The following is a 72,089-nucleotide window of genomic DNA, read 5'->3' as shown; positions in this document are numbered from 1 at the left end:
GAAGTGCACCGTTTTTTTTCAACAGGGTTCAAATGTTGACTGCCTTTAAACTCATAGTTAGAGGACAGCCAGAGAGAGAGAGAGAGGGAGAGAGTCATGCTCATCAGAAGTCTTCTGCTCAGAGCAGCTCGTGATGGGACGGCCCAGAGATGCTCTACCGTAAGGAGATCGGCTCACCACTGCTCAGCTTTAGTTTACAGAGAACACTCGCATAACATCGACACTCTGAGGTATGGACACTCTATCCACTCATATGAGTTATGTTGTACTACAGCGATGTTTAGTCTTAATGTATATGTGACTTTTAGTTGTGATGAATGAATGAGAGACTGTAACATCCCAAGGCTAGAAACATTGCAATCATGTAATTATCCAGCAATCTGAATCAAATTGTTGCTGTTTTTTGTCATTAGTGGTAGTGTTTTTAAAAAAACATTACATTAAAGATTATTAAAGTATTCAGACTCTGTTTCATATCTGAAAGAAACCCAGACAGCATCATTGTGTCGGCCCAGATCTGGCCCACATATAATACAGTACGTGTTTAATCCATGTGGGCCGGATCTGGGCCGACACTATGATGCTTTCTGGGTTTCTTTCAGATATGAAAGAGAGTCTGAATACTTCAATAATCTTTAATGTCTCTCTAAGAAACACTACCACTGATGACTATGTTGCTGTATGGGAATCCTGAAGAAACTTGAAATATTGGTGTAGACTCTAGTGTTGTAGTCAAGACCACCTAAACTAAGACCAGCTTTCCTTAAAATCATCTAGAAGATCCATATCTACTGTCTGAGAAAGGACTTATATTTAATGAATAAATGTAATTAGAATAGTAAGACACTATAGCGCTGTCACCAATCAAATCACTGAGGATTACATTAATGGACCAGAAGCTGCGTCTGAACTGGTCAATCACACCTTCATAAATAATGTTCAGATTCATTTAAAACACTAACATTATTTAAGATTCACAGAATCATTTATTCAACCGATTTGTTCAAAGCAGCGGAAACATTTAATAATGAAACGTTGCTGAATTAGCACAGTTTAAAATGTGTCATTTAATATTAACTTCTGGTTTGTTGAATGTTTGTATGAATCAATATAATTTGCAATCTCGCTTATATTCATGAAAAGAATATATCTGAGCCGAAAGGTGATATTGCTTAATTATATTCTATGTTATATAAAAAGCAAAATCTCAGAATTTGTTGGTCATTTATATTCATTTTGGGCATTTTTGTAACAATGCATTGCTTTTGAACCCGGCAGCACGTAAACAAAAGAAATCACATTACAAAGAAGTTATTGATTGCTTTTTAAGCAGTTAGTATTACATCAAATCACATTAATGATGATAAATCAGGCAATGCAGTTTAGTGATGTCCTCGCAAGTATGGTCTGGAGATAAAAGGCTGAGTCCTCTAAGTCCGAGACCAGACCAAGACCTTCAAAAAATGGTCTTAAGACCGTTCTCGAGTGCCACAGCACTAGTAGACTCCATGTCCTGCTCGTTGGTAAGCGGTGGGTTAACTGAAGGATTGTAATAGCTCTCATTGACTGGTTATTTGTCTTCAGGATGGAGCAGCTGCTGTTGCCTCCAGTGAGAGATCGTTCGGTGAGACTCCGAATGCTCGCAGCGCCCGTCAATCCTGCAGACTTAAACATGATCCAGGGTAAGACACATACAGCTTCATCCCAGACGGCAATATGGTGTCGGCCCAGATCCGGCCCAAATCTGGCACACGAGGAATCCACACATACCAGATGTGGGCCGGATCTGGGCCAACACTAGGTTGCTGTCTGGGTTTTTGGCATGATGGAGGCTGAACATGGTGAGTTGACTATAGCGCAGGGGTCTCAAACTCCCTTCCTGCAGGATGATATTTTGTGGCCACAGTCTTCACACACACACACACACACACAGACGAGAGCACCAATCTATCGCGTAATGCCGTTGCGGAGAGAGACTATTCTTTCAGGTGAAATCACAAAACTAAATTGCACACACTCAAATGCACACAAAATGCAACGAATTCATCCATGCTCTTAATATACAATCATTGATAAACATTTTGCAGCCGAGTGTAAAGCGGCTGGGATGAGAATCAGAGAGTTCTTGCCGAGTTTCTTCTGAGCCGTAAGGCGAAGCTCTCGACTTACCGGTCAATCTATGTTCCTACTCTCACCTATGGTCGTGAGCTGTGGGTCATGACCGAAAGGACAAGATCCCGGATACAGGCGGCTGAAATGAGCTTTCTCCGCAGGGTGGCCGGGCGCTCCCTTAGAGATAGGGTGAGAAGCTCGGTCTCTCGGGAGGAGCTCAGAGTAGAGCCGTTGCTCCTTCACATCGAGAGGAGCCAGCTGAGAGGGCTCGGGCATCTATTTTGGATGCCTGCTGGATGCCTTCCCAGGGAGGTCCCACCGGGAGGAGGCCCCGGGGAAGTCCCAGGACACGCTGGAGGGATTATGTCTCCCGGCTGGCCTGGGAACGCCTCTGGGTTCCCCCTGGAGGAGCTGGAGGAAGTGGCTAGGGAGAGGGAAGTCTGGGCGTCTCTGCTTAGACTGTTGCCTCCGCGACCCGGCCCCGGATAAGCGGAAGATAATGAATGGATGGATGATAAACATTTTAATGAAGAAAACTATATGAGCGGATTAAAATAAGCAGCGGATGTACGTATTTATTCACTCATGCGAAGAATCTCAGGACTAATCATGTTTGACAAAAATTAATGCAAATATTGTTTGCAAATAGTCCCAAATGGATTATTTCCCAACTAGAATTAGAAGCAGCCCAGCCTGACCCAGAGTCTACCTCCAGCGGCCCCGGGTAATGTGAGTTTGAGACCCCTGCTATAGCGGGTCATTGGTTAAGGTGAATTCAGGTTGATTGGGCCACTTTTTCAAGTCATCTCATTGGCAAAATGTGTCCCAATCAACCTGAATTCCCCCTATATGTCTCCATAGGTTCGTACCCAATCTTGTGCCCCCTCCCGGCGGTGGGGGGGAATGAGGGCGTAGGGGAGGTGCTTGAGGTGGGCAGTGATGTCACATCTCTCCGGCCTGGTGATTGGGTCGTGCCCATAGATGCTGGCTTTGGTAAGGAGGCATTCACTTTTTCAACATCAAAACCTTAAATGAGTGCCTTTGTGTTGCACATCATAAGCCGCGTTTCCACCACAGGAACTTTCTCCCGGAACTAGGAACTTTGGGGCTGGTACTCTGTGTGTTTTGACCAAAGGGTCTAAATGAATTTCCGGGTAAATATTTCCCCCTCCAAAAGGCCCTTACTACTTTTTCAAAGTTCAGGAACTTTTGAGGGCGGGACTTGGGCGCTGAAAATGCAGACTGGTTGAGCTCACATACAATTGTACTTCAAATGGCATTTTTAGTCTTTTTCGAGGTTCGTTCTGCATTCAGTAAATATCAATCTTGGTCAATGTCCGTAATAGCTGATAACAACACACATTGTCATTTTTAATCTAGCTTTACAAGCTTTCAGAATACGCTTTTAGTATCAGTGCTCTTTTACGCCGTTTTTTATTTTAGTTTAGCTCTTTAGTACTTAACCAGCAAAAGCTATTGTTGTAGACAACTGTCGCGCAAAAATGATTACTGTCCGTCGCGGATGGGGAGGAGCAGCGCAGTCCTACATAACCGGACTAATTTACCTAATCTTCATGGTACTTTAGACTGTGAAGACAGTAGCAGGTCTGGGGGGAAAGTTCCTGGAAAAAAGTTCCTGGTACAAATTGTTCAGGGTAATTTAGCCGGAAACGTGGCTATATAGACCCGCATTGGTTTCCATGCAACTTACCAAAAAATCTACATTATTCCCAGACAGCAACTGCAGGCAAAAGTGGCCCAAATCTGATTTTTTTGGGGTCAAACGTCTTCAGAGGTAGTGTGAACACTCAAATCTAGCCCAGATCTGATTTTTTCCAAAGCTGCTGCAGTGTGAACAACCAAGGCGGATTTGATGCGACTTTAACGTCAATCTATGTCAACATTTGTCACAATTATGTGCCGGCGAGTTAGCCCTAGACACAACAGACACAGACACATTAAAAGCGAGTCAGTGGAGGGAGAGTGAGGTGTTAGGCCTAGTATATGAGGAGATACTTCAGTTCAAGCTAAACTAGAAGGATCCTACCATAACCGCTCCGTTTATTTGTTTAAATAGCACACGAAATGAAAGAACGGGGACACAGAAGAACGTGGCTTCAGTGCCAAAGGAAGGAGACAAAAGGCCAAAATAACCAATTTTGCTCTCTTTATTTTTGTTCTTCTCCTTTTCAGCATCTGCTCATAATCTTATGGCTTCCATTAGACAAACATTTAGAAATAAAAGCGAAAATGCTTACTTCCTCTATAACCTCCCGAGCTGGGTCAATGACTGGTCTGATGTCATTGATATTGTTCTTTTGCATGCGGGTTAGTTTGAAACCTCAAACAGTTCACACTGGAATCAGATTTAGGCCACATTTTAAAAGGTAATGTGAACAGCCAAACAAAAAATCAGATCTGAGCAAAAAATCAGAATTGAGCATTAAGACTTGCAGTGTGAACCCCGGATCCGGCACACATCCGGTACGTGTGGATTCCTCGCTTTCCAGATATGGGGCGAATCTGGGCCGACACTATGTTGCTGTCTGGGAACTTGTTTATCTCACAGTCTCTGCAATTATCTTGCAATTCTAACTTTATGATTCGCAATCGAGAAAAAACTAGCATAAAAAGTGATGATCTTTTAAATGCCTAACACACACTCTTAAATTACTGATGTGTGCCTTTAAGGTAGTAACACACACTCTTAAAGTACTGATGTGTACCTTTAAGCTAGTAACACACACTCTTAAAGTACTGATGTGTACCTTTAAGCTAGTAACACACACTCTTAAAGTACTGATATGTACCTTTAAGGTAGTAACACACACTCTTAAAGTACTGATATGTACCTTTTCACTTTTGTACCTTAGGTTGCCGCCTCAGTGACAACACTGTACCTTTTTTTTCGGAGAGTGTGGTAAAGACAAGATCGCTTTTGCATGTGTGTGTGTGTCAGGTACATGGAGGACAGGTGCTGTGTGTGAAGAGGATCAGCTCATGCCTGTCCCTAAAGATGTCTCTCTCCTGGGCGCCGCCACTATATTCGTGAACCCGTGCACTGCGTACAGGATGCTGAGAGACTTTCACACACTCGCCCCTGGTATGGACACTCGAGGTGGTTTACAGAAGGAGCATCTGGTCTTGAGAGATGTGTTGAGATGTGTGTGTTGTGCAGGTTGTACGGTGATCCAGAATGCCTCTAACAGTGCAGTGGGACAGGCCGTGATTCAGGTCGCTGCGGCGCTGGGCCTGAAAACCATCAACATCATCAGAGACAGGTACAGAATCGGGCTCTGAACCAGAAATCTGGGCTGGGCCGACACCAGAGCTGGACCGTAACTCAGCTCATTTACTCGAGTCCTGTACTTAAGGACACTTTTTGAGTATCTGTACTTTACTGGAGTATTATTTTTTCTGAAAAACATAAACTTAAGCTTTCCTACATTTGAAAGACAAATATCGTACTTTTTACTCCACTACATTTCTAGGTCCTCGAAGTCGAAAGTCGTTTCTGTAGCAGCTTTGAAAGTCGGGTGTTTTTTTTGTTGTTGCAAAAAGCCTATCAGTAATCACTCTTGCAGGGTCATGTAAAGTTTCCCAACATTGTTTTGTTGAACTGATCAGTTTATAGCAAAATGGAAGAATAACTGGTTCCTCGGCACAGTGTGTACACCCATGTGATTAAAGATTAAAGATTAGTATTCTTCTCCTGGAAGGGTGCGCGTGCGACTAGAGGGAGAGAGGAAATGCACGCCCATTAACATGAAGGATGCAATACTACTCTATAGGTGCTCAAGATTGACATGAGATTGACTGAAACTGAGTGTTTCACCCCCCCTTTAAACGTCTGGGAGAAAGAGAAGAGTAAAGTGTGAGAGTATCAGATGTGTATCAGTGTATTGGATCCGTGCATTCGGTCTTAAAGTGACAGCAGCTTTATAAAGAGCTTTGTTACTTTTCTACAAGTATTTAAATGAGTTTAAGTTAGTCGTCTGCTAGTGTGTCAGATGGAGCGTCACTGACTGGCTTAAACCATGATGGCATAATGTGCATTTATACAACTATAATACAATAATGTGATGACACTGAACATGTTTTTTTTACTTTTGATACTTAAGTACTTTTGAAAACAAATACTTCTGTACTTTTACTCAAGAAAAAATCTGTCTGTACAACTTTCACTTGTAATGTTGTAATGTTTGACCAGTAGTACTTTTACTCAAGTAATAGAGTTGTGTAGTTTGTCCTCCTCTGGCTGACACCATGTTTCTGTCTGGGATCATTTCTTAACCTATTTCCTGAGCTCAGACCGAACTGTGCCGAGCTGATCGCTGAGCTCCAGTCTCTGGGTGCTGACTATGTCCTGACAGAAGAGGAAGTGATGTCCTCAGGGCTCCATCGGGTGTTTGAGGTGGCCATTCTGCTCTTCTGCAACAGGTCGGTTTCGGGGATTTCTACAGAGTTGCTTAAACACTGACAGTGCATTTTTGCAGGAGGTTCCCAAACCTAAACTGGGCCTGAACTGTGTAGGAGGCTTGAGCGGAGGACTTGTGTTGTCTAATCTGGAGTAAGTACTCATAATCTCTGCCGTTTTATAGGAGTTATTGGCAGGGTATTGACGGCTGTCCTGTTTTATTTCAGTTATGGAGGCACAATGGTCACATACGGAGGGATGGCCAAAAGACCCCTCCAGATCCCTGCTGTGAGTTTATGATATTCATGTTCATTACGTTATTGGCTAATCAACGATTACTGAATGAGATTATTATCATAGAGTACTATTAACCAATTTACAATAACCAGTTAATTACTAATCACAACATTACCATGTCTGAGATGTTACTCTTAACAAGATCATAAAATGCACCTCTAATTACTCACGTGTTACCTAGTTATAGTAATATATATACATCAGTCAGGCATAACATTATGACCGGTGCATAACACTGATGATCTCTTCATCACGGCTCCTGTTAGTGGGTGGGATATATTCGGCAGCAAGTGAACATTTTGTCCTCAGAGTTGATGTGTGTGAAGCAGGAGAAATGGGCAAGCGTAAGGATTTGAGCGAGTTTGGCCAGATTGTGACGGCTAGACGACTGGGTCAGAGCATCTCCAAAACTGCAGCTCTTGTGGGCTGTTCCCGGTCTGCAGTGGTCAGTATCTATCAAAAGTGCTCCAAGGAAGGACCAGTGGAGAACCGGCCACAGGGTCATGGGCGGCCAAGGCTCATTGATGCACGTGGGGAGCGAAGGCTGGCCCGTGGGGTCCGATCAAACAGACGAGCTACTGGAGCTCAAACTGCTCCAGAAGTTAATGCTGGTTCTGATAGAAAGCTGTCAGAATACACAGAGCAGCTCAGTTTGTTGCGAATGGGGCAGCATAGCTGTTGACCTCTGACCCCGCCGAAAGCAACATAATGTTACACCTGATCGGTGTATATATCCTTTGAATGGTCATGACTGGAGTTGAGTTTATAGATTAGAACATTAGTACGTGATTTTTATCACACTAGTCCCATAAATAAAAATAAAAAGTGTAAATAGCTCTCAAAGTGCAATTTTTTTAAACAGTATTGTTAGCATTTCCATGTAAACTTCAAAAACAGTGATGGCATGCACATGCATATTACCGGCACATGTTTAGTCTATAGGCAAGCGTGTTTGAATGTGTGTGTGCATAGGCTTTCTGTAGAAAGGGACATCGCCAAATTACTAGTCTGGCTTAATTGCATTTTTTATGTTTTGAGCCATACGTCCAGTAAAAGTGTTAAATTAATAAAAATGTGTGAATTGGTGTAATCGACAGTTTAACAGTTTAACTTACAGTTTAACTTGTATTGAACCCAAATCATTTATTTAAAAAATATATATATATATTCCATTTCTTCCTGAGCAGAAATCCTTCATATTCCACAATGTGACTCTAAAGGGCTTCTGGCTGACGCAGTGGAAAAGACAGCACAGAGAAGGTAAGGCACCGGCACCGCAGGTCACACGGCTTCACAATCACACCATAATGTTTTTGATGTGCTGAGGGTCTGTGCTTTATCTCTCTCTCTCTCTCTCTCTCTCTCTCTCTCTCTCTCTCTCTCTCTCTCTCTCTCTCTCTCTCCCTCCCTCCCTCCCTCCCTCCCTCCCTCCCTCCCCCTCCCTCCCTCTCCCTCCCTCCCTCTCCCTCCCTCCCTCTCCCTCCCCCTCCCTCCCTCCCTCTCTCTCCCCCTCCCTCCCTCCCTCTCTCTCTCTCTCTCTCTCTCTCTCTCTCTCTCTCTCTCTCTCTCTCTCTCTCTCTCTCTCTCTCTCCAGATAAAGCCCAGCTGAAGGCCATGTTGGATGCTGTGTGTGACCTCATGAGAGCTGGACATCTGTCCACACCCCACTGCATCCAGACACCGTTCCAGCATTACACACACGCGCTACGAGCCACGCAAACACACCGCCGCAAACATGTCCTTGTCATGTAGAAACACTGTTGTTCTGGCTATAGATCTGGTCATGATAACCGTTACTAAATCTTTCAGGAATTACTAATGTTTTGGATCAGTATTGTAAAGTGAAGATTGGTGATGTACAAAGTCAAAATGATTTACTTGTCAACGTATACAGTTAAAGTTAAAGAAAGAAAAGTGTCTATTTCAAACAAAGGCCATTTTGCACAGATATTAAATAAAGTGCTCATATGCAATTGCACATAATAATTGCATATGATAATAAAGTGTTCATATACTATTGCACATATTTAAATAAATGAAATAAAGTGCTCATAATATTATTGCATATGGTTCTTGTATGTCAAGAATGTGCTGTAGTTGCATTCAAAGTTCAGTGACAGCTTTAGGATAAACCCTGTTCCTGAATCGTGTGGTGTGTGTTTTGATAGACCTATGGCGTTTTCCAGATGGCCCGATTCTTAAAAAGTACAGCCGCTTTTGCGCCTTCTTGACTAAAGCCGTGATCATCTATGAGAGGTCATGTGTGCCCAGAAACGTAAAGCTGATCTCTCCACCACATCCTGTGTGAACATCCGGTTTTCTGTCTGAAATCAATGATGAGTTCCAGGTTGGACATAGCGTTGTATTTGAGGTACAAAATTATATAAATACGACTCGATGTCTCACACAAACTGATCATTGTGTCTTAAGATTTCAATGTGTCGTCATGAGCCACATGGCTCTCTGTGCATGTTGCTAAAAGCATGTTTTTTTTTTTTGCTCTCATAGAATTGTTACCCATTCACATCATATGACCCACACACAGAAACGGTTGAGTAAAAATCTTCATTTGTGTGGTGAACTATCCCATTAATTGGTTTGTGTGATTTCTTTCACACCACTGGAGGGCGCGTAATGTGTTAACGTTGTCAAGTCGACACAGAAGTGTGCGAAGAAATTCAAATGAACTTTTTGACCGTATGTGATGAACTTGAATGGGTTTGAATGCTGTTTATTTTTGGTCGTTTAGTCTTAAGAGAAACGTACAATAAATGGATTGTAATATCCAACGTTATTTTCAAAATTATGGACATTGCATTTAGTTTAAATCTGTTCAAGAAACGCGTCAAAACCAACGATCTAAAAATAGAACAAACGCGCGCCTACAATTTAAAGTCAAAGAGTTTGACCGCAGTGGAGAAAGGTCTATGGAGCTGGTTTTGATTTGATGAGGTCCACTACATCAACCGTTTCAAATTGGAGACTATTGGACAAGTTGATCTGCTGTTTGTGTATTATCCCGCATATCGTAGGAGCGGCTGCACGAGGACGCCGCCATTTTCTCATCCACTGACTGCACAACGGTGGAATATAAAGGTATGAACTATGAAAATATTAGTTTGAAGCTAAACCTACCATCAAACTGACTTGATAACTTACATGGCCATTAAAAAGTGTGCATGCACACGGTTAAGTGTTTGATATGGTTTCTTTTATTCGTGTTAGCAAAGACAAGTGAGTTTTTAGGAAGGCCTAAAAATAACAGATGGAAGTGGTTTAAACTCAAGATGACGAGGATAATGGGATTGTTAAGTTAAAAATCGTCAGGGTAAACTTACAACAAAGGGGTTGTTGCTTAAACTGAGAAAATCTAAGTTTGAAACTAGGCAGAACATCTTAAAGGTGTACAAAATTATCTTATGTTTAACGGTGGCTACTCAAGACCATTAGTTCACCCAAAAATGAAATGTCTGTCAGATCCTCTCCCTTATGTCGTTCCACACCCGTAGCACTCTTGAAGCATCCAAAATACATTTGGGTCCAAAAATAACAAAAACTACGACTTTATTCAGCATTGGCTTCTCTTCCGTGTTCCTCAAAAAAGATTAAAACGGACCCAAATGTATTTTGGATGCTTCAAGAGACTCTAATTAACCCACTGATGTCTCATATGGACTACTGTGATGATGTTTTTATTCCCTTTCTGGACATGGACAGTATAGTGTGCATACACTTGCATACGCTCTCGGACTAAATATCTTAAACTGTGTGTGAAGATGAACGGAGGTCTTACGGGTGTGGAGCGACATTAGGGAGAGGAGTTAATGACAGACATTTCATTATGGGGTGAACTAACCCTTTAAGAGCATTTCTTGACGGTCTTGGTCTCGTCTCCATCTCTGGACTCAGGATTTTGCAAGATCACAACTGCTGGGATAGCACTAAATTGCGGTGCATTGTCTGTTTTAATTATTAGCATTATTATTGTGATTGGATGAAAAACTTACTGCTTCAGATGCAATCAATAACTTATTTCTGATGTGATTTATTTATTGTGCCGATTCATAAAGTTAATTAGGGATTGTTAAATGTAGGGGTGTGCACGAATATTCGAATATTCGATCTGTAATTAACATTCGAAAACTAAAAATACTATTCGAATTTTATTTTGTTAATTGGCTGGCAGTAAATGCAGTTGTAGCAGATATCAAGTGGTACACTCAGGACAGAAGGACAGCCAAACATGGATGAGATGAAGAATGTACATTTATTTCGTTTAAATAAAAACTAGGTTGGAGCAAAATTAGAAAACACACGCACACTGGAAGGCCTATTGTTTCACTCCGCACTTCCCCCGCTGCATTCAGTCAGACTGAGCGCGAACGCTTAAAGGGGAAGCGATAACGCATCCTAAGGTGCGCCACTAATTAAGGCCCCACCTACAACAATTGGTAGGAACTCCCGACTGGAACCATTGAAAATTAAACATAAATAACAATGAAAGGGTAACATTAAGTTGTGATGAAGTTAAAACATTTACAAAAATATTTATTTCAACACAAATAAGGTAAGGTAAAATAAAATAATAAAAGTAGGATGACAAAATAAAAAGTCACAAGCAACTGGCTACACAGTGCATCCATGAGAAATCCCTCTAAATCTCGCAGTTATATCTCAATCCACTGGGTGGCGTTGTGGAGCAGGTTAATAATTTAAGTGCATTTGATCACAATGTCGTCGTCTGCCTCGCAATGTTTGGAATTAACGTTACTTCGATGAAAATTGAAAATGCTGTTTGCACTATGATGAAAATGCACAAAATGGAGTTACTTTTGATGAAATCAATTACTGAAACTGAGTTATAATAATATCACCACCACAAACGAGAATCACATGAAATCCAAACACCAGTGGAATGAGCGATCACTGCTCAGGAGTGCAGGTAAGCCCATCTGTAGCTAAGTTACCCCGAGTGAGAGTGAGAGTGAGATAACTTATGATAGCAAAATGATCTCGAGACAAATGCTTCCTTTAAAGTTCTTTGAGGGTTTATGAACAGAAAACACAAAGTTCTTCACTCAAACTTCACTTAACCGTTATCTTTGTCTCCGCAACGCCTGTCAGTGGCGCATTTTCTCACCCGAGAATAATATCATAATCCAATAATATTATAGTTTATCCCTACATGAAAATGTGAAACAATACAAAGTAAACACATCAGCCATATCAAACACACACACACACACACAGGTCGGTAGGCTATAGCCTATTGACGTGTGTGTGTGTGTGTGTGTGTGTGTGTGTGTGTACGTCACGCTAACTGACGCGCTCTGCGCTCGTGCTCCTTGAGCTTATAATGCTTTTGTTCTTTAGGCATTTTTTTACACGCTGTTTAATGTTTTAAAAACCTTAAGATATAACGTAAGCGTGTTGTGTACATTGCCTAATCATAAGCTTGTTCAGAAATGGTGACGACATGTTTAGAGAAAAAAAGAAAGAAACATCTCTCATTTTCTCAAAATACCTAATTTAAATAAACGAATATTCGAATATTCGATTTTTATGAGCCCAAATATTCGAATACAATATTTTGGGAAAATGCCCATCTGTCAACAAAATAAATACAAATGCATCTGTGTATTGTCTTATAATAAATATAATTAGATAAATTAGAATAAGTAATTCATTATAATTTAGTCACATGACTTCAGTCCTGCGGAAAGATTCAGAAGCAGTTTTCTCTTAGTTTATACAATCTGGATGCTCAGAATTACTATGGGAAATGCATGTTTTACACAGTTTACACAGGTGAGTTAATCAGTGTATGTGCTCTGCTATACACACACACACACACACGCGCGCGCAAGCCCCGAAGCAGATCACTTTCACTTGCGTCCTCATGAAGTCTGTCGATTAAATGTGTTTAAAGCCCCACTTGGCTACTTTTGCTCTCGGGGTCCCCCTACAGTTTGGAAAAAATAATGTCCTCAACTACTGTCGTAAGAGCTGTCATCCTACATCAGCGGATGCCATCACGCGTGCATTTGTTGACATGACAACCCTGATAGCCCTGAACTAGTGATGCGCGGGTCGTCTCATAACCCGCGGACCCCGTATGTCTATTTAATGGTCGCGGGTGCGCGGCGGGTTGTAAAAATATATACAGTAGTGCGGTGCGGGCCAAATAACTTCATAAAAGCGTCCCGCGGGTCGGTGCAGCACTAACAGTTCCCCTGAACACTGCAGGAGGAGTTCTTCTGGCGGCGCGTGTGAAATGTCTTCATCCCAGGTAACGTTACAGTCAGTGGCTTATGTTTCAGCATGTCATATGAATATCATTTCATGGGTTTTATTTTTTTCAAACGCCAAATAATCACGATGCTCACGTTTACAAGCCAGCGTCATTATAGTAGTCTATTGGTTAGCGTTTTCCAGAATCTATATGATACTTCAGTTCAATGTTTGAGTGGTAGCTCACCGTAACAAGCAGGACAGCATCGGTCGGGCACGCCTCCTTCAGCTCACGCCGACGAGCAAACGCTGGTCACATGTTGATCCTCGTCCTGCCTTTAATCACATGATTTTTTCATTTTTTCCTCTTATTGCTTTCCTCCAACAAAACCTTTTCTTTCTTATTTGTCTCTGCTGCTTCGGACATGACTATATTATCCGACGAACAAAGTTGGGCTCGCACGTCCGAATGTAAGGAAGTGTGTGTGTTAGTGGAAGTGACGTATATGCCGTAAAGCAGTCGAATTTTGTAGTTCTTTTCTTTTTCTCGGGTTACTACCCGAAACCCGAAGTTTAAAAGTACGATTAAAAACGATACAGACCCCATCAGGCTATGGCAGACGTGTCATTCAACCTATTGTAAGTCGATTTATCATCACAAGAGTCTTAAAAAATATATTATGAAGGTTGAAAAGTTACCTAGTGCTGCTTTAAAGTACGAGTGCAACGACAGGATCGTAGGCAGGCTTTTAAAATCAGTGGTCTCAGATTTGAGGTGGTTAGGGCGGGGGGTTCGCGGAAAATGTAGTTTTTCTGATCTACATATGTGCATTTTTAAGGCCAGAAATTTTTTATAAAAATTATATTCTATACTTTTATGAATTAAGAAACCATAAGAAAAAGGTGAATAAACACTGAGTCAATGTTCAGAGCGTATTAATTATGTTTTGAACTATGTTGTATAGCTGTGTTTTACGATGTGTTTGTTGTCAAACTCAAAAAAAACATTTATATTTTTTACTTTAATTTTTTATTGACAAAATATATATATATTTTTATTATATCAGATAACATGTTAAGCTGTCATATGCTCATGCTGTTTGCCTCTTTTCATTTTCAGAAGAAAATATTAGAGTGGTGTTTTATGACATGTCGTTTAATAATTCGTTATATTAGCCTAAAATATACAAACAGGAGTGAGAGCGAGCTGAGTGATGCTATCAGGAACGCCACATTATAGGCTTTACCAGATCAGAAGGGCTCCGCTAGATCTGCTACGGTCCAAACTAAAATGAGTTATTACAAGACCAATAACAAAACTCGTTTAGTATGAGTGTAAGTCAGGTATGAATGTGGGAACGCATTAAACAGAACCACCTGTTGATTTATTTTGGTTTGAATATTGACTGTAAAATAAGGGTGTTGATTAAGTATTGAGGAAAAATGAATTGTTTATATATTTATGATTGTGACTCATGACTCCTTATGTAAATATGTTAATTTAATTATTGCCTCCAGTCATAAATAATTAGGTGCCGGTGTGTTGGAGCCGTTAATGTGTTTGTCATTTCCTTCCACACCACTAGAGGGCGCATGTATTTAATGCACACTTACAATGACTAAAGTAGTTACTACAGAGTTAGAAAACTGATCCAAATCATTAATAATTACTTTGGTAACACTTGAGTCATTACTAATAGCTCATTAAACTCACCTTCACTTTAGAATGAATTATTCATAATGCATTATTCATGTTAATTATGAATCTGTAGTTCTTAGTAGTTAACTAATAGTGAACTACAGTAGTGTTAATAGTGCATTACGCACTCGTTCTTGTGTATTATTTAGTGATGGATCAGTGTTATAGTGTCTAGTAAGCTGGACATTAAAAAAGGGTCATGCTTGTTCACATTAAAGACTAACACTATACATCTGTGAATAATCATACATTAAAGACTAACACTATACGTCTATTAGGAAACATTAACCAGGTTTAGTTCTATTCTTCAGTATGCACATTTTATTTACAATAAATCAAATCATAAGTGTAGTTACTTTGCTTCAAATTTATTATTTTTGTCCTGATTTGGATTGCAGTATTTGAGAATAATCTGCGTTATTATATCTGTAGATCAGACATCACAAAGGAAAAAAAATACAGCGGACAGAGAGGAGGAATTACACATTTATTTACAAAAACATTTAGTGGTTATTTTAGAAGCAAGCATTAAAACATGCAGTCGTTTTCAGCCATGTTCACAGTTTTCATAATTAAAGCGTGACGTAAGCAATCGATGTAGAGTAAAAAATAAAAATCACAGCTCAACTACTCATTGAAATGACATCAGATAAGGTCAGGTGAAGTGCTCAGGCTTTCCCTCCGTTGAAGTACTTCATGAGGTCTGTGGTTAGAAACGTGATTTTGGTCGTGAATCCTTTAAAGATCTGCAATATCCTCTGACTTGTAGAAATCTTGTTTTCTCCAACATTGCGAAACATGAATAAAAGTACATCCAAGATCCCTGGGAGCGGCCGAACAAGTAACACAGAGACATTTGATTGGCAGTGAGAGCTAATGTAAGAGTGGAGGAGTTGTCATGTGACGGATTTAAAGTAGCGCTATAATACTAAGAGATCACTCGCATGTTTTAGGAAGAAATGTATGAAATGTTAGTGTAACTCGGTACCTAAATGATCTGAGACCATTTTTCATATACACACTATATTGCCAAAAGTATTGTCCCGCCGCTCCAGATCTCTGAGTTCAGGTGTTCAGTCTCTTCATGGCCACAGGTGTATAACTCCAGCTCTCGGCCTGCAGACGCTTCTACACACATTAGTGAAAGAATGGGTCGCTCTCAGGAGCTCAGTGAACTCAAGCGTGGGGCCGTGATAGGCTGACACCTGTGCAATAAGGCCATTCCTGACATTTCCTCACTACTAAATGTTCCACGCTCAACTGTTAGTGGGATTATAACAAAGTGGAAGCCATTGGGGACAACAGCAACTCAGCCACGAAGTGTTAAATCCCAGAGCGGGGTCAGCGCATGCTGAGGGTCACAGTGCGCAGAAGTCACCAACTTTCTGCAGAGTCAACAGCTCCAGACTTCTGTGGCCTTCAGATGAGCTCAAGAACAGCGGAGAGAGCTTCATGGAATGGGTTTCCATGGCCGAGCAGCTCATCCAAGCCTTACATCACCAAGAGCAATGCAAAGCGTGGGATGCAGAGGAGTAAAGCAGCCGCCACTGGACTCTAGAGCAGTGAGACATGTTCTCTGAGTGACCAATCACGCTTCAGTCTGACAATCCCATGGACGAGTCTGGGTTTGGCCGTCGCCAGGAGAACGGGACTTGCCTGACTGCATTGTGCCAAGTGTAAAGTTTGGTGGAGGGGGGAGTTATGGGGTGAGGTTGTTTTTCAGGGCTTGGCCCCTTAGTTCCAGTGAAATGAACTCTTAATGCGTCCCCAAGACATGTTGGACAATTGCATGCTCCCATCTTTGTGGGATCAGTTTGTGGACGGCCCCTTCCTGTCCCAGCATGACTGCGCTCCAGTGCACAAAGCGTCGCTCCATAAAGACATGGATGAGGAGTTTGGTGTGGAGGAACTGGACTGGCCTGCACAGAGTCCTGAGCTCAACCCGATAGAACAGCTTTGGGATGAATTAGAGCGGAGACTGAGAGCCAGGCCTTCTCGTCCAACATCAGTGCCTGACCTCACAAATGAGCTTCTAGAAGAATGGGCAAAAATCCCCATAAACACACTCCTAAACCTTGAGGAAAGCCTTCCCAGAAGAGCTGGAGCTGTTAGAGAGGGTGGGCCGACTCCATATTAAACCTCATGGGCAGGTAAAGGCAGGTGGCACACAACTTTTGGCAATATTGTGTGTGTTATACATCACGTTACAAGTCCAGGTCATATTTCACCCCAATATATGTTTTATGTATGAAAATTGTGTTCCCTGGTCCTCGTGCTTATTGCATCAATAAAAACAATGCATTGTTTAAATGGTGAAGTTTTTCTGTCCATCAGCAGCAGTGAGAATCTAATAAAAATAAATAGAATTACAAAAGAAAGAAATGCATTACACAAGCTTACAGTAATAAGAAAGTGGAGGTTAATGTGTTTAATCATGAGGAAAATAATACAAAACCAATGCAAATTCATCTCGAGTGGTCTATCATTTCTTCTGCCATGAGATATGACCTGGACATTTGTAGATGTTTGAGAAAACATGAAAAATTAGTGTCTAATTGTAGTCCTAAACAAGCAATCTGTCCTTAAAGTGATGAAATGTGATAAACCTGACTAAATTTTGGCTTCTAGTACAAATGTACGTTCAGCTGCCACTCAAGCATCTAATGAACCGTATTTGAGCAGGTCTGGTTTAGGATTCTGTGCCGTTTGAGCAGAGGACGGATCGACCGCAGGCCTGAAGAGTTGAAATGTGTCCCGATTGTTCGTCTTAGCTCTGATTCCCAGTACTGTACTGAATCCTGCTGTTCTCCCTCTGTTCTCCGCTCGTCGGGTGTGTAAGGCACGTGGCGTGATGGGCTGATTGGCATGTTTTGTTGCGGGTCAATGCTGGATGGATTTGATGACCCACTCTGCACTGGGGTTGAGCTCCAGGAGAGCCTTGATGTACGTCTCTTCATCCAGACATCTCTCCTCTGCACACACACAGACACACACATTAGATTAGGGATGGATATCGTTAAGGTTTTAACAGTATTACTACTCTTACCGATACTGCTTATCAGTCCGGTACTTTAACAGTATTCCTATCGGTACTTTTTGAGATTTTTATATATATATATAATTCTAGTAATCAAATGTAAAATAACACTGCATAGTTTATCATAAATAGCCTAAATTAATGCTTATTAAAGCTGAAGTTATTCAATCAAGAGCTGTGAGTGATTTTCTCTTTGCATTTGGTTGTTTAATTCGCAGTAATTCGTCCTCATGTTTATTTACACCGCTGCCTCTTTAAGACAGACGTGCAGATGACTGATAATAGGCAGATGCACCACACTTTCTCCCGGCTATAACCATAATAACGACGTCCATTTTAGACACAAACTGTGTTGTGTTTAAGAGACTCTCCAAGCCAGTCATTTTGACACAGATGTTTGTGTTCATTTGATCATTTAGACGCGAGTGTGAAACCGAAAGTGTAATCTGCTCGTCTCGTTGCGGCTGTTTCAGAGAGCGTGCCAACTTGGGAACAATCTCTTGCGCACATTTTTGTGCTTTTAATCGCTCTTTTTATTATTAAACGCGTCCCACAATTTACCAACAGTAGCTAGACTGTATTTTACAACAATCACTGATCGCGCTGATTCTGTCATTACGTTTGAGTTTTATGGAGAAATGACAGCGTTGCTGCAAAGGGAATTAAGTTGCGCTAGACATAAATATTATTATTATAATCTTTGGAAGCCAAAATCGAAAATAAAATCAATGCGCTCTCTCTCACACACACGTCACAGGTATTTTCAAGAGTACCGACAGCAGAACCGATAACATCCGAGCTTATCGATACAACAGCCTTTTCAAAAATGTAATGTCGGTTTTCGTACCATCCCTGCGTCAGATACAGCAAGGACTAGAGCGCGCATCCGGGATTCATGCAGATGTTTTTAGGGAAGGAAATACTTTTAGAGAGACTCTAAGAATGTGCCAAGCATGTTCTCGGATTGATCAGATCAACACCTCAAAAACCATCTGAAGATGAAGCGGTTTTTAAAGAACCTTTAATATCCATAAAACCTTTCCATTGCACAAAAGGTTATTTAGACTAAAAAGTGGTTAGAAAAACTGATTTTTACTGCAGTAAAAGTACAGAAGTATTTGTTTTCAAAAGTACCTAAATATCAAAAGTAAATGTGCTTTTTCTGCCAGTGCATTATTGTATTATAGTTGTATAAATGCACATTATGCCATCATGGTTTAAGCCAGTCAGTGACGCTCCATCTGACACACTAGCAGACGACTAACTTAAACTCATTTAAATACTTGTAGAAAAGTTACAAAGCTCTTTATAAAGCGCTGTCACTTTAAGGCCGAATGCACAGATCCAATACACTGATACACATCTGATACTCTCACAGCTTTACTCTTCTCTTTCTCCCAGATGTTTACATTTTTAACATTTTATGAGACATACATCAAGTGTATGCCAACTAAACTTGATTTTTTTTTTTTAAACTGAAACGTGGTAAGCATGGCTATGGGTGAACACACTGTGCAGATGTACATTTTTCTTCCATTTTGCTATAAACTGATCAGTGTTCAAAAAAAGACTTTCAGAGCTGCGACAGAAACGACTTTCCACTTCGAGGACCTTGATAGAAATGTAGTGGAGTAAAGAGGAGGATATTTGTCTTTCAGATGGAGTGAAGTTAAAGTCAGAAGATTACAGAAAAAATAATACTCCAGTAAAGAACAGATACTCAAACAGTGAACTTTAGTACAGGACTCGAGGAAATGAGCTGAGTTACGGTCCAGCTCTGGTGAATGCTGCTGAAGATTAAAAAAAAATAGTATGGGATCAGATTCCCGCCAAATATATCGCTGTCATCCATAAAAAAATTCTAAGCATGAAAAAAGAATTTAAAAAACACGTGAAAATATAACACACAAAACTGAAAAATCAATGCAAAGTTAACCAGAATCACAAACAACGCGGTCACAGAAATAAAAATAAGCGTGAGTCAAACATTTAAACAAGTTTAAATTATATTGCACAACTGAATCACGAATTAAATATTCCCAGAACGTTCCTGCTGGTGTCAAAGACGTCACCTAACATCTCCAGCACATTATTAGAGGACCATGTGGAACGTTCTGTTAACATCCCTAATGTCCTTTTTGTGATGTTGCTGTGTGACCATAGAATAACCATTTAAAGTCATTTCAGGAACTGCAGCACTCAGAAGGTTCTCTAAAGGGTCGGGATTGTGTCACCTTTAAAGGATTCGTTCACTTTTAAAATAAACTTTTGCTGATAGTTTCCTCACCCTCCGGTCATCCAAGATGTTCATGTCTCTCTCTCTTCAGTGGAAAAGAAAAGAAGGTTTTTGATGAAAATATTCCAGGATTTTTCTCCATATAGTGGACTTCAGTGGGCCTCAAACGGCTCAAGGGCCAGATGAGTTTCAGTGCAGCTTTAACGACAGCAGACGATGAATAAGGGGCGCATCTAGACAAACCATCGTCATGTAATACGCAATTACACATCTAAACGCTAATAAGAAACTGTCATTTGGCCCTTGAGCCGTTTGAGGCCCACTGAAGACCATTATATGGAGAAAAATCCTGGAATGTTTTCATCAAAAACCTTCATTTCTTTTCCACTGAACAATGCAAAAAATGCTCTTCTTCCTCAGTATTTTTGTCTTGTTTCCAGTCCAAACATCTAAAAATTCTTAAAACAAGAAGTATTTACTAGACAAGCAAAAGTAATTGTCTTGTTTTGGGAAAAATAACTCAAAATGAAGAGAGTTTTTGCTTAAAATAAGATAAATAATCTGCCAATGGGGTGAGAAAAATAATCTTAATTCAAACAGAAAACAAGATTATTTTTCTCACCCCATTGGCAGATTATTTATCTTATTTTAAGCAAAAACTCTCTTCATTTAGAGTTATTTTTCCCCAAAACAAGACAATAATTTGTACTGGTCTAGTAAATGTTTCTTAATGTAAGACTTTTTAGATGTCTTGACTAGAAACAAGACAAAAATACTGAGTAAGAAAAGCATTTTTTGGAGTGAAGACAGACAGACAGGGACATCTTGGATGCCATGGAGCAGGTGAGCAAATGATCAGCAAAAGTTTATTTAAAAGTGAACTCATCCTTTAAAGAAGTTTTCGGGAACATCGTCTCCATGGTTATGAATTGTATTGGGCATGGTGTGACCATTAATGTGAGCCTGTACGTGAGGAGGGTGAGATACTCACTGATGTTTCCTCCCATCTCATACAGACACAGATCTTCTCTTTTCACAGACAGAGACCTGTAACACAACACACCGTCATCTCACTGAGCACAACACACCACCTTTCACTACAGCCTGAAGGGTGTGTGTGTGTCTGTAAGTGTCTCTGTAAATGTGTCTGTAAGTGTGTGTATGTGTCTGTCTGTAAGTGTCTCTGTAAATGTGTCTGTAAGTGTGTGTATGTGTCTGTCTGTAAGTGTGTGTCTGTAAGTGTCTCTGTAAATGTGTCTGTAAGTGTGTGTATGTGTCTGTCTGTAAGTGTCTCTGTAAATGTGTCTGTAAGTGTGTGTATGTGTCTGTCTGTAAGTGTGTGTCTGTAAGTGTCTCTGTAAATGTGTCTGTAAGTGTGTGTATGTGTCTGTCTGTAAGTGTGTGTCTGTAAGTGTGTGTATGTGTCTGTCTGTAAGTGTGTGTCTGTAAGTGTCTCTGTAAATGTGTCTGTAAGTGTGTGTATGTGTCTGTCTGTAAGTGTGTGTCTGTAAGTGTCTCTGTAAATGTGTGTAAGTGTCTCTGTAAGTGTGTGTTCTCACCGCTCTTGACTGAGGAAGCGTGTCAGGACATCTGAGGCCTTCAGGTCCTCCGTCAGCTGTATGGCCATCGACACCATAGAGAACTGAGGAGCCTGAACTCGAATGAAGCCTCCTTCAGCCTGGGCACACACACACACACACACATCTACAATACAGCCAAACATGTACTCCAGTAAAGCACGCTCTTGTCCTGGGATACACACCCTTGCATCGAGTATTTCAGCCTGTGTGTGCGGTTATAACCAGAATGCATTGCTCCGGCTCTGACAGTCAGTGCGTGCAGTACTGCTGAGCCTCCACTGGGTGGCAGAGTGGAGCGTCTCACTCACATTCTCACACACTGATTCATTCAGCCGGCTGGGACACACACACACACACGTTTTTGTGAAATGTAGGGACATTCCAAAGGCGTTGTTTTTATACTGTACAAACCGTATTTTCTATCCCACCCACACTACAAAAAATGCTCTTCTTACTCAGTAATTTTGTCTCGTTTCCAGTCTAAATATCATATTCTAAAATCAAGATGCATTTACCAGATAAATAAAACGACATAAGATATTTTCCCTGTTTTCTTAAAAATAAAATCAAAATGAAGTGAGTTTTTGCTCAAAAAACTCCTCCTGTGTGATTTATAAGCCTTTTGTAAAGTGGGCCCATGGGTAATGTCCTCATATTTCACCCTCTCCTGTAATACCTGTGTCATACCCATGGCATTATACACATTTGAGTCCTCATGTCACAAAAACAAGCACACACACACGTCCTACATCGGTGTGATTTGTTCTCTCACCTCATTGCTTCTCTCCTGTTTGTCAGAGGCCCGCTCGCGGTCGTAGGCCATCTTCTTCAGTAGTTTTTTAACCGCTCTGTCTCTGTTCATCTTCCTCTGGTTCTCCGTGTTATGCTTGCGCACCTGATTCAGGATGAACTTGGGAATCTGAGACACAAAGAAAGACTCCTTTACCACCGTCATCACCCTAATGAGGAGGGTAGTGATAATATAGTAAATGGTTACTTTGGCTCATGCATACACACACACACCTATACATTCACACACTTATTTCACGTCTGGAATTATGTGATTACTGTCAGTTACTGCACTATTATGTTCTGTATGTCTGCCTGTCTGTCAATTTAAAAAAAACAAGACTCATTTGAGCAACCAATAGAGACAGAGCGACAGGCGTCATAATCTGAAGCCACGCCCACCGGGGGAAACAAACCAGCCGTCTCCATTTGCTCTTTTATTGCGGGAAGCGCCTCCTTGTTATTTTTGACTTATTACAAAAAACGAACAATGTCTAAAAGCTGATATGTGACGAGGTGTGCAGAAAACAAGATAAACAACACAGAACCAAACACCCAGACGTGTTTATGAGCTGCTGACCCAAAAAACGAGCGTTTAAAGACATAAAAGTGCATGAGACCGAGCGGGACATGTTATATTACACTGAGATCGACACACACTGGAGGAGAAAGTAATCAGAGACAGGAAATATAAAACTGACATTTGGATATTTGACTGAATGTTTACTGCACACGTAGACAAACAGAGACATACTGAGTGTCCGGATCCCCAAACTGAGCCATTCTTCTGCTGGAGCTTCACGTCTCATTGCCCGTGTCCACTTTTGTCTCCTCAAACGCTCGTTTCTTAGGGTCGACAGCTGATATAAACTGAGTTCTGTGTTTTTTAGCTTGTTTGCTGCACACCTCGTCACAGATCAGCTTTTAGACATTCTTCTGTTTTTGGTAATAAGTCTGAAATGACACGGAGGCGCCTCACGCAATACAAAGACAATGGAGAGCGCTGGGTTGAATTAAATACACTCGGTCTCTATGCTGTAAATGTAAGAACGTTCAGATCTTTTCAATGGAAAACCAGTGTGTGTGTGTGTGTGCTTGTTTTTGTGACATATGAGGACACAAATGTGTATAATGCCATGGGTATGACACAGGTATTACAGGAGAGGGTGAAATATGAGGACATTACCCATGGCCCCACTTTACAAAAGGCTTATAAATCACACAGGAGGAGGTTTTTTTTAAGAAAGTAAAAATGTTTCCTGTGATGGGTAGATTTAGGGGCTGTGTGTGTGTGTGTGTGTTGGTGTGATGGGTAGGTTTAGGGATAGGGGCAGTGTAAGGGGATAGAAAATATGGTTTGTACAGTATAAAAACCATTAAGCCTATGGAATGTCCCCAATGTCACAAAAACAAACGTGTGTGTGTGTGTGTGTGTACGTACGGTCCAGAGCAGGTTCTGGTATCGGATGAGCAGCCGCACGATGTTGGCGGTGCCGGTGGCCATGGCGAACTCCTGCTCTTCACTGATCTTGCTGCGGAAGCCTTTGCACATGAAGATATTGGGCGCCATCACCACTGCAACGTTATTCAGGGTCATCTTATTCCTGTCCTTACGTTCAATCACTCTCTGGAAGAACTCCATCAGAGCCTGAAACACACGGAACAGCCCGGCCCAATCGGGCTCAGTGTGAACGGTGCTGTACACATTGGCCATTATATCCCATACTCCAGACTCATATTCCCAAACCTCTGTGGACTTTCAGACCATATTTTACAGCATTATTTTCAGCTTTATGTTGGGTGTGTAGTGCTCACCTGTAAATGTTGTAATGTTCTCAGGTTTTTTCATTGATTTTCTTGAAGTGACAATAAAAATCATGCGCACTAGATTTTTTTTCAAGCTTTTTTGGGCTTACGCATTACAATTTCTAGTTTTGTATATACTATAACTTATTTCCTTTGTGTGTCACTGCCAACTTACTATGAAGAAAACGAGAGCATGGATGGCAAATGAATTAAAAGAGATCTATTTGTTCAAAATTTGATAATGTCAAAATTTCGATAATTGATCTAATATCAAGGCCTAGTGTCCAATGTAACGCATCCTCTGTGGCGGCGGAGAAACCATGACCTGAAATGGGCTGATAGCAAATAGGACACGCAGACGTATTGTGCAAAGTTCAAGAGTTAATATAAAAAGACTGGTAATGTACAAAAGTGTTCAAGATGTGGCTTTCTTTAGGCCGGTACCTCTAATATCAAAGCCTAATGTCCAAATGAACACATCTTGAAATGAAATGGGCTGATGGCCAGTGGCGTAACTTTGTTTTAAAAAGTGGGTGGGACATAAATTGCGTATCATATGCACGCGAAAAACTGCGTACTATATGCACGCCAAAGCTCATGGGGGGCACTCATACGTCAAAATGAGCTTTGGCGTGCATATGATATGCACTATATGGCGTGTTAAGCGAGGTTGCATTGCTGATACAATGTTATATCAGATGTAAAATATGTACAATAACAATTGCAGAAAATTTTGTATTAAGATATCCGGAAATCAATCAAATAGTTCATTTATTGATATAGATCTTGTTTAATTATTGCATCTAAACACAATATAGCGTTGTGCCAAGATTATTCACGTGAATAAAGGCATATAGATTTACACACTTTGCTTATAATCCCTGGTCTAGTCTGTTAAACTTGTCAGAAGTTCTCGTTTCTAATCTGCCCTCGTAGCCTATTTTCTCTCTCATAAAAACCGAATATCATCAGAACATCAAGAGTAGGGACAGTTTTTGTGCATTTTGTTTCGTGATCTGACCGGAACAAATAGAAAGTCTCTGCAACGGCGTTAAGCGTTAGATTAAAGCGCTCGTCTGTGTGGAGACTGCATGAGCCATGAGAGAAATCTGCAGCACTGATAACAGCGGCAACGAGCGCCAGATCGCCTCTTACTTAACAAACGAACACAATGATGCTCTTCTAGTTAACCAGAGATGTTGTGTTTGTATTAGTAAGGCTCATCCGTGAAGCAAGATGTTTTTAAAAAAGTGGTGACGACATGTCCCACCTGTCCCACCCGCAAATGACGCCTATGCTGAAGGCACAATACGGCTGCGTACATTATTCTAAATGCCAAGTTCAATGGTCTATAAAAAAGATTGGTACTGTAAAAAATGTGGCTTTCGTTGGGGCAGTTTGTCTTATTTTAAGGCCTTAGGTTTGCTTTAATGCCTCGTCTGTGGTTGTGGAGAAACCTCGCGCAAAACGGGCTGATGGTGCAATAGGTGGCTCAGTCCTATATGCTGTTGAACGCTTTAAAGGGATAGTTCACTTTGAAATTAAGTTTGGATGTGTTTTATCTTCCCTCATGGGCATCCGAGATGTAGGAGTATTTGTTTCCCCAGTAGTTTCAATTTTGATCATTTTAGTACACCACAGGAAACACGCACGCGCGCCCTCGGATCAGTCGTAGTGGTGTACAAGAGGTAAAAACGATATAAATACTGTTGGTTTTCTCACACACACCGCTGGTTTGGTGTCTTAGGCCATCAGTGTGTACTTGCGATGGGGGATTGTTTAATCTGGACTTCTCTGTGTTTGCTCTTTGAGGTGGTGACCATAGACTTGCATTATGTGAGGCACAGACAACAACGGTTTGACCTAAAATGATCCAAATTGAAACGACTGGGGAAACATATACTCCTACATCTTGGATGCCCATGAGGGAAGCTACCACATATCAACATTTAATTTCAAAATGAACTATCCCTTTAAGTCCATAAAAGGACCTTTGCAAATATGAACAATATAGAGTCTCTGTAATACTGTGAGGAGAAAACCAAAACTCTTAAACCTGCATTTTTGCATTATGAAAAAGTGCACCTTGATTTCAATCAGTCGTGTTTGACAGTCAATTTTCTATTATAGAGAATGAAATAGGGGCAATCGTCTGGAAATGCAAATATATTATATTATCCATATATTTCCTGACTATGAAAGTGAGCAGAATGAAGTCCTGTGACTGTCGTACCTTGAGTGTGTCTCTGTTGGGTTCGGGCAGCAGGAGCACCAGCAGATTCAGAGCCTGTAGCTGCTGCTTCTTAGTGGGCAGCTCTGCTCAGAACACACACACACACACACACACCATCACAATCAATTACACACAACACAGATCACACACACTTTAAAGGCCCTGATATACTCACAGCAAAGGTTTACAGAGTGTACACTTTAGCCATTTCAGACTGCAAATCAGCTTAGTTTTGGCCTGATTTTGTTCGAAATTACGTCACACCAGTTTCTTAAAGTTCAAGTCAGTATATCAGGGCCTTAAAGGGTTAGTTCACCCAAAGAATTAAAAATTCAGCGTATTGATTCATGATTCGGATCAATGATTCATAACCGTTTGAATCTTTATTTGAGGATTGAACACAAACCCGGAAGAGAAGCCAATGTTGAATAAAGTCGTAGTTTTTGTTATTTTTGGACCCAAATGTATTTTGGATGCTTCAAGAGACTCTAATTAACCCACTGATGTCTCATATGGACTACTGTGATGATGTTTTTATTCCCTTTCTGGACATGGACAGTATAGTGTGCATACACTTGCATACGCTCTCGGACTAAATATAAAATATCTTAAACTGTGTGTGAAGATGAACGGAGGTCTTACGGGTGTGGAGCGACATTAGGGTTAGTTCACCCAAAAAATTCAAGCGTAGGACTCACTCAGCACAGAGGTGAAGGCGTTGAAGTATTGTACGGTCAGCAGAGGATACGGCAGCTCGCGGATGAACAGCTTGAGGAGACTCGCGGCGTCGTGCTGTTTCAGGCTCTCCCATGGAAACATGCCTTCATAAAACTTATGCTCCAGTTCCTGACAGACTGCCTGGGAAACACACACCACAAAATAGTTCACAATGATGTGATGACTACAGAGATACACACACAGGCAGCACGGCTGTCTCACCTTGACTCTGGTGGCGGCTCCAGGTATCCGGAGAACTCCCTCCGTGTCCAAACCCTGCTCCTCGATGTGGGACATCAGCTGAAAAACAACACATTCGAGTGGAGCTCAAACTCTCATCCGTCCTTTATTTGTTCAGTGAGAGTATAAATGAGCAAAGCAGTTTGGGCTCAGTGAGGTTTTTTTCTTCTGCTCACGCAGGCCACATGCATTATAACACCAGATGAAGCCTGTATTTATAGTGCATCATACAGGTGTCATTAAGGTAATATAAAGCACGCATAAACAACCTTAAAACAGTGGCACGTGAGCATCAGAACTGGACCACGGAGCAATGGAAGAAGGTGGCCTGGTCTGAGGAATCACGTGTTCTTTTACATCACGTGGATGGCCGGGTGTGTGTGTGTGTGGCTTACCTGGGGAACACATGGCCCCAGGATGCACTATGGGAAGAAGGCGAGCCGGCGGAGGCAGTGTGATGCTTTGGCCAATGTTCTGCTGGGAAACCTTGGGTCCTCCATCCATGTGGATGTTACTTTGACACGCTCCACCTACCTAAGCATTGCTGAGACCATGTTCAGCCTTTGATGGAAACGGTATACTGGTGGCTGTGGCTCTTCCAGCAGGATAATGCTCCTGACACAAAGCACAAATGCTTCAGGAATGGTTTGAGGAGCACAACAACCAGTTTGAGGCGTCGACTCGGCCTCCAGATTCCCCAGATCTCAATCCAATCGAGCATCTGTGGGATGAGCTGAACAAACAAGTCCGATCCACCTCGCAACTTACAGGACTTAAAGGATCTGCTGCTAACATCTTGGTGCCAGATACCACAGCACACCTTCAGGGGTCGAGTGGAGTCCATGCCTCGACGGGTCAGCAAAAGGAAGACCAACACTATATAAGGTGATGAAGTTATGCCTGATCAGTGTACAGTATCCCATCTCGTTCATTTGGCAGAAGCTTTACTGAAATTAATATGCTTTATTTTCCAAGAATGCTTGGCACACTGGTATGGTGTTGTCTTGGCGGTGGCACACACATGTTTGTTTCACTATTAACTAACTATTGACTACGACACAAACTCCTAATGACTGCTTATTAATAGTTATTAAGGTAGTTGTAAGTTTAGGTTTTGGGTCGGATTAATGGATATACTCATGCAGAATAAGGCATTAATATGAGCTTTATAAGGGCTAATAAACAGACAATATCCTAGTAATATGCATGATCATAAGACACTAGTTGAGCGGTGAGAATTAATCCTAAATTAGTGTTACCATAGTCCCTTCTCTCGAGGCATGTCGGGGTGAGCTGTAGTAGTCTGAGTTATGAATGGCTGTGATTATGGCTGATATGGTTATAGCTCTGCTCTTACGTGCTGCAGGATGAGAGGCACTTTGGTTCCTGGGATCCTCCGCTGGTCTTGCTCCAGAAGCGTCGAGAGAGGAACGCCAAACAAACCCGACTCTACAGATGACAAACACAATGTTCATTATTCAGCTGCATAAACATAGCCATGATGACTGCGCTCATGAAATGGCGTATGTATGACACGCCAATTCGTATGACATTTTGCCGTGCTATCAAGATGCATAATCACTTTTTAGCGTGTTTATCAATGCCGTTTCATTCTACACTGCCCCTAACCCCTAAACCTACCCATCACACACACACACACACACACACACTGACTCTAAACCTACCTATCACACACACACACACACTGACCCTAAGCCTACCCATCACACACACACACACTGACCCTAAACCTACCCATCACACACATACACACTGACCCTAAACCTACCCATCACACACACACACACTGACCCTAAACCTACCCATCACACACACACACACACACACACTGACCCTAAACCTACCCATCACACACACACACACACACACACTGACCCTAAACCTACCCATCAAACACACACACACACACACTGACCCTAAACCTACCCATCACAAGAAACATTCTGTATTTTTACATTTTCAAAAAAACATAATTTAGTATGTTTAGAAATCCATTTACATTGTGGACACACACACACACACATATATAATGGTCAGTTTCGGCGCAGACATTCATGCGGATAGCTCAACATGTGTACAGATACCACACCATTGGCTTTAGAAAGTGCTGTGTGTGTGTTTACGTAAAGTCCTGAAGTCATGTTGGCCATGACTATAAATCTCCGAATTCTGAGATATAAACTCGCAATTACTCTTTTTATTTGTTTCTTTAGTGGCTGAAACGGGCTTCTGGTGTTCTCAGAACTGGACTGCCGATCAGGCGTTAGAGCAGGTAATCAGTCCTTACCTCTCATCCTCAAATCAGATGACACACCTTTAAGACTAGTCTAAACAGTTTATACACGCGGCCACAATTACATTAATCATCACCAATTAAAGTTAAAACATGAACGTGCTGTTTATAAGGGAGTGTGTGTGTGTGAGTGTGTGTGTGTGCAGCATCAGAAATAGACCCTGCACTGCAACAAAAAAAAGCTCTTCTTACTTTTGTCTTGTTTCTATTCCGAACAAAATTCTTAAAACAAGAAGTATTTACTAGACAAAGAAAAATTATTGTCGTGTTTTGGGGAAAAATAACTCAAAATGAAGAGAGTTTTTGCTTAAAATAAGATAAATAATCTGCCAATGGGGTGAGAAAAATAATCTTATTTTCCGTTTGAATTAAGATTATTTTTCTCACCCCATTGGCAGATTATTTATCTTATTATAAGCAAAAACTCTCTTCATTTAGAGTTATTTTTCCCAAAACAAGACAATAATTTGTACTTGTCTAGTAAATGTTTCTTAATGTAAGAATTTTTAGATATTTAGACTAGAAACAAGACAAAAATACTGAGTAAGAAGAGCATTTTTTGCAGCGTGTGGTCCTTTGCATGTTCTGTATTTTATCTCCTACAGATCTCAGAGGCACTGACCTCTCACTTTGACCTTGAGAGCTTTATGGGCCTTCACCTCGATTCCACAGGTGTCGAACAGAGCGCTCATCTCAATGAGGACCAGCCTGCGGACTTTCTTCATGTCCTCGGCGGAGAGATCGCCAACTCTCGTCTGTCCCGTCTTATCCTGAGACACTCTGAAATCCTGCGGGAGCGACAGAATGAGCCAGAGATACAGCACCAGCCTGCTGTCTGAGCTCTAATCACCATTCACCGTCCATCACAGAGTGCATCTGAACATTAACATTCATCTTTAAAGGGTTAGTTCAGCCTGTAGTGTGAATTGTGTGATTAATTCCTCCTGTGGTTGGCCAGCCGTCAGACCTGTGAATCGATTCATGATTCGGATCGCCAGAGTCTCGTGATTTCAGCAGTTTGACTCACGATCCGAATCATGAATCGATTCACTGACTCATAACGGTTCGAAGCTTTGTTCTGAAATCGGCCGTCACTATATAAGTCGTTATTTAGTTTTTTTCTATTCTGGCCTCTTCATCAATGATTGTAGAGCCGCTGTAGTGAGATGGGCTCTGTAACGACGTCTTTAGTGCCTTTATGGGTCTTGAGAGAGGAAATGACATTGGTGTCAATGAAGGCCTTTCTGAGCCATCGGATTTCAACACTAATATCTTCATCTGTGTGTGAAGATGAGCGGAGGTCTGACGGCTGGCCAACCACAGGAGGAATTAATCACACAATTTACACTACAGGCTGAACTAACCCTTTAAGAGTAATCAAAGGGGACATTTTACAGCTCTGTGCAGTTCATCAGACTGACCAGCAGAGGTCACTTTGACTCAATAAGATCAAAATTTGTGATTCCACTAATGCTTTAAATCTTGCATTGGACGTTTTTGCAATCTAAAAATAACATAACCATACATTCATACAATGCAAGATTTAAAGCATTTTTTTTTTAAAGCACCTATATTATATATATACACAGTACAGACCAAAAGTTTGGACGCATTACTATCTGTAATGTTTTTGAAAGAAGTTTCTTTGTGATATATTGTAATATATTATTACAATTTAAAATATTTGGTTTTCCATTTATTATAGTTTAAATGCTGATTTGTGTGCTCAGAGCTGAATGTTCAGGATGGTTCCTCCAGTCTTCAGTGACCATGATCCTTCAGAAATCATTCTCAGATGAGGATTCATTACGAGTGTTGGACACAGTTCTGCTCACTAATATTATTTCCTAACCTGTGATACTTTTATAATACTAGAATTTTTTTTAAAAAAAGATGCAAATGTTTTAAATATATAAATCTTTTGTAACAACAATATACACTCCTGGTCAGTAATTTGGGGTCAGTCTTTTTTTTCTTTTTCTTTTTAAATAAATCAATAATTTTATTCAGCAAGGATGTGTTAAATTGATAAAAATTGATAGTAAAGGAGATTTATATTATTTGAAAATATGTTTTATTTTGAATAAATGCAGTTCTTTTGAGCCTTTGATTCCTCAGATATATTAGTGAGCAGAGCTGTGTCCAACACTCGTAATGAATCCTCATCTGAGAATGATTTCTGAAGGATCATTTAAAGGATAATACATTGAAAACCAAATATTTTAAATTGCAATAATATATATCACAATATTACATTTTTTTCCTGTATTTTTGATCAAATAAATGCAGGCTTGATGAGCAGAAGAAACTTCTTTCAAAAACATTACAGATAGTAATGTGTCCAAACTTTTGGCCTGTACTGTATATATATATATATACAGCTCTGGAAAAATTTAAGAGACCACTTTGAGAAACATTGAGAAATCAATGTTAAGTGGTCTCTTAATTTTTTCCAGAGCTGTATATATAGAAACACTGGCATTGCTTCATCCTTAAGCAGCCAATCAGAGTGAGTTGCACTGGTCCAGTACACACACACACACACTCTTGACTCACAGGTAACCTGTCGTCCGCTTCGCTCTGGGGCTGGGTAACCTTCAGCCCTTCTTTATAGATAAGCGCTTGCTCTGAGAACGAAACCTCCAGGTTAATGTCCGTCTCTGCGTCGGCTCCGCCCCCTGAGACATCAGGCCCCGCCCCATTACCTAACCAAACGATAAAGACAATCACACTTCATGCTGTGAAACTACATGACAAGTCATACTTCAGTCTCTTTGCTGATTAGGCAGTGAACTAAATCAGGCTAGACAAAGTCCAGCTACCAAAGACGTCATTATCTGGCAGTTTTACTAACTTTACCACAGTGACCTCCGCTCCCAAACACTGAGACTACAACCACACGATCAGACTCAATAATGATGTCCTGATGGGTTAAACACACTTTAAATGATCGTCTCACAGCTGTAATTGTGAAAATGCTGTATTATTAGCAAAGTCTGGTCAAAAAAAGCTGTGCTAGAATGTCACAGCGAGTTGTTTAGCAACCAAGAACAACCAATTATTAACTAAATGGAGTCTCGTTTCAGCAGCGATGAGAAACGCCTTCAGGGATGAATGCAGACAAATGTGACCCTGAAGATCTTCACCAGGCCGGCGTCTCACGGGTATATCTGTGGCGATACCCAACAATAGTCAAAATTATACATTTTTCTGTTATGCCAAAAATCATTAGGATATTAAGATCATGTTCCATGAAGAGATTTTCTACCGTAAATATATCATAAATGTATTATTCCCCTGAAAATCCTTAATAAATGGTCTCTGCACATTCCAGACGCGTGTGAAATGTTTAATTGAGAAGGGAACGTTAATTCACTGTGTATGGGAGTGTCCTAGAGGTCAGTGTATATTGTGGACTTTTATTCTGCTGTGCGGAACTGAGGAAGAACAGGTTGACCTTCGGCTGACCAATCGGCAGAAAGGGCCGTATAATTCCCTCCGCTTGTGTAGAAATTGAATATTCAAGCCGTTTATTCATTTTCTACCTCTGAACGAAAAACAAAAAAAAAAATCAAGCTGAATTCTTGTTTTTCGGTTAGTTTGAAAACTGAAAAAACGAAAAAGGAGCCGTTTTTTGTTTTTGAATATCCGTTGCTATAAGGAAACTCACATGGCCAAAATATACACTGACCCCTAGATTGGTGACTTTTTGGAAAATGGTTGTCTTTCCCCTAAGTAACATCACGAAACTCGCCTACCGAGCGCTGCAAAGCGTATTCTGGGAGATCATCTCCATCAATATCAATCAGAGGACTCTTATCGACTTATCTCAGAGATATTATTGAAATATCTTCTGCACTAGTGTTGTCCAAATATCGATATTTCGATGTGCGATACTGGGATATAGTGTTTAGGATCCATGCGTGCGGCAGTTCTTAAAGGGACAGCTGTCATTTGTTATTTAAACTACAAAAAGACAAACGATCGCACTGCTCCTGACTGATCAACGTGTGTAACTTTAATGGTTTCATCTGTAGCTACATCTTTGTTTTTTACAAAGAACATTATCCAATGTTGTTTTAAATTGAATTACTTTGCTTTTTTTTTTCAGTTTCTTACCTGAATGTTAGACCTACCTGAAAAAGTAAAGCAGTGTATTTCATTTGTTTCTTTTATTCTATTGTATTTATTTGTGCTATTGTTTGTAATCTGTTTATTTGTTCTTATTTTATTATTGTTTACTCGTCTTTTTAAATTCAGTTTACATAATAAATAAATAATTAACATAATGCATGTTTTTTTACTCATTGATTTCGCTTCCATTCACATGCAATACACGACTGACAGACTGCAACGGTTAAAAACCTCCATGTGTTCGCCTGAAGAAACCGTCCCCTACAGCGAGGAAATTAAGTATTTGAACAGCCTGCTACTTTGCAAGTTCTCCCACTAGGAAATCATGGAGGGCTCTGAAATTGTGAAAGACAAAATCTAAAAGAAAACATCCAGAAATCACAATATCGGATGTCTTTGTATGATAGAGCTGCTAATCAGTATTTGAACACGTGTCCCTCAGCTAGATTTCTGACCCTCGGAGACCGGTTAGTCTGCCTTTAAAATGTCCACCTCCACTCCATTTATCATCCTAAATTAGATGCACCAGTTTGAGTTAACATCTCTTTCTCGTTATAACGAGATCTGTTGTTTTATCTACATCCTTTCTCATAATAACAAGATGTTATGTCATTAAAACAACATTTTTTTCTCATTAAAACAACATATTTTCTCCTAACAAGGACATGTGTTGTATGGTGATGTGTATAAAATATGCCTTTATCCACATTAGAGGATTTATATAGCCTAATTTCTATATTTGCGCTTGGATGCTCAATTATTTATTACAGTAGCAATGCTTCGTATGACCCGTGTCCTATAGCAGCTGCTTTTCAGACATGGAAGAGTGGCAAAGGCACATAGCCTATACATTCTCTAATGTGGATAAAGACTTATTTTGTACAAATCACTATACAACATATGTCCTTATTAGGAGAAAAAATATGTAGTTTTAACTAGAAAAATGTCATTTTAACGACATAACATCTCATTACAACAACATAATTGAGTGGGAGAAAAAAACATGTATGTGGCAGCAATGCGTCGCCGTAGATTTAAGACTTTTATTAGCGTTTTCCACTGATCATTATTTAGCGTTTTCCACTGATCATTATTTAGCGTTTCCACTGATCATTATTTAGCGTTTTCCACTGATCATTATTTAGCGTTTCCACTGATCATTATTTAGCGTTTCCACTGATCATTATTTAGCGTTTTCCACTGATCATTATTTAGCGTTTCCACTGATCATTATTTAGCGTTTCCACTGATCATTATTTAGCGTTTCCACTGATCATTATTTAGCGTTTCCACTGATCATTATTTAGCGTTTTCCACTGATCATTATTTAGCGTTTCCACTGATCATTATTTAGCGTTTCCACTGATCATTATTTAGCGTTTCCACTGATCATTATTTAGCGTTTCCACTGATCATTATTTAGCGTTTCCACTGATCATTATTTAGCGTTTTCCACTGATCATTATTTAGCGTTTCCACTGATCATTATTTAGCGTTTCCACTGATCATTATTTAGCGTTTTCCACTGATCATTATTTAGCGTTTCCACTAGTGTTGTAGTACTCGAGATCGGTCTTGGTCTCGAGACCGGTCTCGAGACCACTTTTTAAAGGTCTTGGTCTCGTCTCGGTATCGACCGCATTTTTACTCGGTCTCGTCTCGGTCTCGGGCGAAGATGACTCGGGATTTTGTCTCAAGACCGGTCAAGACCACAGCTGAAGGCATATAAAGAGCAGAGAACTCCACCCTGCGCGCACTCTCTCTATCTTCAAAATAAGCACATAAGCTCTCTCTTATACTTCACATTTTAAGCTAAATCAAAAGTTCAGAAAACCGAATCCATGTTGAACGTTGCGCGTTCGGACAACTGTTTTGAAGTACCGCTCGGTGTGAATTGCATGCGCTCAAAAAACGTTTGACAAGCTAAACAGCTGACATAAATCATACATTAAATAAACAGGAAACAATTTCTATCCAGTTATGAAGTGTTTTCTGTGTGACAAACCTTCCGCGATGTTCTGACAGCCGTGATTCACACACAACGGGTCTGCTAATGTCCGATTCACGACCAAATGACTCATTTGAACCGAATCATTTTAACGACGGTAATAAGAACTGATCTGTTCAACAATGAACTGAACGAATCAGTTTAATCATTTACTCAAAACACCTCAGAAATGAGAACACAAGTGTGCTTACCCAATTTAGCAAGAGTGGAGAGTAAGATTTATTAGTTTTAACTATCCACCGTATTTCAGCTTATGTATGTTGAATGTGTAGTAAAATAAATAGTCTAAAATCATTTAGTTTAGACTGGAGTGAGGTGAAAACAGAACAAAGTTGTTTGTTAGCTAGCTGATCATTTTATTAAATTGTATATGGCAGAAAATGTGGCTATTTGTTAACTGTTAATGCTATTTCTAATATTGATATGATTATATACCAAAACAATTCAACCTGTTGGAACAAAAGAAACATCAAGATAAGAGATCATACATAATAGGAGATATAAACATAAGATAATAAAAAATGATTGTTTCGTTGCATTTAAAAAAAAAAAATGGTGTGTGTGTGTGTGTGTGTAGGTCTGTCAGCCACCACCAAAGACCATTTTTGACCCAGGAAAAACCCTGCACATGTGAGATATTTCTTAAATCAAACTGTAGTTAATCAAAAAATGCAAGTGCAGGGTTTATTTTCCTTGTTGTTGCACAATAAAGCTGCACAATAACATTTTCAATTTGTAAATGAAAAATATGTACATATATAAAATAATTTGCTTAAGCAGCATACTAATATCTGTATGATACATATTCCACCTCCTGTTATTCACATTCATTTAAGACATAATGGACTGTGTCTGAGATTAATACCTCACCCAGATTAGCATTCTTAGGGAACTTTGAGTTTTAAAATGGGATTGAGCGCTTTTCACAAAACAAAACACAAAACTCTGTTAGTGTCAGTTTGGTGTTTGTGTCCACCATAGACTGTAAACAATATGGACACGTCGTCTTCAGTGCCTCCCATAGACGAAAAGTTAAGTGTTATTTGCTTATATAGGAAAAAGATTAATTCCCACAAAGCTGCAATGCCTGATTAATTGATCAAAACTTCTCTCATGGTACACTTACACACCCACACATACGAGAGAAGTGCCAATCATATGCATATTCCACATTTTATCATAAGTGTGGGGTCATGCATTGGTCTCGGTCTTGACTCGGTCTCGGCCTGTCTTGGTCTTGGTCTTGACTCGGTCTCGGCCCTTCAAAGTCTTGGTCTTGTCTTGGTCTCGGCCCTTCAAAGTCTTGGTCTTGTCTTGGTCTCGGCCCTTCAAAGTCTTGGTCTTGTCTTGGTCTCGGCCCTTCAAAGTCTTGGTCTTGTCTTGGTCTCGGCCCTTCAAAGTCTTGGTCTTGACTCGGTCTCGGCCCTTCAAAGTCTTGGTCTTGACTCGGTCTCGGCCCTTCAAAGTCTTGGTCTTGTCTTGGTCTCGGCCCTTCAAAGTCTTGGTCTCGGTTTAGGTGGTCTTGACTACAACACTAGTTTCCACTGATCATTATTTAGCGTTTTCCACTGATCATTATTTAGCGTTTCCACTGATCATTATTTAGCGTTTCCACTGATCATTATTTAGCGTTTCCACTGATCATTATTTAGCGTTTCCACTGATCATTATTTAGCGTTTTCCACTGATCATTATTTAGCGTTTTCCACTGATCATTATTTAGCGTTTCCACTGATCATTATTTAGCGTTTCCACTGATCATTATTTAGCGTTTCCACTGATCATTATTTAGCGTTTCCACTGATCATTATTTAGCGTTTTCCACTGATCATTATTTAGCGTTTCCACTGATCATTATTTAGCGTTTCCACTGATCATTATTTAGCGTTTCCACTGATCATTATTTAGCGTTTCCACTGATCATTATTTAGCGTTTCCACTGATCATTATTTAGCGTTTCCACTGATCATTATTTAGCGTTTCCACTGATCATTATTTAGCGTTTCCACTGATCATTATTTAGCGTTTCCACTGATCATTATTTAGTAGTGTTGTAGTACTCGAGATCGGTCTTGGTCTCGAGACCGGTCTCGAGACCACTTTTTAAAGGTCTTGGTCTCGTCTCGGTATCGACCGCATTTTTACTCGGTCTCGTCTCGGTCTCGGGCGAAGATGACTCGGGATTTTGTCTCAAGACCGGTCAAGACCACAGCTGAAGGCATATAAAGAGCAGAGAACTCCACCCTGCGCGCACTCTCTCTATCTTCAAAATAAGCACATAAGCTCTCTCTTATACTTCACATTTTAAGCTAAATCAAAAGTTCAGAAAACCGAATCCATGTTGAACGTTGCGCGTTCGGACAACTGTTTTGAAGTACCGCTCGGTGTGAATTGCATGCGCTCAAAAAACGTTTGACAAGCTAAACAGCTGACATAAATCATACATTAAATAAACAGGAAACAATTTCTATCCAGTTATGAAGTGTTTTCTGTGTGACAAACCTTCCGCGATGTTCTGACAGCCGTGATTCACACACAACGGGTCTGCTAATGTCCGATTCACGACCAAATGACTCATTTGAACCGAATCATTTTAACGACGGTAATAAGAACTGATCTGTTCAACAATGAACTGAACGAATCAGTTTAATCATTTACTCAAAACACCTCAGAAATGAGAACACAAGTGTGCTTACCCAATTTAGCAAGAGTGGAGAGTAAGATTTATTAGTTTTAACTATCCACCGTATTTCAGCTTATGTATGTTGAATGTGTAGTAAAATAAATAGTCTAAAATCATTTAGTTTAGACTAGAGTGAGGTGAAAACAGAACAAAGTTGTTTGTTAGCTAGCTGATCATTTTATTAAATTGTATATGGCAGAAAATGTGGCTATTTGTTAACTGTTAATGCTATTTCTAATATTGATATGATTATATACCAAAACAATTCAACCTGTTGGAACAAAAGAAACATCAAGATAAGAGATCATACATAATAGGAGATATAAACATAAGATAATAAAAAATGATTGTTTCGTTGCATTTAAAAAAAAAAAATGGTGTGTGTGTGTGTGTGTGTAGGTCTGTCAGCCACCACCAAAGACCATTTTTGACCCAGGAAAAACCCTGCACATGTGAGATATTTCTTAAATCAAACTGTAGTTAATCAAAAAATGCAAGTGCAGGGTTTATTTTCCTTGTTGTTGCACAATAAAGCTGCACAATAACATTTTCAATTTGTAAATGAAAAATATGTACATATATAAAATAATTTGCTTAAGCAGCATACTAATATCTGTATGATACATATTCCACCTCCTGTTATTCACATTCATTTAAGACATAATGGACTGTGTCTGAGATTAATACCTCACCCAGATTAGCATTCTTAGGGAACTTTGAGTTTTAAAATGGGATTGAGCGCTTTTCACAAAACAAAACACAAAACTCTGTTAGTGTCAGTTTGGTGTTTGTGTCCACCATAGACTGTAAACAATATGGACACGTCGTCTTCAGTGCCTCCCATAGACGAAAAGTTAAGTGTTATTTGCTTATATAGGAAAAAGATTAATTCCCACAAAGCTGCAATGCCTGATTAATTGATCAAAACTTCTCTCATGGTACACTTACACACCCACACATACGAGAGAAGTGCCAATCATATGCATATTCCACATTTTATCATAAGTGTGGGGTCATGCATTGGTCTCGGTCTTGACTCGGTCTCGGCCTGTCTTGGTCTTGGTCTTGACTCGGTCTCGGCCCTTCAAAGTCTTGGTCTTGTCTTGGTCTCGGCCCTTCAAAGTCTTGGTCTTGTCTTGGTCTCGGTTTAGGTGGTCTTGACTACAACACTATTATTTAGCGTTTCCACTGATCATTATTTAGCGTTTCCACTGATCATTATTTAGCGTTTCCACTGATCATTATTTAGCGTTTCCACTGATCATTATTTAGCGTTTCCACTGATCATTATTTAGCGTTTTCCACTGATCATTATTTAGCGTTTCCACTGATCATTATTTAGCGTTTCCACTGATCATTATTTAGCGTTTCCACTGATCATTATTTAGCGTTTCCACTGATCATTATTTAGCGTTTCCACTGATCATTATTTAGCGTTTCCACTGATCATTATTTAGCGTTTCCACTGATCATTATTTAGCGTTTCCACTGATCATTATTTAGCGTTTCCACTGATCATTATTTAGCGTTTCCACTGATCATTATTTAGCGTTTCCACTGATCATTATTTAGCGTTTCCACTGATCATTATTTAGCGTTTCCACTGATCATTATTTAGCGTTTCCACTGATCATTATTTAGCGTTTCCACTGATCATTATTTAGCGTTTCCACTGATCATTATTTAGCGTTTCCACTGATCATTATTTAGCGTTTCCACTGATCATTATTTAGCGTTTCCACTGATCATTATTTAGCGTTTCCACTGATCATTATTTAGCGTTTCCACTGATCATTATTTAGCGTTTCCACTGATCATTATTTAGCGTTTCCACTGATCATTATTTAGCGTTTTCCACTGATCTGATCTGAAGCAAGCCGTGTCCTCACCTGGTGTGATTAACACTATATATAAGAACATTAATAAGCACCCAATGTTAATGTACAGTGTGAAATCTCACAACCTGACAACCAGGATTGATTACTAGCCTGGGATAAAGTATGAACACTGTAAAACAAGATAGCCCAGCACTAAAAATGCCTTTCAAAATTCTCCTGCGCTTACGAGAAATGACTTTACAACACCTGCGTCATGTTTATTTCCACTTTAGCAATTGTCATTCAGAAACAAATGAACCTTTATATTGTGCCCGAGGCTGCGTCAGGCGAGATTTCATTTTAGTTACGGTGAACTCATTTCTGGACACTCCAGTGTGTGTGTGTGTGTGTGTGTGTGTGTGTGCGTGCGTGCGTGTGTGTGTGTGTGCATGTGTGCGTGCGTGTGCGTGTGCGTGTGTAATCCCTACGTTATGGGGACAAAACGGTGGCAATATCCGAAATCCTTGTCCTTGTGGGGACATTTTTAGGTCCCCATGAGGAAAACATCTTATAAATCACACAGGAGGAGTTTTTTGAGAAAGTAAAAATGCAGAATGTTTCCTGTGATGGGTAGGTTTAGGGGCTGTGTGTGTGTGTGTGTGTGTGTGTGTGTGTGTGTGTGTGTGTGTGTGTGTGTGTGTGTGTGTGTGTGTGTGTGTGTGTGTGTGTGTGTGTGTGTGTATGTGTTTGTGTGTGATGGGTAGGTTTAGGGGCTGTGTGTGTGTGTGTGTGTGTGTGTGTGATGGGTAGGTTTAGGGGCTGTGTGTGTGTGTGTGTGTGTGTGTGTGTGTCTGTGTGTGATGGGTAGGTTTAGGGGCTGTGTGTGTGTGTGTGTGTGTGTGTGATGGGTAGGTTTAGGGGCTGTGTGTGTGTGTGTGTGTGTGTGATGGGTAGGTTTAGGGGCTGTGTGTGTGACGGGTAGGTTTAGGGGCAGTGTAAGGTGATAGAAAATACGGTTTGTACAGTATAAAAACCATTACGCCTATGGAGAGTCCCCATAAAACATGGAAACACTACTTACGTGTGTGTGTGTGTGTGTGTGTGTGTGTGTGTGTGTGTGTGTGTGTGTGTGTCTGTGTTGCTTTCTTTGCATTTCTAGCGATGCCATAAAACACATACCCAGTCCTTCCTCTTCCAGTTTACCGCTCCCACTTCTCTCTGTGGATTCTGCCTCATCCTGCTTTGTCAGAAATAATGAACAACAAGAGAGAGAAGAGCAAACTGTTAGCATGTGCAATGATACGTTAAAAACAAACATATTCAGTGCCGTTCATCAAAATATGTGCAATATACTCAGGGAACCGAAAGTGTGAGAATGGAAATCTTTCATATTCTACATTTTTAGGAGACTAATCCAGTTTTTTAGTAAGTTAGTGACGCTGATCATGTGACTCTTTCTGTCAGAGGTTGGAGCAAATCACATGTTCAAGTCATATTTCACACAAACCAAACAAGTATAATTTATATTTTCCACAACCTACGTTTTTATTATTATACACTGCCCGGCCGAAATTGGCTGTTTGGCTATAAATGGGCAAATGCTTAATGATTAAATCATTACTGAAGTGTTTATCACATGTGGCAACACTAATGGATGGCGTGTGTAGCTTTTCATTTCTTAAAGGACTATGCAGGAAGACACATCATGGCCATATACCAGGATAACAATGACAAGATTCATCATCATCACTGTCAGCAATCAGGCATAACATTATGACCGCTGAATAACACTGATGATCTCTTCATCACGGCTCCTGTTAGTGGGTGGGATATATTAGGCAGCAAGTGAACATTTAGTCCTCAGAGTTGATGTGTGTGAAGCAGGAGAAATGGGCAAGCGTAAGGATTTGAGCGAGTTTGGCCAGATTGTGACGGCTAGACGACTGGGTCAGAGCATCTCCAAAACTGCAGCTCTTGTGGGCTGTTCCCGGTCTGCAGTGGTCAGTATCTATCAAAAGTGCTCCAAGGAAGGACCAGTGGAGAACCGGCCACAGGGTCATGGGCGGCCAAGGCTCATTGATGCACGTGGGGAGCGAAGGCTGGCCCGTGGGGTCCGATCAAACAGACGAGCTACTGGAGCTCAAACTGCTCCAGAAGTTAATGCTGGTTCTGATAGAAAGCTGTCAGAATACACAGAGCAGCTCAGTTTGTTGCGTGTGTGGCTTACCTGAGGAACACATGGCCCCAGGATGCACTATGGGAAGAAGGCGAGCCGGCGGAGGCAGTGTGATGCTTTGGCCAATGTTCTGCTGGGAAACCTTGGGTCCTCCATCCATGTGGATGTTACTTTGACACGCTCCACCTACCTAAGCATTGCTGAGACCATGTTCAGCCTTTCATGGAAACGGTATTCTGGTGGCTGTGGCTCTTCCAGCAGGATAATGCTCCTGACACAAAGCACAAATGCTTCAGGAATGGTTTGAGGAGCACAACGACCAGTTTGAGGCGTCGACTCGGCCTCCAGATTCCCCAGATCTCAATCCAATCGAGCATCTGTGGGATGAGCTGAACAAACAAGTCCGATCCACATAGCAACTTACAGGACTTAAAGGATCTGCTGCTAACATCTTGGTGCCAGATACCACAGCACACCTTCAGGGGTCTAGAGGAGTCCACGCCTCGACGGGTCAGCAAAAGGAAGACCAACACAATATTAGGTTATCCCTGTATCTGTCTACATTTTTGTTTGTTCGGTTCATTTCCAGTGGTGCTTCTTCTTCAGTGAACTAATGTGTGCGTCTGCCTAGCTAAGTAAATGTACGAGATGTTTTCATGCGCTGTACACATTACTTTTTAAATAGATTATTTAGTGCAGCGTCCAGCAGAAACATAAATCATCACTTATGGCTTTCCTTAATAAACTGCTCAGAATAGCATCGGTGATTTATCACAGATCCCTCAAACCCTCAGTTACTCATTACACTGTGCTGAAATGTTTATTAACAGGGAACACTAGTTGGACGTCCTGCATGAACTTTATCACATGCCAATGCTTTAAACTGAATAAAACCATTTGGGAGAGGAATAAAGAGCTAGACTGTGCTTTAATAACCACAGGACGGCGACACACACTTTGCCTGTATTAGTTCACAGACTCAAAATGTGTCTTCTTACATTCAGCCCCTTATTATCTTCCTCTTCCTCCTTTACTTTTCTCTCTTCCCTCTTTTTTTGCTACTGTAATATCCAAATCTTTGTATTTAGGGCACTTTTTGCGTTTCTTCACCTCTTCATGACAGATCGCTTCCTGTACTCCTCAGTTGTAAGTCGCATAAAAGCGTCTGTTAATGCATAAATGTATTAAAAGCTCTACGTTCAAAAGAAGTGTCAACTTTTTTCCATGATAATCCTTCTTTAAGCTCTGCAAACGCCTCCATTGTAGTCTTGAGTTTCTTCCAGGAACAAACATCATGATATTCCTCATTAGCATAATTAATATGCTTGATTATATGCATTTGATTATGTGGTGACGTACTTTGCTCTGTGCAGCGGGCGGTGGTTTGAAGATCTCTCGGACGTCTGGGACGCTGTACGGCTTGTTCCGCTTGCGTAGAGTTTGCTTGAGCGTCTCCACGCGTCTCTCCACAGCGGCCGCTTGCGTTCGGGTTAGCGTAGACAGAAGCGCCATGCTGTCCTCGCCGCCTGAAGCCGATTCGTCGAACAGCGTCGCAAGCCCCGCCTCCATCAGCCACGCCTCCTCCTGCTCGCCCTCTGCAGAACATATGAAGAGAAGTCATGTTTCATATCACTAAATGCATTTGAACTACTTTATAATCAAAACTTTTCTAATCTTGAAAAAACATATCATTGGAAAGGTCAGAGTCTCAAGGTTCCATATTTGGTGATAGTTTTATGATAGAAATGATATAAGTGAAGAGAAATTTACAGGAAACTGTATCAATGGAAATTGAATGACACCCGGTGGCTATTTTTGGTTTAGCGCTTAAAGAAATCTCATGGGGACTGCAATTTTTGTGATATCAACTTCAAATTTGGAACACAACTTGGTTAGACATATGGCTTTGATTTGATCGTAATTTTAGAGTAAAACATTTTTTGTAAAATATATATTTTATATAAAATAAAAAATATTTAGTACTGTATTTTTCATTCTCAGTACATTTACATTTTAACCATAACTTTTTCAATGATTTCACTTCAGCAATAATCATAAGATCCTTTTTTTCTTGTTTTCTTTAAAATAAAATCTATCTAAATGAAGAGAGTTTTTGCTTAAAATAAGATAAATGATCTGCCAATGGGGTGAGAAAAATAATCTTATTTCTGATTGATTTAAACTTTATTTCTGATTGTTTCTTGTTTCCGTCCCAAACAGAAATAAGATTATTTTTCTCACCCCATTTGCAGATCATTTTGATATTGTTTTTTTTTATGCAGTTTCCTGTACATTTTTCTTCACTTATATCATTTCTATCATAAAACTATCACCAAAAAATGGAACCTTGAGACTCTGACCTTTCCAATGATATGTGTTTTCAAGATCATTTTGATCTTGATTTTGATTTTATTTTTTAAGAAAACAAGAAAACATATCCTATGTCATTTTACTTATCTAGTAAATTAATCTTGATTTAATAATTTTTAGATATTTAGACTGGAAGCATTTTTTGTAGTGTTGTATGAATCGCCCAGGATAAATGATTAGGTCTGTCACGATAACTACTTTTTGTTTCACGATATATCATCCCACAAATAATAAACAATATTATTGTCATTTTAAGACTATTTTATGCCACTGATATATCTGATATATTCTAATATATCAGCATTATAATGCAAGTAGACCTACACAATTTCTAATGACAACCTTTTAGTTCTTTAGATCATGGAAATTAAGGGTAAAAAATATATTTTCCAAAAAAAAATAAAAAAAAATAATAAATAGTAAATAAAGATTTTCCCTAGTGAAAGGGCTTTAACTCTCGTCATTCTGCGGTGGCGTTTATATGTGCACCGGAATGGGTTGTCAGGAAAACACTTTACCTGTGGATAACCGCTCTGTGTATGAAGGAACTGAGAACCACTTTCGCCTCCGCCACGGAAAATATACAAGATGACGGCACAATCCAGTAAAATATTGGAGACATTCATTATCATGTAAACATAATGGCCGATATATTACATCACAAAAAATGATTGAGGTCATGTATATGCATATCACAATGTGTTATTGTCATCATAGCCGTGGTGAGCTGACGGGAAGCACAAATATCTTCCTGTAACTTCACAATGCAGGAGCCAAACAATTCCTGCTGATGTCACGACCGATCTCCGTCTGAGGTCTTTACTGCGGGTTCTTCCTGTAAGCTACGCCTATTGTCCTTAAACGTGGAGGAATATAAACATACACCGCCTTGAGCAATGCATTTAGATTGAAAACATATATAATCGTCAAATATTTTAGAGTGTGTTTAGTGTTTGGTAATCTTCAAAATATCTTCCTTTGTGTTCAGCAGAAGAAAGACACTCATACAGGTTTGAAACAAGTTGAGGTAAAGGATGACAGAATTTTTGGAGCTGTGTGTGTGTGTGTGTGTGTGTGTGTGTGTGTGTGTGTGTGTGTGTGTGTGTGTGTGTGTGTGTGTGTGTGTGTGTGTGTGTGTGTGTGTGTGAGAGCCTGTTTATGAGGACACAAATTTGTATAACTACATGGGTATTACACTGGTATTACTCTATAAATGTGGTTTATGAGGACATATCAAATGTCCTCATAATTCAAATGGCCTTAAAAACACTAAATGATGTTTTTTTGAGAAAGTAAAAATGCAGAATGTTTCCTGTGATGGGTAGGTTTAGGGTCAGTGTGTGTGTGTGTGTGTGTGTGTGTGTGTGTGTGTGTGTGTGTGTGTGTGTGTGTGTGTGTGTGTGTGTGTGTGTGAGGAGTCTGGCAGAAGTGCAAGTACAAGTCATGTTTTAATCTTGCTGAACTCAGCTGAAAATATGTTGAAAATGTCCAAGAAATCCATTTGTCATCACAATCTTTTGCAATAATGGCTTGTACATTGAAGCTTAGCAACACCAAATAATGTTTTGAATGAATCGCCGATGGTTTGAAAGAAAAAAGGTACAGTGCTGTCACTGGGAGGGTACCCTAAGGTACAAAACCAAAAAAGGTAAAAAAAGCTTTTATGTACCTTTTAAGGTACTAATACGTACCATTTAGTAAGTACAAAGATGTGCCTTTTCACGTTTGTACCTTAGTGTGCAGCCTCAGTGACAGCACTGTACCTTTTTTTTCTGAGAGTGCATCTCAAATGAAGAAGAAGTGACAAAAAATGTGTACCTTAAAATGTAATGTATGTCGCTTTGGATAAAAGCATCTGCCAGATGCATAAATGTAAATGTAAGAAACATTCTGAAGAAAAACAAATAAAAGAATAAATATTAAACGTCATGAATGAATAAGTTATTCTAAGTAATTACTTCCATCTGAAAAGGTCAAAATGGCGCGATCATAGGTATATATATTATAGATGCCTCATTAGTGCCTGCTCAGATCGGCTGAATGAGGCATCTACATAATATATACTATGATCGTGCCGGTTTCACTAGATGAGATTCATCTGATAAGAGGTAAAACTAACATAAATACTGTTGTGTTTCTCTCAGAAACCGATCGGTTCGTGTCTTAAAGGGTCAATTCACCCCATAATGAAATGTCTGTCATTAACTCCTCTCCCTAATGTCGCTCCACACCCGTCAGACCTCCGTTCATCTTCACACACAGTTTAAGATATTTTATATTTAGTCTGAGAGCGTATGCAAGTGTATGCACACTATACTGTCCATGTCCAGAAAGGGAATAAAAACATCATCACAGTAGTCCATATGAGACATCAGTGGGTTAATTAGAGTCTCTTGAAGCATCCAAAATACATTTGGGTCCAAAAATAACAAAAACTACGACTTTATTCAGCATTGGCTTCTCTTCCGGGTTCCTCCAAAAAGATTCAAACGGTGTGAATCGTTTAATGATTCGGATCGTGTCAAACTGCTGAAATCACGTGACATTGGCGACCCAAATCATCAACTATCCCTTTAAAACAACAATTACGAATATATATAGCACACCCTAAGCCGATGGGACAAGCTCTGCAGCCGAAACACTTCTGGGAAAGGCAGTTTGAGAAGTATCCACCTTTTTCCCGGTGAGCGAATTTACCCATGATTCATAGCGGGTTTGAACCGGAAGCCGGTTGTCCTTTTCCTGTTCGAAGCGTATGTATGTTTGATAGCTTGTCGCTTGCTATCTTGTTTGTTGTGAAGCCGGTGTTTCTCCATGGAGGAAGCACAAATGGACAAAACAATGGAGGTGGATACACACTAGGGATGCACAGAGTAGTCAGCTACTGAAATGTTTGACCACTTTTGGACAAATTAACAGCCAAACAATTTCAGTAAAGATAGGGGTGGGCGATATCTCGATGCTTAAAATGGATATGGATATGGCTCGATATGGATTTTGACCTATCGTATATACCGATATATTTCATTCTGATTCCGCCACTCTGCTCGTTTGCCTTCCTCCTCTTGCTTTTGTTCCCCCTCCCCTCGCGTGAACACGGCGGCGTCCGCAACCAGGTGAGGATTATTTATCAAATTGACAAGCGCGTGCCTTATTCAATTCTCAGTTTAGAGACCATGATTTTCCTTCAACACAACTGCTTGCTAAAACTCATAAAGAAATATTAATGTTCATCATAGTTCAAATCGGAAGTTTCACCCCCAGTCAGGTGATGGACACTATTGGAGCGAGACGCGCACTCGCAGTCGCAATCATGCCAGTGTAAGAATCCAAAATAATCAAAGATATTTGACTTTGAACAAAGACATTTGTTTTATTGTTTTCCACCCCCTCTCCCGCTGTTTGGGATTCCTAAAGACAAACCCTGCGTCCCAATTCGCATACTATCCATCCTAAATAGTATTCGAAAATAGAATTAGTATGTCCTAAATCGTAGTATGTTGAAAAGAGTATTCCAAAGATTCCCGGATGGTTTACTATTTCCGGTCCGAATTCACAGTATGGATCGATGGGCACTCTATCGGCTGATATTACCCACAACCCACTGCGAGTTGGACGAGGATTCGATTAGAACTACAAACGCGGATAAAAAGCGTTAAAAAACTACAAACATGACGGATGTGCGAGTTCGACGGTTAAGTAGAGAAGTTTAGATAAAGGGGTTTGAGTGACCAACTATTAATATTTAACATGACAAAAATATATTTATTCAGTGTTGTCCACATTATATTTCACCCGCAGCAGCATTGAGGACTTTAGTAATGACACGTTTGGCCATTAACTTTTAAATGCATCATTATATTTAAACTGCAAACACACGAGGAGTCTCTGCATTAAAGACACACACATGGCAGATCAACGAGCGGCTACATTTCTCTCCGATACGGCAGGAGATTAATCTGCATGTGGAGGATTTGAACTGTGACGAATCTGATGATGATTGACAGGGCAGATAAAGGGTGACGGGATGCACGTAACTAAGCGACAGAGTCCGTTAAAGATGGCGAAGTAGTCCCGAAGCTTGCATAGTTTTCTGCTACACACTCAAAAGTATATACTTTTTCTTCACAAAAAGAGTACATACTTTTAGGACGTAGTATAAGTAGGCGAATTGGGACGCAGCAAAAGAGACGTTGAGGGCATGTAGGCCAAATGTGTGCCACACCTGTAGTACAGCTGGGGAAGTTTGCTCTGATTGGTCAGTTTGAATGTCTCAGGGTTTCAGTCACATGGTCAAGGGATGGATAAAAGAAGATTGCAACTGTTGCTCGGGGGGCTTTTGCTCTGGCTGTCGCTTCTAGGGGGCTTCTTTGCTCTCTCCATCTCTCTCCATCTCTCTCCATCTCTCTCCATCTCTCTCCATCTCTCTCCATCTCTCTCTTTCTATCCCTCCCTATCTCTCTCCATCTCTCTCCATCTCTCTCCATCTCTCTCCATCTCTCTCCATCTCTCTCCATCTCTCTCCATCTCTCTCCATCTCTCTCCATCTCTCTCCATCTCTCTCCATCTCTCTCCATCTCTCTCCATCTCTCTCTTTCTATCCCTCCCCATCTCTCTCCATCTCTCTCCATCTCTCTCCATCTCTCTCCATCTCTCTCCATCTCTCTCCATCTCTCTCCATCTCTCTCCATCTCTCTCCATCTCTCTCCATCTCTCTCCATCTCTCTCCATCTCTCTCCATCTCTCTCCATCTCTCTCCATCTCTCTCCATCTCTCTCCATCTCTCTCTTTCTATCCCTCCCTATCTCTCAGGTAACATTCTATTCATGCTGGGTACGATTAATGGTATAAGTTTTTATCATCCCATTCATCTATTTTGTAACTATTTTAAGTGTAACCATAACTGGATTTTGTCATTAAATTATTTCAATTATAAATGATTTGCTAACTAGTTTTGATTTGGTATTGACTTTGAAGTGCTCCCTATTGCAATACAATATAGTCACATTATAGCAGTGCTCTCCCACATATTTTGCTGTTGTAACTGCGCTTATTTCCGTCGTTGGTATAAGTTGCAGTGGGTGGTTATAGACGAGAAATGTACAGTTTTCTACCATCACGCTGATAACGTTTCTTTAGTCGTTCGGCAACGCTGCAGTCAGAACCACTGTAGGCCATCCACCCGTACATCAGTTTATGATGTGTCTAACTGATCGCATAGTTTTCGGTTAAAATGTCAAAATGATCGCATATCATTTGAAAACATTTAGAAATTATTGCAATATCGTTATTTTGTCAGCTTTATCACGGGATTATGATGAATAGGTATATTCATGTTTTAACCAAGAGGGATACAAGACATCCCGGGTGTCCTGAGACACAGTGCAGTGCTCTTCTGTCTCTTCTGACACTGATATTTCGTTCTGTAACTGGAAAAGAAGTGAATATCAGCTCATGTGTAGCCTACGTGATCCGCATGATGAGGCGCGACATCTAGCCTACTGTTTGGATTTTGGTACAAATTTAACAGGAAGTGGTGTTTTAACAAAATCAGTTTATTAATATCTCAGTCATGCCCCCATCTTTCTGCAGAATGCTTACTGTTTAAGTGTAACAAAGGGTTTTGATTCGTCTTTTGAAAGCATGAAATGAATGAAAAAATGGCTATATGTAGGCCTATTATTTCTTTTATTTTACAGCTTAATTATAATTATTTATGTTATCAGGGAGGTTTTTTTTCCAATGTCACAAAAGCACTTTGTTCCTTCATGAACTGACTACCTCTTTGCACTTCAATAAAATAAAAAAGAATTTGTGGTATTTGGCATATTTGTTTTTGCTGTAGAATTTGGGGGTTGTTTTTCCTGTAAAGATAGAGATATATATCGTATATCGAGATATAGCAAAATATCAGTGTTTCTCAAACGTTTTCAGCCCAAGGACCACTTTATCTTCCAATTTTAGAATTACTGATCGAGATATATCTTTTGCTCCATATCGCCCAGCCCTAAGTAAAGACTTTTATCACCGAAACATTACGGCCAAAATGTTGTGATGACGCAAACAGAAACCGCGACCGTGCTCGTCTAAAGCAACATATCTGCGGTGTGGACGTATTTCATCTCACATCTGATGAGGCAAATATTGGTTGTATCTTGAGAATAATGCTTTGTTTATGTGTGTCGATGGATGCACGTGCTGGCTCCTCAGTGATTCACTACAACAGCGATAATAACAGAAAAACATGAGCAAAACAGTCTCTCTTTGTAAGCTTTGTTCAATGCATGCGAGTGCTGCCGTATGTTTGAATATTTCGGTTCCTCATTTTGGTGCCATCAAACGTGTTTAACGCTTTGGCTGGCGCTGAGCCAGAGACAGACACACTCAGCGCTCGTCGCATATCACTATTCAGTGTTTTCACCACATCATGTTTATTTTCGGTTTCAGGCATTTAAATGCACATACGTAGCAGCAAAAACACCCTGATGGCTATGGAAGTGGCAATAACTATCCTTTCAGACAGTTATAATTTGTGTTTTATTCATATCACACACACGTTATATAAGTTACTATATGACATAAGTAACAAGTTTGTGAATATTGTGAATAAAAAAGTAAAAACCTGAAGTCGATTCAAAATTGAGCTTGCGCCTATATAATGTGTGTGTACGGTGTGCGACCCCCTTTAAGCAAGACGTTTCGCACAAAATCTTGAATTTTTATGGCAACCATCACAGGCACAAGTTGAACCTGAGCTCATGTTAACAACATTTAAACACAACTGTTTCTAATCAATGTAATGTCTCCTTCTCTGTCGGTATCATGGTCCGCGGTAGTATCCGGTTGTTAAGGCTGACGACATGCGGCAGCGCTTCCGGGTCCAAACGCTCTATCTTATACCACAAGAAAAACTACAAACGGTGCTAATATACACACATAATGTGGTGTGATACTACAAAAAAACTTAATAATAATAACCTTTTTCTCCATAGCAAAATTACAGATGACCAGACAGTGAATCATCATTTATAAATTGTTAAAATATTAATGTCTGTAACGCTGTGACCATAGAGCATGCTGTGTAGACTGTAAGTATTTAAAATGTCTAACTTTTTTAAATGTTTGATGTTTAACATGAAAAAATAGCGCTCATAAACAGGCGTCAATGGCATTCTCAAGTGAAACGAGTTGAGGCTTGGACCCAGAAACGGCGTTCCTTACGTCATGACTTAACAAGCGGATAGCCACTGAACAGGAAACACAATAGAGCGCCGAAGTCTTGACGTCACTCTGTAGGCCAACCCGGAAGTTAGCGGCGCATGGGTTCCCTCGATTAAAAGCCGATGCATTTTCCCCATAGACTTTTGGACAATCGCAAAAAATAAGATCTGTGTTCAACAAAGAGTTACGACCCTTACACGTTTAGTCTATCAAGATAATCTTTACAAGTGAATCCAACATGTACACCGTTTGAAGCCTAAATATAAGATGCTAACGGTGGGCTATAAACGGACTACAGCACACAGTCGCGGATCTACGTCATCATCAAGCGTCCTCAAACTTTATTTAAAAACACGTTCGCTCATTATGATCTGCGCTGTGGATGAACACTTATCCACTTCTCCGTGAGAAATATTGCCCTTTTTTTCCCCCAAAAATGTTAGAAACTAATTGGGTTTATGCGCTTCTCTGAGATTTGTTTTCTCGTTTGTTAATGTTTTATTTATTTGTTAATTATTTTGTTATTTTATATAAACCTTAATATTATTGTCTTTGTGATTAAGATTAGGCTATTATGCCTGATCCTCGTGCCCCAAATAGACTTTAAAGATTATCTTTCACTGTATTATGTTTGACTGTATGTTTGCACCATTTGCTAATTCGCCAGGAAAAAAACGTGCTTTTACCACCTCAGAAGCACTCACGACGTAAGCTATAGCCGTATCAATTTACAGTCGTATGTCCTTTTTCTTAGACGATTGATCATATATCGAGGAGAGAACCACTATAACCACTTGGGGCGGCAGTGGCTCAGTGGTTTATGTAGGTTGTCTACAAACCAGAAGGTTGGTGGTTCGATCCCCGGATCCACCTGACCAAGTGTCGAAGTGTCCATGAGCAAGACACCTAACCCCAGCTGCTCCCGACAAGCTGGATGGCGCCTTACATGGCTGACATCGCCGTCGGCGTATGAATGGGTGAATGTGAGGCAAAAATGTAAAGCGCTTTGGATAAAAGCGCTATATAAATGCAGTCCATATAGATCTGGACATGTAGAACAGCACAGCTTTCATTCGACGACTTGTGCTTCCATCTCGGGACAAAACAAAACACTACAGTCTCTCCACAGAACTGAAGAACTGGTGATCGGTTACCTTAATCACATATTTCTGTGTATAACAACATTTGGAAACACCACTATTTGAAAGGACTAAATATATAACTTTATGTATATTAACTGAAAGGTAAACTTCTAAGAATGTGAGGCTGAAACGCGGGCTAGTTTTGTATTTTTATTAAACATTTACTTACAGAATTCAAAATAAATGAAACGCGGGCTGGTGAGATCTCCCGTTTGTCACGATGACGTCTAAAGTCCCGCCAAAGGATGTAGTCCCTTTAAGCAACTTGTTAGCAACCGCCGTTTTTAAGACACAATAAAGTAAAAAAAAATCACAAGCAGGTTAGAACTAGTGTGCTTAATGTCATAGATCAAAACGTGAAAATATGTAGAGGCTTTGTTAACCACAGACCTTATTTCAGGCGATTTAGCAAAAACCCATTAAAAAAAAACCATTCACTTTAGAGCGAGGGAACCGGAAGTGCTAAAATGCTAACTCACTTCCGCGTTTTGGCCTACAAAGTGACGTCATGACTTCAGCACTCTATACCGGAAAGCGGAAGTAGTTCAGCACCCGCTGGTTGTTGGAGAAACAGGCGGATACTCACCATCAGCCATCTTCAGCTGCAGGTCCTCATGCGTCTCTGCGTCTCCGCTGCGCTGGATGATCTCCACCTCTTTATAATAGTCCACCATGACCTGCTCGTCCAGAGAGTCCTGAGAGCTGCAGCGCTGATACGGGGCCTTTCCGGAGCCTGGACCCGGAGCCGCCACGGGCCCTCTGCACCGCTGGACATTATACTGACCCGTCTTACGGCTGCATCAAACACAAGAGACAGACATGTCAAATAAACCAAATCATCACAATTGTGCGGTCAGCCCATCCACTTCCCCGTTTGCACTGGACTGAATCATCAGCATCTGACAGGAGTTTGGGGGAAATGTACTTTTAAAGAAACTTGTGCCTATGAAAAGCCTTTGTTATTGTAATGGTGTTCAGTTCAGTGGGTGATGAATATCAATCATCAGAATCCGTCGAGACCGCAAATGTCCATTAAAAACACTTATTTTAGGGTTCAATTCTCAATATTAAATAGTTGCTTATTATAATGCATATTACTATGATATTGTCTGTTTATTAGTACTTAAAAGCTCATATTAATGCCTTATTTTGACTTTATTCTACATCCCTTAATCTGACCCAATACCTAAACTAACAACTACCTTAAATAAGCAGTGATTAGGAGTTTGTGTCGCAGTCAATAGTTAGTTAATAGTGAAACAAACGTGTGCCTCCGCCAAGACAACACCCTAAAAAACCCTAGCAAACGCATACCAGTGTTCATTCAACCGATTCATTCAAATGGCTGATTCATTCAGGAAGCATTTGACTCTGTTAATGAGTGAGTCATTGAATCGCTCGTTCAGTAATGAAACATCGGCGTGTTCCTCAGAAACGCAAAACAGTCCCGTGTCGTTGTTTGAAACTATTTTCGTTGATGAAATGGAGCAAAAACAGGCAATATTGTGTCTAAAATGTAAGTCACTTAATATTAAATTCTCGTTTATTGAACTCTTGTGTAAAATCAGTATCACATTTGTTATCATGCTGATATTTGGAGAGAAAATGGTAAATATAATTTAACTATATTAAATTATATATATATATAAAATGGTATTTTGGCCCTTTATCGTGAATATGGAGGGCATTATAAATGGATTTTAGTGCACTACTTTAACCTACTACATCACATTGTGTGTGTGTGTGTGTGTGTGTGTGTGTGCGTGTGTGTGTGTGTGTGTGTGTATGTATGTACATCACACACCCCAAAACCAATACTTAACAACTACAACAAGTTTATTGGGGAAAAAGTCATAGTTAATAGTTCGAATTGGACCCTAAACTGAAGTGTGACCATAATGTTTCTTTAAATGCCATATGCGTAATTTGCGGGTGGGACGGGTGGGACATGTCCCCGCCCTCTTTTTAAAACATTGAAACAAGTTGTTGCACAGATGACCCTAACTAATACAAACACAACATCTCTGATTAACCTGAAGAGCGTCATTTCATTCGTTTGTTGAATGAGAGGCGATCTGGCGCTCGTTGCCGCTGTTATCAGAAGAGCATGCATTAGTCGCTTAACGCCGTTGCAGAGACTTTCTATTTGTTCCTGTGACATCATGAAATAAAATGCACAAAAAACTGCTCTTATATAATCACATATACAACCACTGATGATATTCGGTATAGATGCAAGAATTAAACGTGAGGTTTATATTAATAAATGAACTATTGAATTGATTTCTGGACATCTTAATATCAATCCCCCCTCCATACACACATCCCACCCACTTTTTAAAAGAAAGTTACGCCACTGCAATTATTATATGGCTCCATAAGGTTTATTTGATCCATGGTTCAAATGATTTTTTGTGAAGTGTTGCACTAGGGCTTTAATTAACGATTGTTTTGACAATCAATCAATTAATCTGTCCATTACTTCTTCGATTAACTTGATGATTGTCCATAGAAATGGTTTATTCACAACATGACTGGCGGATCTTTTCCAAGCATGGCGAAGTCGGGATTATTCGATAATCAAATTCACTGACAATTATCCATTTTGTTGATTAGTCGATGCATTCCTATTTGCACTTCTGGATGAATTTTGGTGCAAGAAGCCTTGACTAGCTTTGTACTGTAAGTGGACATCAAGAGGCAGAAACTGGACTGAAGCGGTCCACCCCAGAGCCTGGGACCGGTGGCGTTCGAATGGGCCCATTGAGACCTATCAATGACCTGAATTTGGTGCATTTTCACCCTTTAGCGACGCTTCATGTGGAAAACGCTTCAAAAGTGTGGAATATGACTCTGCTTTGAGTCTTCTCTCTCACTGGATGCATGACACAGCAGGAATGAAGAGCTCCCGCTGCTTATCCTGCCAACGGGATCAAGACAGGAAGTCCCCAAAACAAGGAAATAAAGATGCTATTGTGAGGCTGATTGTTGGGCTGGTTTCTGGGCCAGGACACGCAGAGCTCATTCCCTCTCAGGATGAGCGCATAAAAGCTCAACGCTCTTCCACAAGAGCTACTTGATGTCAGCGACCCGTTCTCTGGCTCGTGTCAGGCTCGTATCCAAAGATTACAGTACACTGAGGCTGTGATGGGGGCAGCTCTTGCTCTTCTGGAAAATGGTGACCAAGCAGAAAGTAACTCTGTAGTTTCTGGGTCACGGCTGCTCAAGACTGAACCTGCAGCTGTGCATTCGTGGCCTATAATGTGATTTCTGAGCTTTTGCTTGCACCAAATCGCACAATGAATGAACACACAAGATGATATTTGGAAGAAAATGGGTAACTAAGCAGTTGACCCCATTGACTAAGAACAGTCTTTCTTTCCACTTATATGCAGACGACCTCCAGGTCTATATATGCCTCAGGGTTTCCGTTGTCCGGTAATAACCGGACATTGGCCGGGAAAAAAATTAAATGTCCGACAAAATGAAATCTTTTCGGTCAAATTGTCAGATTAAAACTGCCTCTTATCGATTCCGTAAGCCTGCGACGTGATGCCTTCGCTGTCATGACAGCGCTCCGTGGCTATGGAGGATTGCAATTCTCTACAGCCTGCGAAGCAGAGTATGTGAGCGGAGCGAGGAGTGGAGCGGCGAGATTTTGAATGGAGTGAGGAGCGATTTTTTTAAAAGTCGGAGCGCTGTGGTTTTTACTCGCTCCGAGAGCGCTCCACTACCGCTCCATCACGAGAACAATTTATGACAACGGGCCGGCACAGCACTACATTTTTCGCCAGAACTAGAGCGTAGATCGGCTCGAAAAAATAAAGCCCAACCCTACCCGAGCCCATGCACCCGAGAGACCGGCCCTGCCCGTGCAAGCATCGAGAACGAGCCTGTAATGACTAATTAGCGGAGCGGAGCCGGTGTAATCAGCTCAATAATCCGCAGGCGCGCGCTCATGAACCCACCGGTAAAATGATGTTCGTTCAAATCCAGCTCAGACATGACATAAATCTGTAGCTTACTATACTTGTTGTAGCCATTAAACAATGTTTTTTTTCTTCATATTTATGTTTAAATATTATAATATTATTTTTAGATTTCATCTGATTATGATAGGCTATAAGTGCAAAGATTCAAGTGGGTCAGAAATGATTTTGGTGGTTATATTTAGTTAAATATTAAGTTTTGTTTAGTAAAAAGCCTTTCTTTCGTTTTGTACAAATTGTCTCTTAATTTTAATAAAGGGTTCTTCGGTTAATTGCATGTATTTAATAAATAAGAAATAAATAAATAAGTAGACTAGGTCGCGGAAGCCATCGCTTTCATTGCTCATGAACTGAAGCGCGTCTCAAATAAACTGAAACTCAGCAGGCTTGCCTCACAGACATGAGGACTATGTAGTCTAATATGTGTAGAAACGAAAAGATTTAAATAAGCACATGGTGCAGTGTTCAGGACTCACGGTAAACAACCAGCGTTATAGGCTACAGATGATCACGGCGATGGGCATGAGCGGGATGTTAAAGTTTAAGGGATTTTTTTTTTTTTTTACCTTCTACTGAATATGATCGGGTGCAAGCACATTTTAAACAGTTAGCACTTATTCACACACGTAATTTTGTGAATAAGTAATTTTGTCGTTTTCTCTAATGATTTCAAAAACATCTTGTAGTGCTTACCTGCTTATTTATCAGTATACTGTTATTCTATTATATGATTTTGTCATTTCACACGGCCAATTTAAATGTTACCAACTAAATGAGACATACTGAGTTTATAATTAAATTTATTAATTGCATCTAAACACAATATAGTGTTGTGCCAAGATTTTTCACGTGAATAAAGGCAAATAGATTTGCACACTTTGCTTAATCCCTGGTCTAGTCTGTTAAACGTGTCAGAAGTTCGTTTCTAATATGCCCTCGTAGCCTATTTTCTCTCTCATCAAAACCGAATACCATCAGTGATTGTACATCAAGAGCAGGAGCAGTTTTTGTGCATTTTGTTTCGCGATCTGACCGGAACAAACAGAAAGTCTCTGCAACGGCGTTGTTAGATTAAAGCGCTCGTCTGTGTGAAGACTGCACGAGCCGCGAGAGAAATCTGCAGCACTGATAACAGCGGCAACGAGCGATCGCCTCTTATTTAACAAACGAATGAAATGATACTCTTCAAGTTAACCAGAGATGTTTTGTTTGTATTAGTTAGGTTAATCCGTGAAGCAAGATGTTTTAAAAAAGTAGTGGGGACTTGTCCCACCTGTCCCACCCGCAAATTACACCTATAAGTTAAAAAAATTGGTTGATTGACGTCAATCGGACGTTCATGTTTTTTTCCGTCTATTTGAAAGTTAGGCTAATAAACATGTTGCATATACGGCCTGATTATGTCATTTTTTTAAATTTACATAAACTGCTTTCAGGAGTTTTTGACTGGCATATCATCAAAATGTCCGGAAAACGAAAACTCTGCCGGTCACTGTGACCGGCACGATTTTTTTCTAGCGGAAACTCTGATATGCCTGTGCTTCCAAATGATGGCTCAGCTCTAGACTCCTTGCATAGTTGCCTGTCTGATATTACACGGCTCTGTGAAATACTTGATTCTGATTGGTCAATCGCTCATTCCAGCGGTATGTTATTTCCAGATAACACACACCGCTCATCCGGGTACGGCGAGTTATCTTGACCGGTTCTACTTCTGTGCTTAACGCTGGCGCCATCTTGTGGCTTAAACAGCCGTGGGTTACAATGGAGGACTTCAAGGCGGGTTTCCTTTATAACTTTTTAAATATGGATATTTTTCTGACACAAACGCATCGATTGGCATCAGAAGGCTCTATTAACCCATCGGAGTCGTGTGGAGCACGTTATTTGACGGACAGCTGCATTTAATGGACTTCAGAAACAGCTCCAACTACTGCTGGGATTAACGTTAGCCTGGACTTTTTAAATATAACTCTGATTGTATTTGTCTGACAGAAGAATGTCATAAACACCTATAATGACCTGAGGGTGAGTAAATCAGAGGCTTGGGTTCATTTTTGGCTGAACTAACCCTTTCAGCATTCATTCTCAACATTTAGCAGCGATAGATAAAGGCTTAAAGCAGGTCGGAGATGTTTTTCTTCGCGGAAACTTTGCGTAAGAGCTAATAAAATATTTAATCTCGAGACAATATTTTGTGTCTAATAATTATTTATTTGAGACTAGTAGGCGTGTAATAAGCGGGATAATGTCCACCCAGCCGGTTGTTATCTCAGAATAAACCCCTTCAGAGTGATGCTCCGCTTCGCCTCGGGGTCCTGATCACTCTGGAGGGGTTTATTCTGCGATAACAACCGGCTGGGTGGACATTATCCCGTACTTAAACAATGGCTTGTTTGGAGAGTAAACAATGGAGAGTAAAACGGAATACATTATTTTTGGTTTCTCTGTTTTACACCAGGATATATCATCGAACACAACCTCAAATTAGTGAGGCCATAAAGAATCTGGGGGTGATTTTTGACAGAGATCTAAATTTTAACAAACAAAGTAACTCAAATTAATTAAGTAAGTATAAAGTAAAACCTTTTCTGTGCCGCAGTGATCTGGAAAAGGCAATTCATGCTGTTATCAGCTCACGCATTGATTACTGTAACGCACTCAGTCTTCACTCCATCGTCTCCAACTGGTACAGAATGAAGCCGCTCGCCTTCTAACCAGTACATCACAGCCACATTAGCCCAGTTCTCCGTTCCCTCCACTGGCTCCCAGTTTGCTACCGTGTTGATTAAAACATTTTAATGTTTGCCTTTAAAGCTCTTAATGGCCTTGCCCGCCGTATTTATCGGAGATTTTAAGTGTCCACCGTCCAAACAGAGCCCTCCGGTCGGCTGACCAGATGAGGCTAGTTGTTCCGAGGTCCCGGTACGAGCAGTGGGGCGATCGTTCATTTGCTTTTGCTGCTCCTAAACTCTTGAACAATTTACCTGTAGACCTGCGTGTTCTTACAGTCCTGGGCCCTCATTTATCAAGGGTGCGTACGCACAGTTCTGTGCGTAGTGAGTGCGTAAGAACAGTTTCACGCAAAGTGTGGGATTTACCAACTTGTACTTATACATAGTAATGTGTAAATATACGCACACCTCTGAGCATGCTTACGCAGAGAAACTAGTGGTAGAACAGCGATACTACACATAAAACAGCACGTAAAGGGTTACTTCAGCAATTAACATACAGCTTTGTATCAGTAGAAACCTGGGAGTATATTCGAATGATCGTGCTAAATTTATATATATATTTATGCATTGTGTTTAAAATGACTATATATCTTTATCTATAGATTATACGGAAGGACAGACAGACAATTGTAATGCTCTACTGGGTGGTTGCCCTGCTCGCTTAATAAACAAACTCCAGCTGGTCCATGATGGATGGATGGATGGATGGATGGATGGATGGATGGATGGATGGATGGATGGATGGATGGATGGATGGATGGATGGATGGATGGATGGATGGATGGATGGATGGATGGATGGATGGATGGATGGATGGATGGATGGATGGATGGATGGATGGATGGATGGATGGAATTATTTCCTTGGACCCAACCCACAGTTCCCTTACTGAAATCCTCAACAAGCCAAAATAAAACGGGGCTTGCATGCTATCGCCAGATTTCCAAACAGAATTGGAGCCACAGACTGACCCACATCGCCATAAAAGCACCATCATAAACCAACACATTTAATTATGTAAATAGAAAAAGTGTTTCATTCTGTTCTCTGCTAGACAAATAATCATTTGTTGCAAATTTGTTGTTGTTGTTGTTAAACGTCATTGTCGTCAACGTTTGAATGATTGACTCATTTTGTGTTTGTGAAGTTCCTCTTTTTGCCATAATTGCGGTGAGGGAAAAAAAAAAAGCAATCTCGTGATTTTTAAAGTGATGTGTTGTCACCATATAGGGTTCTTTGGAGGCGTTTCTGAATGCTAATGACTGCGATCGTGAACGAGCATGGCACTTACGCACATGTGGGATTTATCAACAACGATTGCTGCGTAAGAACTGTACACACGTTTGATAAATACGGATTTTCTTGTACTTAGACACATTATAAATTTCAGTCATACGACGAAATGAACCTTTTCTACGCACTGTTGATAAATGAGGGCCCTGTTCAAGTCCAGGTTAAAAACACATTTATTTAGACTGGCCTTTAACACACTGTAGCACTGGGTCACTTTCAATTTTTTTGTATTTTGTGTAACTGTTCCTTTGGTTATTGCTAATGTATTAATATATTATATATTGTAGATGTTCTTCTGTTTTAAATGTAAAGCACCTTGGTCCTCCTTTCGGTTGTTGGAAGGTGCTATACAAATAAAGTTTGATTGATTGATTGATTGATTGATTGACTTTCATACTATGGAAGTCAATGTGGTCAATCTATTGGGCGGAGTCTCTGCACTCGCAACCAAATCAATCCAAAAATCACAGCCAATCAGAAGAGGGTGTGGACGGAGTCTCTTAAATGACAAATCAAAGGGTTTCACCATTTTTTTTTAATAACCCATACATCAAGCCATGAATATCGCTTGTTTCCTGGTCAGTTTCAGGGAGAACTGTGTTGGTATTTTAGTCTGTATTCTCAGAAGAGAAAGACGGTTCATTTCCACTGAAGATATCTCTTTAAAGATGCTTCAACTTTAAAGAGTAACTAACACTTCTTCTGACTGGATGGTGGATCGAGTCCAAAATCAAACATTTACTCTAACCAGTCACACTTCTTCTGTACGTCGGTGGAGGTGATTTGCATTTGCAGCCACAAAAACAGCTAATAGTGGCATCTGAAATCATTCACTGCAAATACACACATCTCAAATGAACCTGGAAATCACCAACCTGTCCTCTGTCATAAACGCTGACGTTCATGGTTTAGCTATTAACCGAGGGTTGGTGTCGTAATGAAATGGGGGAGTGAGCTCTTCTCTCAGCGGACTCTAAAGGTCAGAGAGAAGCGACTCAAACACAACAAGAAAACAGAAAGAGAACAAAAGGGCCAGTCGTCACCGTGTTCTTGCTTTGCATACACAAACAAAAGAGGCACTCTATAGCAGACATAACACTAACGCATTGTGTGTGTCCTCGGGGCGATGTACGAGTGTGTGTCGAGTCAAGGGGTCAGAAGCAATGGCGGAGGAGTGTAAGCGGTTTCTATGATGACCAGAAGTGGAGCGGAGGAATGCGGCTGCCTGGAGACCGATGTTAAAACATGCTGAGAGCCGCTCAAAGAGAAACACACTTCACTCACATAATGTGATGCATTTCAAAGTGAAACCAATATTGTGCAGGTTATAATGTTGTACATTTTACCATTCCAAAGAGGTAAAAAAAAGATTGTGTGAGAGTTATAATGGCTCATGAGTCATGGTAGACAGTAAACCACCGATTCATCCAGTAATGAAGCAAGTGAAGTCTTTATGAGTGAGTCACTGAATCATTCACCCAAGAGATTCACTCAAAAGCACTGATTCATCCAGTAATGAAACAAGTGAAGTCTTTATGAGTGAGTCATTGAATCATTCACTCAATAGATTCACTCAAAAACACTGATTCATCCAGTAATGAAACAAGTGAAGTCTTTATGAGTGAGTCATTGAATCGTTCACTCAAGAGATTCATTCAAAAACACTGATTCATCCAGTAATGAAACAAGTGAAGTCTTTATGAGTGAGTCATTGAATCATTCACTCAATAGATTCACTCAAAAACACTGATTCATCCAGTAATGAAACAAGTGAAGTCTTTATGAGGGAGTCATTGAATCGTTCACTCAAGAGATTCATTCAAAAACACTGATTCATCCAGTAATGAAACAAGTGAAGTCTTTATGAGTGAGTCATTGAATCATTCACTCAATAGATTCACTCAAAAACACTGATTCATCCAGTAATGAAACAAGTGAAGTCTTTATGAGTGAGTCATTGAATCGTTCACTCAAGAGATTCATTCAAAAACACTGATTCATCCAGTAATGAAACAAGTGAAGTCTTTATGAGTGAGTCATTGAATCATTCACTCAATAGATTCACTCAAAAACACTGATTCATCCAGTAATGAAACAAGTGAAGTCTTTATGAGGGAGTCATTGAATCGTTCACTCAAGAGATTCATTCAAAAACACTGATTCATCCAGTAATGAAACAAGTGAAGTCTTTATGAGTGAGTCATTGAATCATTCACTCAATAGATTCACTCAAAACACTGATTCATCCAGTAATGAAACAAGTGAAGTCTTTATGAATGATACAAAACCTATGTGCCATTTCACATTTTAGTAAATAGGGTCTGTCATGTTACCAGTTTATAACACAAAGTTATTGTTTGTAGTCCTTTGCACTGTTTGAGTTGTTGAGACTCAATGATTTGAGTGTGTTGAGGGCAGAGACAGAAGTCTGTTTTTGGCAGTGGAATACGAGTTGGGCTTCCTGATCCTGTGGGACTCACACACAGCTGACACACACACACGTCTCCATGGGAACGGCTCAAAAAGCTCCGGAGTCCATCTGAGGAAACAGCCGATGCGTTAGGACCATGCAGAGCGATTCGGGAATGATGGGGAATAGACACGTATATTTAATGCTCTGGTTATAGTTTATCATATGCACGTCAAATGCCCAAACCCAGCTGATCGGCTCAGCGTTAAGCTATCTCTCAGAGCCGTCTGAGTTTACATGTCTCAGCATGAGGGGAAATATTTCCTGCCTGCAAGAAGAATTTAAAGCTAAGGACTGATATGCACACGAAACAAAGCAAGATTGCATAATACCATCTCCCATATCACATAATCTCATCTTTATGTGTGTTGAAGTGAACTTCTGAAACCAGCAGAGATCTGTTGTGATGTGTGTGTGAATGGAACAGCGATAAAGGAAATAAAGAGACGTCTGGCTTCATATTCAGTCCTGACCCTGCCCATCACACACAAAGCACACAGCGCACCATGAATGAAATATTCATTATGCAATGATAATGCCACACGGGATGGAAAGTCAAGCGATGTTTACCAGCCAGCGCAGGTCAACCCATCAAACACAACAACACAGAACACACACACACACACACACACACCATCATCATTAGAGAGATGCCGAAATACAACCACATTATGAGTGATTGCACACACACTCGAAATTAAATGTTACATTTTTTTACAAATTCCAGTTTCCACTCAAAGTTTTCCACAATCCATTTTATCGGTTTGTTCTAAAGATCGTTTTCGCCACAGAACAAAAAAAAAAGGTAATTGTGACTTTCTCATAACTCTGACTTTTTTTTAAATGAGCGCTCCTGCTTCTTCCGCTCGTGTGTGTGTGTGTGTGTGTGTAACGCAGCGCTGTTTTATCATAACACACACATCTGAGTGTGTTAAAGTGATGTTATAATGCTACTATGAGCCGCTTGTTCACACTGCAGTGAGCGAGATCGTATTAGGCGGTTAAACACGGCACTATGTGCGGTAAATCAACAACAGCAGATTTAAACAATAAGACGGACTGTGTTGAGCTGAAGAACAATCATCAGTTTCTGTCCATCAATAATCCAAACAGTGTCTAATAAACACACATCAGATATTAAAGCGGCGATAGTGTTGCCATGGTTACCACACAATAACTGGAGGGATGATGATGTCACTGATAGGTTACACACACACACACACACACCCTGGTTAAAATCACTGATTCCTCTGGATTTAAACATTCTTGGAAACATTTGGGATAATGTGCAAGTCAACTTAACTTACATATTGTGCCTTTAATTCAGAGCTGAAATATGAAGGACATGTCTTTAGGAGATTATTCCCCCAAACAATCTTCTGTTAGATCCAAATATAGAAACTTCTGTTTTAAACATGCTTTCATGCTGACTCCAAACGACCGGCCCGTCTGCAAACAACCAGCAAAAAGCAGATGCTCGATCACACAGCCAAAGGGCAGTTGGCAGACACACGCACACGCACACACACACACACACAGAGAGACCTCTTCCTCAGGCCGCTGTGATCCGGCCAGCTCAATCCACGAGGGAGTTGATCTCGCAGCTGCGGAGCGAGGGAGTCACCTGTGCTCCACCTGAGGACACAAACAACAGCCAGCATCCGTTTCCCCGCCGCGCTCAGGTCTGTGTTAGAGTGTCCAGGAGATCTAATGCACTTATGATTTATGGAATATTGCATTATTCATTACATGCACATCATTATTGTGTTAAAGCGCTGGTTCTGTGTTTTTTTTTTTTCTAGGCTTGGTTGTGTTTATGGGGCGCAGTATAACATGTCTTAATACTTCTTTTTTTTTTTTAACTGCTGTATTTTTCTTGTCTAACCGTCTGTCCTCTGAACGGCTCGTCTGCTTCCTGCTTCTATGAAGCCCCTCCCTCTGAAAAACGCAATGGCCTTAGATTGGTCAGATGGCCAAATGTAGTTTCCTGTATTTTTATTGGCTGAAGTGCCGAGCACAGGTTAAGGCCACGCCCCTTCCCTTCCCATTACGGGCAGAAGTCACATCTGCGGAGACTAGCGAGGGTTTATGATGTCACCAACCCAGGAAGAAGCTCGTTGTAGTCCAAACCGGCCATTTTTGTAGGCAATAAACTGCCGTAACTTTAAAAGACAATATCTCCGTTTGCAGTGAACTTTCAGCGCTGTGACTTTACAGAGACTGTTAATGCTCAAGCAGCGACATTACACACTAACTAAAGTTACACAAGTCCAATCGCATGACACCGCCCCTTTAATAGTCTTAAATCAGAATAACTTAATCTCTTCTCTGATGATGAGGGCGGGGCCACCAGTCACTCACATGAGATTAGCCAATAGCAAACCACAACCATCCAATCAATTTCCCACAGACACGATCAAGCCCCGCCCCTACATTGGTTGTTGTTCCTGAAGTTTCACTCGCATATACGGCACAATAGGGAAGAAAAACTAGTGCAACTTCAGTTGCATGATGAATTTAAAGGGGTCATGAACTGAGAAATCAAATTATCTTTGAGGTTTTGACACATGAGAGCTCATCATACGATAAGTATATCCTGTGAGTTCCAGAACTGAAAACGTCTTTATTAGTCCAAAAACAGCTTTTATTGTACCCAAGTCTAGGGACTAAAGACTGACTCTTTAGAAAAATATCAACGGCCATATATTATATATAAATACAACAATTTTTTCTTCAAATATCCTGGCTCTTCCCAGCTTTATAATGGGAGCGAATGGGGTGGGGTTTGAAGCCCAAAAAAGTGCATTAGTGATCAATTAAGGGTTAAATTTAATATTTCATATATCATACAGCAAACAAAATATACATGAAATGCGTTACTGAGTACTAGAAATATACTTTGTTTTAATATACCTATTGCATTCTTAATGTAAAAACACGAAAATAGACTTGTTTTGGTTGTTGTTTTCTTGATGATGTAAGTAATATATATTTATTTAACCTGCACATTGTCAACAAGGAGATATAGCGGTGTGTCACTGCTAAAAACACACAACAGCCTGTAGTAAAAGCGACAGAACGAGCTCCCAAACAAAATAGCTGAAGTAGACCTGACCACACGGACACTAAACGTAACTCCACAAACTCTTCCAAAACATCTCGAAGATCTGTCCATCTTCTTGTGCAATGCCTAGTTAGTCAGCATGTTGTCGCGCACACACACACACACACGACGCCCACCTCGCTAGGTTTAGAGACAGCGCTGGGATACAGTTGCCATAAATAGTGCACACACTGCTGTGAGTAATAAATGAAGGCGCTCACCTCGCTCCAGTAAACTCCGTCTGCTCTTTACAGCCGACAGCCAGCACGGTCTCAGTGTTGCTGGTGTACGCCGTCAACACGACACCCTGCTCGGCCTGCGGTCGACTCATCTTCAGCAACACATTATTAGGGAAGTTTCGGTGTAACTTCGGACGAACTGGCGCTGCTCGACTCTCTCCTAACAACATGAATGATCAGAGTCATAAAGCTCCGCCCCTTGGGCGGCGACATGACCAATCATATATTTGTCTAATGAATATGAATCATGTTATGTCACTCTTACCCTCCTGATTGGCTTAACTGCAGACGTTGTTAAAGCGACAGTAGCGTTTGTTATGGTCAGCGTGGTGAGGGCTTGATTCATGAATATTAATAACGTTACGCATAAGATACGGATTTACCGTAGTAGACTGTGATGACGCGTTTTAACGGTAATCAGCATCGTAAATTCTGTTTGTATTTAAAAAAAAGTATATAATATATCTATATATATCTATGTATATATAGATATATATGCATATTATATGTACATTTATAAGACTATACGTTGTGTTATATTACATTTACATCAAATTATTTATTTATTTTAATAAAAATTAGTTCTAAATTAGGATTAAAATTAGTATTTTTATTCTTTAATAAAAATTTAATTCTGCTGTGAGGGTGTTTGTTTCTATAACTGCCCTAATTAATCTCACTATTATTTATTTTTTTAAAGTTTTAAAACACTGTTTTGAAGTTTTTCTATTGCTATATCTCAGCAAATAGGAACACAAAAAAAACATATTTAAGGTGCAGTTTAGTATTTATGAGGATCTATTGACAGAAATGCAATATAATATACATAACTATGTTTTCAGTGGTGTGTAAAGACCTTACATAATGAATTGTTATGTTTTTATTACCTTAGAATGATCCGTTTCTATCTACACACAACACGGGTTTCAGTGAAGACGCCATTTTGTGTCGCCATGTTTCTACGGTAGCCCTAAATGGACAAACTTCTCTACAGAGCGCTGGCTACTCTCTGCTGTCTCAGACGATGTCATATTTATCCGTAGCTTCTCTATGTGCTCCGAAAGGGAGGGTTGAGCGGTGGACGGTTGCAATTCACAACCTCACCTCTAGATGCTGCTAAAACTTACACACTGCACCTTTAATGTTTCATTCACCGCTATAGAAGTTTACCCGACTATGGCAACATTTTAAATTAGACAGTAAGCTTCAGTCAGTCCCTCAGAGATTCAGAAATCATGTTTATATACTGTTGCACAGGACATCCATTGATCCCCAGAGATTTACCTCAGCTCACACCTCAGCTGATGTTCATTTAATTTAATGACCTTGTTTCCGTTAATTAATAACGGCACCTCGTATCTATCAGTCAGGTTGAAGTGAACTTCTAAATAAAGCAATGTTCTGTCAGTACTGTGGTTTAAATGAGATACATTGGAAAATAAGGCAGTCTGTACTAGACACAAAATAATCACTTAAATGGTTTCTTACACAAATTCTGGGTAAAAAACAACCCAATGTTGGGTCAAATATGGACTAACCCAGCAATTGGGTTGTTTTAACCCAGAGATTGGGTTGTCTTAAGCAAATATTTAACCCAACCGCAGGATTGAAACAACCCAGTTGCTGGGTTAGTCCATATTTGACCCATCGTTGGGTTAAAACAACCCAGCATTTTTTTTGTAGACACAAAATAATCCCTTAAATGGTTTCTTAGACACACCTGTTTATGGGTTTTCCGGCAAAAATATGTTTTGCTGATGTAACTGTTGTATAAATGTACAGTCTCATCAGAAGATGGGTTGACACAATACAAACCTAAAGCTGAAACATGTGAGGGTTTTGTTCGAAGGTTTGAAGTTTGTTCCATTTGCCTGTAATTTGCCTTTTGTGTGTCAACAATGTGCCCCACGGTCAAGATTAAATTACATCCTCCTTCCTGAAAAGCGGCCCAATGATGGCGGCGTTAGGCCCAGCTGAGAGTGGAGGTACAGGTACACACCGGAGGCCATTATTTATTCAGTTTAGTTCCTTAACGCTCTTCGCAACACAATTGCACGTTTCCATTACCATCAGAGCTGTTTGTTCAGCATGTCTGTCACTACGCGTCTACGGTCCAGTGAAAACAGAAGAAATGTTTATTTTCATAGATGATCTATTATCTGACCGATTCACAATACTAATGTCTAGGAGAACTGGGGCAGTGAGAACGGCAGAAACACAAACATGGATTTTATGTTGTATATTTATTTAGGATAAGTAGGCTAATCATTTTTTGAAGAACCCATATGGTGTGTTAGTGATGCAGTCAAAATAGTGATAAATTAATAATTAAGCATCAACTGCCGTAGGGGAATTGTGTAATATCTGCACCAAGAAATCAACATATCATCTCTGCAGCCAAAGAGTGATGTGTGTTGTTTACTATGTTGATATTAGTGTTATGTGTTACTGGTTAAGTTACTGTGTCCAAAATGTCTTAGTGAAGCATTAAGAGTTCCTTTCATTGGAACTAAGGGGCCAACCCCTGAAAAACAACCCACCCCAACCCTCCTCCACCAAACTTTACACTTGGCACAATACAGTCAGGCAAGTCCCGTTCTCCTGGCGACGGCCAAACCCAGACTCGTCCATGGGATTGTCAGACTGAAGCGTGATTGGTCGCTCAGAGAACACGTCTCACTGCTCTAGAGTCCAGTGGCGGCTGCTTTACTCCACTGCATCCCACGCTTTGCATTGCTCTTGGTGATGTAAGGCTTGGATGAGCTGCTCGGCCATGGAAACCCATTCCATGAAGCTCTCTCCGCTGTTCTTGAGCTCATCTGAAGGCCACAGAAGTCTGGAGGCTTAGTAAATTAACTAACTATCCTCAACAAGTCACATGACCTGAGGAATCATTCATATCTGAAGCAGGATGGGATTAGCCACGGAATAAAGGTTTAGAGGTTTGTGATCCAAATGTTGTTTTTACCTCGCATTTGCTCTTGAATCATGCATGCCACTTTTTGCCTATTTGGAGTATTTTGGCTAATGCATTTGGACTTTAGGTGGAGTGAGTTTTTGCTGTTCAGTTATGCCAGAAGTTGATATCTTGTGCAACTTGAACACAAAACCCCAGTGTTTATAATCTCAAAGATGTCAATCTATCAATTGCTGACTTATAGTTAAAGGGTTAGTTCACCCAAAAATGAAATGTCTGTCATTAACTCCTCTCCCTAATGTCGCTCCACACCCGTAAGACCTCCGTTCATCTTCACACACAGTTTAAGATATTTTATATTTAGTCCGAGAGCGTATGCAAGTGTATGCACACTATACTGCCCATGTCCAGAAAGGGAATAAAATTTGTTCTCAATCCTCAAATAAAGATTTGAACGGTTATGAATCAGTGCATTGATCATGATTCGGATCGCGTGTCAAACTGCTGAAATTACGAGACATTGGCGATCCGAATCATTGATCGATTCGCTGATTCATAACCGTTTGAATCTTTATTTGAGGATTGAACACAAACCCTGAAGAGAAGATAATGCTGAATAAAGTCGTAGTTTTTGTTATTTTTGGACCCAAATGTATTTTGGATGCTTCAAGAGACTCTAATTAACCCACTGATGTCTCATATGGACTACTGTGATGATGTTTTTATTCCCTTTCTGGACATGGACAGTATAGTGTGCATACACTTGCATACGCTCTCGGACTAAATATAAAATATCTTAAACTGTGTGTGAAGATGAACGAAGGTCTTACGGGTGTGGAGCGACATTAGGGAGAGGAGTTAATGACAGACATTTCATTTTTGGGTGAACTAACCCTTTAACTCACGGTGGGAAAAGCACACATAAACACAGAACTAATGGCACATTTGACCTGAGAGTCTCTGGGCTCTCCAGCTGTGATACTGCCCTCTAGTGTTCACAGCTCTCCTCTTCAGCCTCTCTTTGTTTCACACAAACAGACATCATTCTGACAGCAGGTTTACAGAGGTAAACCCTATCTGTTTTCCGTCAGAAGCCACAGCATGGCCAGTTTTAGAGAGTAACGGGTCAGTTTGGTGCATCTCTGGGTCTGTATCATTCTCAATGGGCTTAAATATATCTGTGGCTGTCCACATCCTAACCCTATTGGTTGAACAGATGAGCCAGATATGAGCTGAAGCGACACTGGCGTCAGAGTCATTTGTTCAGTGACGTCGGAGGAGCTCTGATGTGGCTTCAAATTCAGGAGAGATTTAGGGGAGATGACATTCAATGCTCTTGAGTAAATGAGCTACGGGTTCAGAGAATTTACAACAGCATAGCATCACTATAGGCGCTTTCCACAATGAGGGAGCAAAACCACTTCAAACACTAAATAAATTAGGTTAAAGATTGTATTTGACATTTATTTTAAAAGAGCTTTGCAATCCTGGTAACAACATTTCTGACATGTCTGAATATAGTTACAACAAGTAATAACCCTTAAATATATATATAGTAACACTTTACCTAGATTTTTTCATTAACATTAGCTGTGGTATCTGGCACCAAGATTTTAGCAGCAGATCCTTTAAGTCCTGTAAGTTGTGAGGTGGGATGGATCGGACTTGTTTGTTCAGCTCATCCCACAGATGCTCGATTGGATTGAGATCTGGGGAATCTGGAGGCCGAGTCGACGCCTCAAACTGGTTGTTGTGCTCCTCAAACCATTCCTGAAGCATTTGTGCTTTGTGTCAGGAGCATTATCCTGCTGGAAGAGCCACAGCCACCAGAATACCGTTTCCATGAAAGGCTGAACATGGTCTCAGCAATGCTTAGGTAGGTGGAGCGTGTCAAAGTAACATCCACATGGATGGAGGACCCAAGGTTTCCCAGCAGAACATTGGCCAAAGCATCACACTGCCTCCGCCGGCTCGCCTTCTTCCCATAGTGCATCCTGGGGCCATGTGTTCCCCAGGTAAGCCACACACACACACACACACAACAGAGGGTGGAGATCAGTCAGGGTGCCACCTTTCTATCA

At 40.4% G+C, this 72,089-nt stretch overlaps 2 protein-coding genes and 1 long non-coding RNA gene across 4 annotated transcripts; 2 read left to right on the top strand and 1 right to left on the bottom strand.

Annotated features, from left to right (window-relative positions):
• Positions 1–39: 39 nt before the first annotated feature.
• Positions 40–8,883, top strand: LOC137041766 (enoyl-[acyl-carrier-protein] reductase, mitochondrial). The gene is made up of 10 exons (XM_067418434.1): positions 40–230; positions 1,585–1,682; positions 2,974–3,105; positions 5,072–5,215; positions 5,291–5,393; positions 6,424–6,526; positions 6,609–6,682; positions 6,757–6,817; positions 8,014–8,086; positions 8,421–8,883. The coding sequence occupies exons 1-10, from the start codon at positions 97–99 to the stop codon at positions 8,576–8,578; spliced, it is 1,080 nt and encodes a 359-aa protein (XP_067274535.1). The 5' UTR covers positions 40–96; the 3' UTR covers positions 8,579–8,883.
• An 8,269-nt stretch (positions 8,884–17,152) lies between these two features.
• arhgap18 (Rho GTPase activating protein 18) lies at positions 17,153–67,273 on the bottom strand. Of its 2 annotated transcripts, none has more exons than XM_067416681.1 (15): positions 67,074–67,273; positions 53,846–54,054; positions 43,886–44,121; positions 41,530–41,590; positions 32,265–32,413; positions 30,331–30,496; positions 28,752–28,843; positions 27,377–27,454; positions 27,136–27,295; positions 26,438–26,520; positions 23,840–24,046; positions 22,382–22,528; positions 21,589–21,707; positions 21,021–21,076; positions 17,153–17,728 (listed from the first exon to the last, which is right to left on the bottom strand). In XM_067416681.1, the coding sequence occupies exons 1-15, from the start codon at positions 67,259–67,261 to the stop codon at positions 17,637–17,639; spliced, it is 2,043 nt and encodes a 680-aa protein (XP_067272782.1). In that variant the 5' UTR covers positions 67,262–67,273; the 3' UTR covers positions 17,153–17,636. The 2 variants fall into 2 exon arrangements, with proteins under 2 accessions (XP_067272782.1, XP_067272783.1); XM_067416682.1 differs by having other exon boundaries at positions 41,530–41,587.
• Positions 28,826–30,430, top strand: LOC137040896 (uncharacterized). The gene is made up of 3 exons (XR_010898009.1): positions 28,826–28,917; positions 29,629–29,687; positions 30,314–30,430. It is a non-coding gene; the product is annotated as an uncharacterized lncRNA (long non-coding RNA).
• Positions 67,274–72,089: the final 4,816 nt, after the last annotated feature.

Source organism: Pseudorasbora parva, chromosome 15 (genome assembly GCF_024679245.1).
Source record: "Pseudorasbora parva isolate DD20220531a chromosome 15, ASM2467924v1, whole genome shotgun sequence".
NCBI classification, from domain to species: Eukaryota; Metazoa; Chordata; class Actinopteri; order Cypriniformes; family Gobionidae; genus Pseudorasbora; species Pseudorasbora parva.
This window is presented reverse-complemented; position numbering and strand designations above follow the sequence as displayed.

Bases quoted from the DNA above. Each gene is read 5' to 3' on its own strand.
- LOC137041766 (XM_067418434.1), top strand. From the start codon at position 97: ATGCTCATCAGAAGTCTTCTGCTCAGAGCAGCTCGTGATGGGACGGCC. The intron at 231-1,584 runs GTATGGACACTC...ATTTGTCTTCAG, and splicing joins CATAACATCGACACTCTGAG to GATGGAGCAGCTGCTGTTGC. The intron at 6,683-6,756 runs GTAAGTACTCAT...GTTTTATTTCAG, and splicing joins CTTGTGTTGTCTAATCTGGA to TTATGGAGGCACAATGGTCA.
- arhgap18 (XM_067416681.1), bottom strand. From the start codon at position 67,261: ATGTTGTTAGGAGAGAGTCGAGCAGCGCCAGTTCGTCCGAAGTTACAC. The intron at 26,521-27,135 runs GTGAGTCCTACG...TGTTCTGAGCAG, and splicing joins CGCCTTCACCTCTGTGCTGA to AGCTGCCCACTAAGAAGCAG. The intron at 17,729-21,020 runs GTGAGTATCTCA...GTGTGTGTGCAG, and splicing joins TGAGATGGGAGGAAACATCA to AGGAGAGATGTCTGGATGAA.